This window comes from Tachysurus fulvidraco, chromosome 22, assembly GCF_022655615.1.
Source record: "Tachysurus fulvidraco isolate hzauxx_2018 chromosome 22, HZAU_PFXX_2.0, whole genome shotgun sequence".
NCBI classification, from domain to species: domain Eukaryota; kingdom Metazoa; phylum Chordata; class Actinopteri; order Siluriformes; family Bagridae; genus Tachysurus; species Tachysurus fulvidraco.
In genome coordinates this window covers 18,564,862-18,635,893 of record NC_062539.1, presented here as the reverse complement: position 1 = coordinate 18,635,893, position 71,032 = coordinate 18,564,862, and the positions used below count along the sequence as shown (strand labels likewise).

The 71,032-nt window shown below is 37.1% G+C and overlaps 7 protein-coding genes and 1 long non-coding RNA gene across 9 annotated transcripts; 3 read left to right on the top strand and 5 right to left on the bottom strand.

Annotated features, from left to right (window-relative positions):
• Positions 1-4,687: 4,687 nt before the first annotated feature.
• Positions 4,688-9,800, top strand: rpp40 (ribonuclease P/MRP 40 subunit). The gene is made up of 8 exons (XM_027163512.2): positions 4,688-4,940; positions 5,957-6,098; positions 6,178-6,243; positions 7,020-7,115; positions 7,227-7,352; positions 8,693-8,885; positions 8,962-9,096; positions 9,221-9,800. Exons 1-8 carry the CDS (start codon positions 4,824-4,826, stop codon positions 9,417-9,419), a joined length of 1,074 nt encoding a protein of 357 aa, XP_027019313.2. The 5' UTR covers positions 4,688-4,823; the 3' UTR covers positions 9,420-9,800.
• Positions 9,801-15,622: 5,822 nt separating this feature from the next.
• Positions 15,623-25,715, top strand: cdyl (chromodomain protein, Y-like). Its single transcript, XM_027163523.2, has 7 exons — positions 15,623-15,930; positions 19,485-20,211; positions 21,277-21,551; positions 21,777-21,949; positions 23,421-23,631; positions 24,364-24,507; positions 24,850-25,715. Exons 1-7 carry the CDS (start codon positions 15,904-15,906, stop codon positions 25,003-25,005), a joined length of 1,713 nt encoding a protein of 570 aa, XP_027019324.2. The 5' UTR covers positions 15,623-15,903; the 3' UTR covers positions 25,006-25,715.
• LOC125139946 lies at positions 22,839-26,346 on the bottom strand. The gene is made up of 3 exons (XR_007139120.1): positions 26,209-26,346; positions 24,808-24,981; positions 22,839-23,088 (listed from the first exon to the last, which is right to left on the bottom strand). It is a non-coding gene; the product is annotated as an uncharacterized LOC125139946 (long non-coding RNA).
• A 377-nt stretch (positions 26,347-26,723) lies between these two features.
• trnau1apb (tRNA selenocysteine 1 associated protein 1b) lies at positions 26,724-32,388 on the bottom strand. Its single transcript, XM_027163524.1, has 9 exons — positions 32,220-32,388; positions 31,225-31,322; positions 31,031-31,130; positions 30,494-30,546; positions 30,210-30,341; positions 29,676-29,795; positions 28,289-28,526; positions 27,357-27,399; positions 26,724-27,013 (listed from the first exon to the last, which is right to left on the bottom strand). Exons 1-9 carry the CDS (start codon positions 32,253-32,255, stop codon positions 26,886-26,888), a joined length of 948 nt encoding a protein of 315 aa, XP_027019325.1. The 5' UTR covers positions 32,256-32,388; the 3' UTR covers positions 26,724-26,885.
• Positions 32,389-36,475: 4,087 nt separating this feature from the next.
• Positions 36,476-46,484, bottom strand: crsp7 (cofactor required for Sp1 transcriptional activation, subunit 7). Its single transcript, XM_027163530.2, has 3 exons — positions 46,194-46,484; positions 40,517-40,591; positions 36,476-39,678 (listed from the first exon to the last, which is right to left on the bottom strand). The coding sequence occupies exons 1-3, from the start codon at positions 46,263-46,265 to the stop codon at positions 38,077-38,079; spliced, it is 1,749 nt and encodes a 582-aa protein (XP_027019331.1). The 5' UTR covers positions 46,266-46,484; the 3' UTR covers positions 36,476-38,076.
• A 6,265-nt stretch (positions 46,485-52,749) lies between these two features.
• On the bottom strand, positions 52,750-60,878 carry LOC113653742 (bone morphogenetic protein 2). Of its 2 annotated transcripts, XM_027163532.2 has the most exons (4): positions 60,647-60,878; positions 60,308-60,422; positions 55,932-56,167; positions 52,750-55,468 (listed from the first exon to the last, which is right to left on the bottom strand). In XM_027163532.2, exons 2-4 carry the CDS (start codon positions 60,373-60,375, stop codon positions 54,711-54,713), a joined length of 1,062 nt encoding a protein of 353 aa, XP_027019333.1. In that variant the 5' UTR covers positions 60,376-60,422; positions 60,647-60,878; the 3' UTR covers positions 52,750-54,710. The 2 variants fall into 2 exon arrangements, with proteins under 2 accessions (XP_027019333.1, XP_027019332.1); XM_027163531.2 differs by lacking the exons at positions 60,308-60,422; positions 60,647-60,878 and having other exon boundaries at positions 55,932-58,968.
• Positions 60,879-61,022: 144 nt separating this feature from the next.
• rps28 (ribosomal protein S28) lies at positions 61,023-62,279 on the top strand. Its single transcript, XM_027163534.2, has 4 exons — positions 61,023-61,123; positions 61,499-61,546; positions 61,758-61,896; positions 62,176-62,279. The coding sequence occupies exons 1-3, from the start codon at positions 61,025-61,027 to the stop codon at positions 61,878-61,880; spliced, it is 270 nt and encodes an 89-aa protein (XP_027019335.2). The 5' UTR covers positions 61,023-61,024; the 3' UTR covers positions 61,881-61,896; positions 62,176-62,279.
• A 4,142-nt stretch (positions 62,280-66,421) lies between these two features.
• Positions 66,422-67,974, bottom strand: foxl2a (forkhead box L2a). Its single transcript, XM_027163513.2, has 2 exons — positions 66,757-67,974; positions 66,422-66,615 (listed from the first exon to the last, which is right to left on the bottom strand). The coding sequence occupies exon 1, from the start codon at positions 67,760-67,762 to the stop codon at positions 66,863-66,865; it is 900 nt and encodes a 299-aa protein (XP_027019314.1). The 5' UTR covers positions 67,763-67,974; the 3' UTR covers positions 66,422-66,615; positions 66,757-66,862.
• Between the last annotated feature and the right edge of the window lie 3,058 nt (positions 67,975-71,032).

Here is a 71,032-nt window from a genome sequence, read left to right as displayed (position 1 = left end):
AGACACACACATGGATTGTCAAACATTTCATACACCATGGTATAGAGTCATTGAGATTTATGGGGCTTCAACATGGTGAAAACTGGACCCATATTGCCCGGAAAAGGGCAGAACGGGACTGGATACGTAAACTGGATGCAAAATATCCATGGGGACTCAATGAGAGAGAGGATGCAGGATGTGACAACATGCAGGCCCGTGCCAAGCGTTGGTCCCAGTTTTAACTGGGACCACGGTAACCCCTAAAACCCTAACCCTAGCCCAAACCCTAATCCTAACCCCAACCCTTATCCTAACCCTGTTCCTAATCCCAACCCTAATCCCAACCCTTAACCCTAATCCTAACCCATTTATCCCCTTATACCTAACCCTAACCCTAATTTTGTACATAAAATCATAGGAAAATGTGCAATACCATATCTGGACTGGACTGAAACCATGTGCAATCGACTCCCCGCCCCCTAATTAGTATAGATCCTGGAGCAAATCCAGACGATCCGGAAGCGAGGGGGAAGAAAGAATATCCGATTGCTGTAGAACAAATGGCGGCGTCTGCACCTAAATGACTGAAGACAAACCACATTAGTACATATGAGACCAGACAACGAGTGAGTGAATGAGGGTAGTATATATAGTGTGTGGTGATTGCTGAATGAGGAACAGGTGGTGCTGATTAGTACTCTGGTGAGTGTGATTGAGTGAGGGAAGGACCTGTTGACTCTGTGACAACTATCTATAGCAAATAGTGCAAACCGTGTTTCTTTTAAATAAGGGACATTTAATGGAAATGTCTTAAAATATTATTTACACTGTTCTACTGAGACATCAACTCCGGGTTTTATACCCAAACCCAAGTTCATTCACATTTATGGAGTGATGTCAATTGACTGCAGCTGTGCATCAAAATATTGTTGTTGTTTTATCAAATATGTAAACAAATCATTAATATTTGAACAAAAATGTTGTATATTAGGATATCAGATTGTCATCGGATGCCTTACAATCATACTAACAACCATTGCTATTTCCAGAGCGGGGGGGGAAAAAGAATAAATAATTAGAGAATTGTATGTATTATTATTCATTTTAATCTTCCAAAAGCCATTGTAGACACTTCATGGCTGTATTACAAAGCTTATGAAAGGCAGACAATCACACCATAACAACAATAATCAACACTGTTGACCTCAGATGGGGATTAAATATGAAAAAAGTATTTGTGAGTGAGCAGGACTGTGGTGCAGCTACAGAATTTCAATTAAAGGTTAAAGACAGGTGCAAAGACTTAATGTGTTTTAATGATATTTCAGTGACAGTGTATAAATAGCTGAAATAAAGTCATATTGAAAAAGTCATCTGTCACATTGCGCTGTAATGGAACACACAGTAAACTGCCAACAGTGTTAAACTACACAGTTGTAAAGTTAATTTAGAGCAAAAAAACTAAATACAACAACTGAGTTCACTTTTGTAGTTCAGTTTGTAAAGTGGAAAAAGTTGAAATAGATCATTTCTGTTAGCCCATCTATGGCAATTTACATTATTTGTTAGCATCAGGCTAATAGCGTGCTACTTATTGTATCTATCTTAATTTATTCAGACAAAAAATGTTGCCACAAGTTTGCCACTAGTACCAAACTTCTGGAAACATTCCGTGTTATACATTTTTGCTTAATTTGCAATATACATTTTACCTGCCTCTCCCCCAAATGCATTTCCTAACCCTACATACATCCTAAATGAATTATAAATGAGGAGTAATGTCAGGATATAATTGAGAGAGACATGAGAGAAAGTACCAACAAAAAACATCCAAGATGGGACATAGTGCATGAAGAGAGATGGATGCTGTCATTCCATGTCAACAAACTGAGCCAAATTTCCCTGCATCACATTTTACATAAATTTATTTTTTCTGGTGAAAGTCACCAAATTTAGCAATTTTTTTTGTATAATCCATAACAAAGGATTATTAATTGTATAGTGCTGTGAAGCAGAATCTCATTACCTCCAGTCTTGTGATAAAGTTGTGAGCTACATCTGGAATCTGGTGCTTGGGCACCTAATTTCTACAGTATCTACAGTAAATCTAGTAGCTATCTCAGGGGTCTGCATCATCTCTTTCATCCCTCTGCTGCGGCTCCCTGTAGATTTTGGAAAATAATATTTTATTTAAATGTATTTTATTTTAGTTAGTTTAAAAAAAAAGTAAATCTAAATTCTAAGATTATAATGCTCTTGAAACATTAAAATAAACCGTGATTAATTTGTTTGTGGCTCAAAACGTCATGACTGCCGACTTTCAAAATCTGACACAGAAACAGACACATTTTTGGTTTGCTGCAGCTGGCAAGTTAAAATTTTGATGTCATGAATACGAAGAAGAATCAATTAGACATTGAACATTTTATTTAAAAGTAACCTTCAACCCAGCATCTTTTTTATTAAGGTTAGTTCAAGCTGTTCAAAATATTTTTATTTGCCTGCAGAAATAAAATTTCATTTACTCTGTAGCAGTTCATCATTTTTTTTTTTTTTTTTTTGATTTTGTGGCTTATTTCTGTGGGAAACGGGTCCAAATGGCTCGGGTTAGGGTTTGAGTGTTTAAGGTTGCCGACCGCTGAGCTATCTAGTGTAACAAACTCGTCAGCAATTCCACCCGGTTCACGCCAGAGGGAGCCATTCTCCGAGTTTTGAATACTTCCAGCTATCAAAACGACTTATTTTTGCTTTTAAAAGTGATCACATATTAAGCTTCCTAGTAAGTTAAACATATGAAAGCAGAAAGAGTAAAATTTATTGTGAGCAAATCTAAAGTTTATTTAAGTCTCACCTGTGGTTTAAATATTCCTCAGTGAGTTTTCCTCAGTGACATATTAAATGATCCTCTACCAACATTTAGCAGCAGAGTACTGGCCAAATATGGAACAATGGCATAATAAGCCAAAATACTTTTCCAGTAATGTATGCCTATTTGTCCATGAAAAAAAATTAGCTACTGCTCTCTCTCTCTCTCTCTCTTTCTCTCTCTCTGTCTCTCACTCACTCTCTCTCCTAAAATTTATCCCAGTAAGTTTAAACCAACTTTAGCGTTTGTTACCAAGACATGCAATTTTCATTTTATCGGGCTTTACAAAAACCTCCAGTTCAGCAAAGTTTAAAGGCCCTGGTGCTGCAATTACCTTATCTGTAAATCCCACCAAAGATTTTATATAGGATTTAATTCCAATGAATTGGAATTCCACTACAGGACAATGTAAGAACTATTTCTCAGTCAAGCTTTGGTTAACTTACTGGACAGTCTAGCCATCACAAAGGTTCAGTTTCTCAACAGAATTCTTCATGGTCCTCTTTAATATGGCCTGCTATTTTTAAGAATGCCTGAAAGTTACATGATCAATATGGCCAGGTCCTCTGCAGAAAAAAACATCAATGACCTACATCTATTAATGGTTCTGAATGATGTTCAAGTCAACAAGTTATTCTCTATGATGTAATAACTGCTGCCTACCTGTGTAGACTAAAAAGCTTGATTTGTAATGTAATCAAGATAAACTTTTCTTTAACTACAATTTTGCTTGCATTTTTAATATTTTAAAATATTCCACAGGTGTGTCAAAATGCTTCACAGATTTTAAGAAAACATATTTTTCTCTCGTATGCATTTTTTAGTTGTTTGTCATTTACTGTTTATATAAATGTTTATATTGTGTTTTATTTTTCATTTATACACTAATGTCCATTTTTATCAAGGGTGCCAATCATTCTGGAAGAAACTGTGTATTTGGTTCACAGATAAACTGTCCCATGACTTCCAACACTTTAGCATATATACTACATATATTACAAGCATTTTGTTTATTAAAAAAAAATGCTGTAATGTGTCTACCATGACTGGGATATATTCTCACAGAGGACTATAGAGGAAATATTAATCAAACACAACTCTAAATAGAAAAGAAAAATCAAAAAGCTCCCTTTATCCAGACCACATAAGAATACACACATGAAATATTCTGTTTTGATATTATTAATGATGTTTGACATTTTAAAAAAAAAAGTCAGATGAATCCAGTGAAGTTGTCATTTTGTCAAGCAGCTGCATGTAAAGTTACAAAATGGAGTGACATGTTAGTGTATTTGAATGTTCCTGCCTCCCATAATTATTCCTAGATTTCACTGTTTCTTAATGAAGTTAATAAATAATTTATACATGAATTATGTGTTTTATGTCATCAGAATTACAATTAATACAAATAAACATAAGAAATAGGTTTCAGTATTTAGCTTTATTAGGGGATTGTTACAGTATTTTTTTAGGGCTATTTCTTCATTTCCATGTTGTAGAAATGTTCCCACACTTTTCAGATTGTAAAGAAACTGAAAGATGATTTACTGCAATGTTTGCCACGCATCAATATCACAATAAAACTATGTGGCTGAAATTAGTCTTACTGATGGTGTGGATCCACATGAACTACAGGGTTAGATCTGGTGTGTGGTTCAGTGCCTAATATTTTTAGCAAATGTTCAGTCCAGTCATTCAACCCTAATTTACAGCATTGTTTCTTCTAATGATTGTGAAGCCACGGTGTATATTGGTAAATCTGGTCACTAGTGTTTTTTAAGCCCTTTTTAGTAACTTCTGTCATCTGGATTTACTGCTCTGCCCCAGTGCACTAGGTGGCAGTAGCTTCGTTTAGTCACCGACATGACGGACGCGACGAAAAAGATATTAGAACAGCAGCAGTTTTCTAGCTCATTGTTTATTTCTCAAAATACATGAAAATAACCGATTTGTACGTTTTTTATTTCGGTTTAAAATGCCAGCAGACTTGGAGAAATGTCCTAGGAGTTTGTTAGTGTGTGAAAAATCCAACTTCTTGAATGAAGCGTCACGTCATGAAGCGCACGTTTCTAAACATAGCTTCAACTATAAGGTGAGTTTAAACAACACACCCGTATTATTAAGGTGAGTTTAAACAACACACCCGTATTAGGTTTGTATACGATCAACTTCGCACAGATTGAACAGATTTTCTGTTTACACTCTGATACTGAAATGTTAATAACTCATTAAATACACGTCTGGCTTTATAGTTGATCTTTGGTTTTCTTAATGAGAGAGATTATAACATTTATTTAGGCTACAGAATTCATGGTATTCTTTGTAATAATAAGAAATAAAGAAAAATGATTACTGATAAATTCAAAATTAACCTTAATCATTGTAAAGAATGTTCAAGATTCAGGAATTTTATTTATTACACACAGTTAAATGTTGTAAACAACTTGCAGTTAATGAAATCTCAGCCTAGTCCTAGACTGTGTGTATAAAAAAAAAAAGTAAGGAATAGAATATTAGTTTCATAATGTGCAAAAAGTGATGTAGAAAATGTGCAGCTCCACTAACTGTACAGTGACACTCTTTATAGACCCCATAGGGTTAGCAGCATAAGAAAAATATCAGGTGACTTGGAATTCTAAGACATATGGATAGACTTAAACAGATTTAGAATAAAGATAAATTGTAATCTGATTATAATAATAGATAAACTTTAAAGAAAAGGCCAGGATGGAAATCCAGTCCACTACAAGACATTACATCTGCTTTTGTGAGATGGAAGGAAACCTGAGAACTTGGACACAGACATGTGTGAAAAGCTCCAGTGACGTGAACCTGATCTAACGATTGGACTGTTTTTGGATTTTGTAACTTCGATGTTTCAAAAATGTTCAAATTTAAACTTCTCTCTTTTTATTGGGAATCGCTGCAGTTCTGTTTCACTTCAACAGACTGACTGAATGTTTCTACAAAGCAGTCAAACTTTTACCCCAGCTGTTTACTCAGTGTGATTCTTTATCTGTTTTGTACTTTAATGTATGAAAATAACGCTAGCTTTGTTCTTGTACTTTTCCTGTGGTATGTTTTGTACTTAAATAGTTTGTTTTGCAGGTTTCTTTACTGATACCTGAATGTGGAGTGCTGCCTGCTGACATTGCAAAAGTCATCAGTAAATTCAGTTCATATTACCTTGTGCGGGACCTACCAGTGTATAGATTCCTGGAAGAGGACATGCTCAAAATAATTAAGAAAGGTAAAGACCAAGACTTTTACCACATTGTTAGTTATTTATTTTGTCCTGGTCCCTAATGTTTTTCATTCTGTATTCACAGGCACTTTTTATTCGCTCTCCTACAAAACCCGTCTTGATGAAGACAATATTATTGCTTTATCGAGCAGTAAGTACAAATAAAACATGACTAGTCATTGTCTAAACAATACTTTGAAAGAATCAGGTTGGTATTTTACTTATGATTTACTTCAGTGAAACACACAACATATTGCTTCTTTATTTTAAAAAATGATTTAATGGTAAATTTGGTAATATTAAAAGACTCAAACAAGCAGTGACTTTCTCAGTCATTTACAGTTACGGCATTTGGTAGATGTCATATCCAGGTCATTTATCTCCTCTATTACATTTGATAGTTAAGGGCCTTGCTCAGGGGCCCAGGAGTGCCCTTCCAATCAGTTGTCTAACACCTTAACCACTGAGCTACCACTTCATTTAATACATTCCTGCTGAGGTTGTGGCTTTTAAAACAAAATGAAAGTTAACCTGCTGAAGTACACAATAATCTAAAGAATTTTGTATTGCAGTTTTCTGCTGCTTATGCAAAAGGTTTTTTATGGAATTGTTTCATAAACAGTGTTTTACAATATAAAAGTATAATATTTTTCATATCAACATGTTACTGCCGGTTAATGGAGCTGGGAAGGAAGTATTAAAATGTAGTATTTATCAGTAATTACTCGTTACATATTCGTAAATGTAAAAGGAATAATTAAGTTAGTAATTAAGTACTATTAAAAAAATCTTGACAATTAGAAACAAAAACAACATTTTGCTCTTCATGCCCGGCCATAAATGATTATCTAATACACAAAAAGACCAGTCTTTTCGCTTTGGTGTTGGACATGTGCATTATGTAGTAATTCTTTTTTCCCCCCTCAGGAAAGTTAATATTGTCTCTTGATAAGGACACGTATGAGCAGCTTGGCTTGGAGGGAAAACCATCTCTATACAATCACAGAAAGCCCATGAGATTTGGTGAAAAGTTTTTTCAGCATCCAATTAAATTGGTCTAACATAAATCCAGACTTTCTACACCTGATTGTTTCATGTACATTTTTGACTATTTTTATATTTCTACACTTGCAGTTGTAACTGTGGACCTCACTGATATATCTTTGGTTCCTGGGACAAAGCGATACCAGCAAGTTCTGATGAGTCTGAAAGAACGAGTGCCGCTGAGAAGCGACTTTCTTTTAACGGACTGTCGTTCAGGTTTGTAACCTAGATCTAATAATAAGTGACGTGACGTACGGCTAAGTACGGTGACCCAGACTCAGAATTGGTTCTCTGTGTTCAACCCATCCAAAGTGCACACACACACAGCAGTGAACACACACACAGCAGTGAACACACACACACACCGTGAACACACACACACAGCAGTGAACACACACACACAGCAGTGAACACACACACACACCGTGAACACACACACACACACACCGTGAACACACACACAGCAGTGAACACACACACACCGTGAACACACACACACCGTGAACACACACCTGGAGCAGTGGGCAGCCATTTATGCTGCGGCGCCCGGGGAGCAGTTGGGGGGGTTCGGTGCCTTGCTCAAGGGCACCTTGGTCGTGGTATTGACGGCCCGAGCCTCGAACCCACAACCTTAGGGTTACGAGTCAGACTTCCATTAGGCCACGACTTCCCCACAATCTTTAAAAATATTTAGTTTTTCATTTAAAAGATTTCCTCTTGGTTGTAAAGAATATATACATATTTATACCTTTTTAGTTGAATTGACAGTTTTGGTCCCCATTTTCATTTAAATAAAGACAGAAGCACAGCGTTGTCAAAATAATAAGTGTTAAATTTTGTTGCTTTTGTTACCAATTTTGGAAATTGTTGTCTCGCTCATGACACACACACAAATGACCGCAAGTTATGGAAGTAAAGACCCAGCAAAGGACACACTTTTCTGTAGCGTGCATTGAATTTTGTTTAAATTTTTAGTATTTAATGAAGTCGTTCCTCTCTCACTAGCTAGTTCTCCACGTTACACAACAGCTAGCAGGTGTTTCCTCTGACACACATGAAGCCATCCACTGCATCCTTTTACACAGCTGCTCGTGCATTGTCATGAACAACCTTGGAGAAAACTTTGCCTTCATTTGTAGAAAATTATACAAAATCTGCAATATTTGGAGAAGCTTGCAATTTCAAAAAATCAGATTTAGGACAAGAAACAGTGACATCACAGAGTATTGAGCCAAAGCTCTCTTTAATTCATGTGCAGAAAAACATCGATACAGACAATATAAATTAATTACGTGTGTCTACACTGGTAGTGGTTTAAAAAATAATAATTTTTTGCAGCTTCACCAATTAAAGTTGTAATAAAACTTAATAAAAAAAAAAGTAAAACTGTAAAGCATTTTTTACTGTCATTATGCTCAGGGTATCATTAATTAGAGGTATGGTGCATCCAAAAAGGCATCATAATATCATTGATGCCCTGCTATGTTATTGCTTGTACGAAGCTTCTTGCCATTGCTTACTGGGTGTGTGCTAATCTTTGTCATTCTCATGCTCAGACCAAGATGGACATCTGAAGGCTCTCCTGTCTCAGTACACATATGAGAACTGTAGGCCTACTCTCAGTAGCCACAGTCTGACAGATGTGTTGTGCCCATCACTTCAATCCTCAGATCTTCAGGGAAAGAGTCTTTCATGCAGCCCAGAGCTGTTCCTAGAGTGGCTGGGGGCAGCCAACCTGAATATCAGTTGGTGAGTACTGTGTGGAATATTTGTTGAATATGTCATCCCATCCTTTGGGCAGATGGTGTTATTGATGATGTTGCAGTGAAAACTCGGCTACAAGTTTCCTGTCCACTTATACGTGTCCGGAGCCACGCAGTTCCGTGAGCCAGGCGCTGATTTGCACAGTAACAGGACTCATTCCTCCTGAAGACATCTCTGTGCTACTACAAGAACTAAGGTCAAATTTAATTGTGTTAGCTGTTTGCTTCTCTGTTATGCCTTTTTATATTGAATTATGCAACAGAATATATATAATGAATGTAACCATGACACAAACAATCCCAATCTCTCTGATCATCCAGAAGGTATTTTGATGCACCAAAGTTTACAGCTTGGGTCTCCCTCACTGTGCATGGCTTTGTGGATAGTCCTGTGTCCTGGGGAACAACAGAACATGGCTTCCTCAAGGGGGGAGATAACTTCTACAATTTTGTTTGCTTCAAGAACCAGGATTACTGGTTGCACATGGCTACTGGTGCACACGATGGCTGTCCCCCTTGAAGAACTATAACCTGGATTGGAGAAAGACATTATTTTTTCTAAATACTTTTAAATAATACAAAATAATTTTTCTGTTGTAAGGAAATGATGTTCTGACCTTTTGATATGCATGTGAATTAGATTTATGTAAAATGTAAAGAGAAAATATTTTATTTTATTAGTATTTGAACAATTATAAACAGCATAAAAATAGTAAAAATCTTTCTATAAAGCAAACACATTATTGATAACATGTTAAGTTTGAAAATAATTAAATTCAGGTCAGCATTGCAAGCAACAAAGTTTATTTGTCTCATGATTTTAAAAAATATATTTATTTTTTAAATCAGTGTGGTTTTATGGAGCATCTACATTGCCACTAATAAAGTATTTATCATTCCATTCTCACTGAGATGGTTGTAGTGTAAAGCAGGAGATGAGATTAATTTTATAACATTATACTTCATTTGTACTGTATATTTCTCCTTGTGCATTAAGAACCAGACTGATTAGTACCATAAACTAATAGATAATCTTGTGCTGTATTAGTTTACAGCATATTAGGAAATAGAATCCAAATATAGATAGATAGATAGATAGATAGATAGATAGATAGATAGATAGATAGATAGATAGATAGATAGATTTTTTAGATTTAGATAGATTAATTATAGTATAATACAAGTAGTGCAAACATAAAAGATTTTTAATTAACTATCAAGGAGTATAGAGTAGAGAAGTAAGAGCTAGTGTAAATGCAGTCTTTTTACTAAACTCTTGATTTACTCTTAGCTTAATATAAGCTACATCACGTTACTTTCAAAGCCATTCACAAAGTCTTTTCCTGCCTGCTTTCTTAAGCTGCTTTGTCTTCACTTTTTCATCAAAAACTTCAATTCAATTCAAGTTTATTTGTATAGTGCTTTTTACAATAGACATTGTCTCAAAGCAGCTTTACAGAACATAAACACAGAGCAGAAGGTAGACATAATTAATGATAAAGGAAATAACGAATAATAAAAGAAATAAGAATTAACAGAATAAAAATTCTAGATTATTATTAGATGTATATAGTTCACAGTGTGTATGTATTTATTCCCCTATGAGCAAGTCTGAGGTGACTCAGGCAGCAGTGGCAAGGAAAAACTGCCTTAAATTGGTAAAGGAAGAAACCTTGAGAGGAACCGGACTCAAGGGGGAACCCATCCTCATATGGGTGACACTGGGGGTGTGATTGTAATATACAGTCAGTTAAATGTGGTATTGGTGTGAGGATCATGGACTTCTGATCTCCTGAGTACCACAGAGTCTAACAACTCTATTTTATGCTGGCTCTTAATCTGTTGCTTCTGAGCACTTCACTTCTCACAGTACTGATTATATAAATGCACAAACCAGTTTGCAGCTCATGGGCTTCACTGCTCATGACAATAAACACTTCCACAGTATTTGTCTCCTAGCTTGTCAACGAATCACACAAAGGTTATTTTGACAAGGTCAATTATTTGATATTAGTCCATAGCATTGACACCGTTTGTGTGCAGTGTAGACAGTGTGGGTATGAAAAGGAAGCAGAACAGGAAAATGGTACAGTAGGAATAGGGTGCTAATAATTGCATTGCTGTCCATGGTGCTGTTCATGACTTGAATGAGGTGGTGCTTCTGTTTGTGGTACAGTCTTTATTATCAGTCTTTAATTTATCTAATTTCTTTAATTTTTCCATTTCATGTACAATTATTTGTTTTTGTAATATAACAAAATAATTTCTATTCAGAAATGATTCTATAGAGGATTGACATAAAGGTCTGGTTGATAAAATGTATTTTCTGTTCCTGCAACAGTTGTTACAAAAATGTAAAGTACAAACTAATATTTTACATTTTAAATAGAAGTAATGCTAAACAATAACACCTCATCACACCTAAAATGATTCAGTTCTTTGCAGTTAGCTACCAGGTTGGCCATCTGATATTGTGGGATATTGGTGGTCACTCATTTAAGCTTCAAGTTCACAATATGGGAAAAAGGTATGTGGATACCCGGATTTCTTTCATTCCCAAACTTTTGACACAACGTTGGAAGCACACAGATTTCCTATCTTCCTATGTTGTAGCATTACAATTTCCCTTCACTGGAACTACGAGGCCCAAACCTGTTTTAGCATGACAGTGCCCCTGTGCACAAAGCTAGCTTCATAAAAACATACAAACTTGGCAAATGAGTTCCCACTTGCTCTTGTGCTTGAAATCTTCTCCTTCTTCTCTTATTCTGTGTGATTTCTTTTGTACTTGTTATGCAAAACAGCAGAGTGATTACCAGGAAAGTTATATGATGAACCAAGAACTCAAATAATAATGAACAAATATGAAAAAGTTTAAATGAAAAATACACTTTATACAGCTTCCCATGTTACAAGAACATAAAACTTTGGTATTCACTATAAAATTCCGGGCTTCCCCAGATGGGCTTATTACATTAAGATTCCTGGAGACCTCAGAAAAAGAGATTTCAATACTCACCACTTAGAGAGTTTACACAACCATTTCTAAAGAGTACAGGCTCGACCAGTCAACCTGGCAGAGGGTAAATAAATGGAGGAAACACAGCACCGCTGTTACTCAAGGAGTGGTAGTCCAGTAAAACCCATTCCAATGTAACAGCAAATAATATAATGTGAATTACACAATAAAGTTTAAGAGGATTCTGGCTACTCTGCCTTTTAGTAATATCAGTGTTCATGAGCCTACCATCAGGCAAAACAAGACTATTAGAATGAACAAGAACAGTAAGTATGGCAGGATAGTTTGCTCAAGACTATGCGGATAAGACAGAAGCCTACGGCAAGAATGTTCTGTTGGCAGATGAATATAAAATAGAGCTTTTTGGTTTAAACTAATAGTGTTATATTTGGTGAAAACCAAACACTGCATTCCAACATTAGAATCTCATATCAACTATGAAGCACAGGATGTAGCAATGTGGCAGTATCATGGTTTGGGACCTTTGTTCTGGATTAATTCTGAGAGAATTTCAGGTATCTGTCCATCAAATGCAATCTATTCATGAAATGCAACCATAAGTGGGTCATGCAGCAGGACAGCAACCATAAGCATGCAAGTAAGTCTCCAAAGAAATTGTTAAAACTGAAGAAATGTTACATTTTGGAATTGCCAAGTCATACCTCAGAGCTTAGCCCAATAGAAACGTTGTGAAGGACATGCAGTACATGCAAGGAAGTGAACTAATGTAACTGACTTGAAGCAAAATTCCTTCAACCCATTGTGCAGTGTTGATCCCTCCTTAGTCATTGCTGCTGATGAGGGTCACACCAGTTACTGAAAGAAAAGCCCAACTACTTCATACACACAAAGATATTTACTTTTCAAAATCTAATGTTTTTTTTTTTCTTAGGTTATCTTCATCCAGTTTTAGGACTAATTTCAAGGTTATACAGAAATACAGAAAATTGCAAAGACTTCACCAACTGTGTAGTGGCACTACTGATCATGCTTGGTAAGTTTTGAACTCCGGAGCAGAATAGACATATGCATAATCAATTCAGCTTGTAATCTGATAGCATCATGAGACCAAAAAGAGTTTTTTCCTCATTTTCACTTTTGGGGTAACAAAACTTTAAAATGCCGAAACTTTAACATTTAAAGTGAGGTTAAATTATTGAATCAAAAGTTGTGCATTCTTTTTGTTAGAGATATATAGTAACTCTGTATATAAGTACAATTTTTATTCTGTTTCTATACTTATGTAAAGCTGCTATGAGACAATGTGAATTGTTAAAAGTGCTATACAAATGAATTTGAAACTGAATTGAATTGTATAACAGAATGGCCGAGACAGTAATTCTGGCTGGAATGATTTATATTAATGTTTGTTCTAATGTTATTCTTTCTGAAGTTACAGCTCATACACAAAGATTTCCATTATGAACATTCCACATAATCTAAACAAATAATAAACAGATTAAAGAAACTATTTGTTAAACAAGGAAAACATATTAGTTAACATGATGGTGTTTTTGATGGGAGATATTTGTTAACATTTACAGAAGTGTGAGCTCTTTGTAAAAGTCACCATGTTTTGCAAAGTTTCCCAGGACCAGTAAGTCTTCAGTGCAAGAATTTACATTTTCCGTTATCTTGTTTACATTTGAGAGAGAGTTTAATTGATTATCAGTAATAGATAAAACAATACATTCATTAATAAGTTGGTATAAATGGAATAACACAATAGACCAAGTGGTTAAGAAAAATTAATTCACTGAGGATTCTCACAACCTCAGTGTGGAATATTTTTGTTTAACTGTACAGTCTCTAACTTTAGTCATGGTTGGGAAATGTGTGAACAGAAAGATATTTCAGTTCAGGATCTCCTGTAGTTTTTATAACATTATGTACAGTAATAGAAAATGAGAAAAATGTCACTTTGCAATCTAAATAAAGTAAATCTATATGTACATTCTAAACCCACATAAAAGTAAATCGTGGTCAAATAATCTGTAATCAGTTGTTAATCTGATGTTACAAAAGTAGTGAAAATGTAATAAATAAAAGTACTATGGTGTCATGCAATGTGACACCTTCACATACATTTTTAATAAAGCTGGAGAAGTACAGGGCCGGGGGCGCACGGTGACTTAGCCGTTAGCACGTTCGCCTCACACCTCCAGGGTCGGGGGTTCGATTCCCACCTCCACCTTGTGTGTGTGGAGTTTGCATGTTCTCCCCGTGCCTTGGGGGGTTTCCTCCGGGTACTCCGGTTTCCTCCCCCAGTCCAAAGACATGCATTGTAGGTTGATTGGCATCTCTGGAAAATTGTCCGTAGTGTGTGTGTGTGTGTGTGTGTGTGTGTGTGAGTGAATGAGAGTTAGCACAGCATCATCTTGATGTTGATAAATGATTGATTGATTCTTGAGAAGGTATATTTTAGATATTTCACTAAATGAATCTACTGAAATGTGAGTAAAAGGGAGTGAGAAAATTGATGGACATTCAAAATTAGTAAATCTCGGTAAGAAGGTTTCTTTTTTAAGATATTGTGTGTTGGATGGGATTGAGTTTTGACTTTCGCCATTAAAAATATTAACTTTCTATAATATATGTATGTTAGCCAGAAAAGGAAGCAGAGGACTTCTACACTGGTCTGAAAGCTGTCTTCCAATACTCAAAGTTTATTTCTGCTCCTTTGAAAAACACTAATGTATAACAGGCATGAAGTCAATATCTGCACCCAAGAATGGTGCATTGGGATAAATGATGAAGACATGTTATGGTGTTAGAGAAGAAGGCCTGGGATGGAGTGGATTCAGTATCTGCATTTTCCTATTTAATGGGACTTCAGTTTTGTAAGAGGATGGAAATTCTTTTAGAAGTTTCCAATCAACACACTTTCTTAAAGAACTGTCCGTCTTCTTCATGATCACCAGGAGCAAATAATAGGGATTGTTGCTCTGACTAATGAATTCCTACTCTAAGTGTTTTATATGGATTTAAAGTTTCTCATACTGATTTTGGGGGCCATTACAACTGTTTTAATGCCCCAAGTTATTTTACTAATGTCCAAATATATCTACAAAATATTTGTATCCTTGCAACTTGTATCAGATAAATGTGTCATCAGATAAATGTGTAATCAAGTGTCTGTGGCTGTGAAATACTAGGGTCCTGATCATTAAGTGTGGCGTCGTGCAAACGTACAAATGTAGGCACCTTCAACTCTCCCACATCTACCTGCTGAAATGTTATTGCATTATTGTTATTGTCTCCTTTCCGGTGACATCAGCTTGATCTAAAACTCCAATACCACACTGAGGAATGAGTTAATTAGTGAATAAGGCTTTCAGAATTTCCCAAGATCCAAATTAAAGTTAAAGTAGGAAGATAAATGCAGGAGGGTGAGAAAGTAAATAAGCACAAAAACAAAACAAAAAGTTGCTCATTATGTAGGATTTCAATTTTAGGATGCAATATAACACTAATTTCTTGTCAGTATAATTATGTTTATGTATTTTCTTAGTTTGTTACTAAACAAAATTGGATGAATGAAAAGCTTTAATCCTTTATTACTGAGCATCTGCTTGAGGACAGAAGTTGACCAGGCTAATAGTCAGCTAACCTAACTACAGCCGAACGCGTTTATAATAAAGGTCTGACACGAACAGCCATGACATCGATCTCTTAGGTGAAAAGAAATTGCTTATTAAGTAAGACGCTAGTTGACCAGCCGTAGGAACGTCATGACCACGTGACCTTTCCACTTTGACTTCGAAGCGTTGTTTCGTTACCGACGCTTCCGAAGTTTAGAAACACTAATTTAAGTTTGGCATCACGATCCTTAATCACAACTTTCCGTGTGGTATTTAGTGAGAAGACGTGTTGATGTGTATTAAATTAGTCCGACGATAAAAGTTGAAGAACGAGGCCAGAAACCCAGCTGAACTGGAGAAAGGCTTCCAGTCGGATTACTGCAGCATCGAGCACTAACCAGGCCATGATGGCCACAGAGCAGCTGTATGAGGTTAGTCCTGGTTCTGTTACACACTGGACCGGTTTGTGCACTGATCTGTTGTGGGATCGTTAATAACGCATCATTGTAGTGAACCGAGCAGCAGAACAGACGCTTTATCCTGCGGGTGCTTGCTAGCTGTGGCTAGTTGTTTTGTAGCTCCTACACGTTGCTTCCTGGGAACCTGTTTTATTTATTATTGTGATGGAGATTAATGTCATTATTGTGCGGCATTAAGTCTGGACTTCACCCTTAACTTCTGGGTTTACGTTATTCACATGTAAAATTTGTAGTTTGTGACAAAATGTGTTTGAATAACAAAGATAAAGCCAGTTAAAGGGGAGGTTTCCCCGGTGACCGAAAATACTTCCCTCTTTGTTGTCTTTTCGTTCTAATGGTCATTAATATGTGTAAAATATCCCAACAGATTCGACCCTAAAACGCCGTTTAAGTCTATTGGAATGTATTTGAGATTTTTAGGGCTGCGATTTTTTCCTTCTCAAACCTGTTCTTTATATGAATATAATATTTGGTCCTCATTGGTTGTGTTTAAAGTACAAAGGAAAGTAAACAAGTGAACAAAAAAAGCATTGATAAGATCCTATGATGTACTTTTGCTTATGTGACTTTAACTGAACCTGAAATTTCCTTCAAACTTTGTGACACTTCTGCAGCTTGACACGGAGGAAAGGACTCCGAATAAATCACATCTTATTAGGGATATTTTAAATGATGGATGTAAAAATAAATATAAAGTACTAAAAGTGGTTATTGCATGTTTTCTGTATCTCTGTGACATGCTGAACTACAGAGGAGCTAAAATGCCATCAAAAAAAGGGAAATCAATCAACCCACCAGCCAAAAGACCCCAAAAACAAGAGATTGTTGAAACTTTAGTCTTGTATCAGATTATTTCACTCCCTTATTGTTCATTATAGCTGGCCTACACTAAGCACACAGACTATACATTATATTCTAGTGTAGTGTATGAATTGTTGAAATTTAGTATTATCTCAAATAAAACACTAAAACTTTTCCTCAACCGTAAGTATAGTGAAGGAGAGAGAGGGGGGGGGGGATAAGCTGTTTACATCAATGACAAATGACGTCAAACACACAGTGAGATTCTGTTTTAGCAAAAAATGGTGAACCCTAACCCGAGGAAAAATATCACACACCGTTGGACAACTGAAACATTTGTAAGATGTTTTGTCCATTGGAATGTCGTCAGACATCTTGAACATTTTGTCACCCAGCATCAGCTTTTGTAGCCCCGCCCCTTCTGCTACATAAGCAAAGCTGTGGATGTTGAGTGCTCGAATTGTCTGTCTTTCTACACTTAATTATTTTTTGTGTGAATAAGTGCATCATCCAGGTACTTGAAGTGAACAACTTGGAATTTTCAGTGTGAACACACTAATCTCAGTATATACTACAAAATGACACGGAGTGTAGCTGTGATTCAGGACGCACCTTACGTTTACACTCCTGTGGTCTCTCTCCTTGTGTTGACTTGAGCTGCATTCGACTCAGAAGTGAGAATCAGTTATCGTTGGCATCATCTGTGCATTTGTTCTAAAGTGTGTGAGGGATTTCATCTTAAAACATGTTTTAAAACACAAACAAACCTGAAACGGACTAAAGTATGTGCCCTAAAAGTGACATTAGGCTTCATGTAATTCATACGTTCCTAGGTTTTCTCACTTAGACATATTGGACTACTCGGGTACTGTAATGGAAAAACGACTCCCTTTAGTGACTCCTGATTTAACTGTGATTTACTCTTACATACGATCAGTGACCAATGATACTTTAGATAAAAGTAGGATATTTGCTTTTGTTAACTAATTTTTAAATGTGGTTTAATGCCAAATAATTTTAGTGATAACATTTCCAATATGACTGCCGCTGCTTATTGCTTTATTTTGCTGTTAACATTTTTTTCTCAACAGAGTATTACTTGTAATTCTATTAGAGATGTTACAATACCAAAACTTTGTGTGTGGAGAGTCCTGAAACCGAGACAATACACTGGCCAAAAACATATACTGTATATGTGCTATGAACATAATATACAGATGTCTATTACTATAAACTAATATTTACAGAGTGTATGTGCTATAAACAAAATATATTAATACGATAAACCGAAATATACAGGAGGATATGTACTGTGGTCATGTGTACTATTTTATATATATCTAATAATAATCTAGAATTTTTATTCTGTTAATTCTTATTTCTTTTATTATTCGTTATTTACTTTATCATTAATTATGTTTACCTTCTGCTTTATGTTTATGTTCTGTAAAGCTGCTTTGAGACAATGTCTATTGTAAAAAGCGCTATACAAATAAACTTGAATTGAATTGAATACTATGGTCATAATATAATATATTGCTGTTATATGAACAGAAATTAGGTGTGAATATACAATGGTAAGGCAATGGTGAGCAGCAATGCAAAAAAAAATCCAAGATAGATTCAGTTTGCAGAAATATTTTTTGTTTTTAAATAAAAGTTTGGGTCAGACAGACGGGTCAGACAGACGGGTCAGACAGACGGGTCAGACAGACGGGTCAGACAGACGGGTCAGAGGGCTTTATGCTCTCACTTCATTTCTTAACTGTCTAACAGTAAAAAAAAAAAAAAAATCAACGTAGATTTATTCTTCTAACCATATTAGCTACAGTCAACTTGGGTTAGAATTTGTCATAATTGATAGAATTGTAGTTTTAAACTCCAGTTAGCTCGTACTTGTGCATTAGCTCATTAAATAGCTCCAGCAGCAATCACAAAGAAGTCTATCATTAAATCACATTAAACACAATGATGTAAGTGATCCAAGTATCCGGTCATTCACATGATGTAGAAGAAAATGTGATTCATTAGACCAGGCCGGCTTCTGTCTGTTCTTATATCGTTATATCATATTAGAACCAGCAGTTTCAGCACTTTTGGTAGGTATTAACCACTGCATACTGGGATCAACCACAAAAGCTTATTAACAGACCAGTGTTCCAGCCGACAACATGTTCTCAGATCTTTAAGCTTACCCACTTTCGAGAGCTGACTGTTCACTTGCTGCCTAATATATTCAGGTGCCACAGTAACAAGAGAATCTTGTTCACTTCACCTGTCACTGGATTCAATCTTATGAGTGTATATAACAAACAGCGTTACTGAAAAATCAGTATTCAGCCAAAGGCCTCGCAGCGTCACGTGTGTCTAACAGGAGTACAATTATCGTAGAAAGTCATTACATGTGTGTTCACTGGTAGGAGATTAAGTGAAGAATCCTGGGTTTTCAAGTTGTTTTCCACCAAAGAAAAGCACGAAAATCGAAGAGTTGCATTAAAAAAGCTGCAATATTAATAATGTCCACAACAATCGTACAAAAGGAACTGCATTTGTGTTATTACATTAGTTTCTAAGGAAACATGCAAAAATATTTAGCAGTGATTTACTTTCTGTGAATTCACTTTACATATTTCTCTTTTTTGGCCACTAAGACGTACGTTTTTATGCCCAAATTAAAATGTATTTTGTCTCATCCCTTTCTCTAGGTTGAGAGAATTGTTGGTAAACGTAAAAACAAGAAAGGGAAAATGGAGTATTTGGTTCGCTGGAGAGGCTACACTTTTGAGGGAGACACTTGGGAGCCGGAAGCTAATCTAACCAACTGCATAGAGTTTATAAATGAGTTTAATCGCCAGCACAGCGAGAGGCTTGGAGATACGCCCTGTGTGCGCTCTACACGCAGGTCTCCCAGTGCGGCTGTGGGTCACGCCTCCGTCACCAATGCACGCAAGCAGATGAACAGACCTCAGGCACACAACAGCAGCGCCCCTGCTCCATCTGCCCCGAGCACGCCTTCCACCAGTGTTACAAAACAACCACAACCACCACAGAACGCACCGGGTAACAGGGACACAGATGCTAATGCAGACAAACAACGGCAGCTTTTTTTATCCACACCTACTGCCAGCACTTTACGCTGTAGTATGGACTTGGCTAAGTCTGGAATCAAAATCTTGGTGCCAAAAAGCCCGATGAACAGTCGAGCTGACTCGGAGCAGTCTCCCAGCGAGGCAGCACACAGTCTGGAACAAGGTGGCGAGGAGCCCGACTCTGTCCCCCCCGAAGTGGCCGTACAGGAGAAGTCTGCCGGACACTTCCTTGTACCCGGACAGGAGCGGGCACGCATGGGCACACGACCCAGGACACAGGCAGCTCTGCCTCCTCTTCAGGTTCCTATTACACCTGCTGCTGTCCGGACACTGAACGGGAAAGGTACGTTATATGTTCCATGTTAAAGCTGTCTTTGTCTACATCTGTTTGTTGAGATGGACAACTTATTAAAAAACATTATAAATTATAACATTGGAGTTTTCTAGTGAGAGTCATAAACCATAAGAGCCAACAGGCAGATGAGCCGTATGTTGACATGTTAACTATCGGAGTTTAACGGCGTCGACACACTACATTAACTGACACTGACTGAAGCCTCGCTTCCTATCTCACTTTACTAATATTAGGACTGGTGCCTTCTTTGCTTGAAAGATGTTGCGCCTTTTTAATATCCAGCGTTTTGAAAATTCACATTGAATACAACCTATCGGCATGTTTAACCTGGCTAACGTCGGGCAAGTAGATATTTAACATGAGTTCTTTATATTCGCTTCGAATATCAGAACACATTTGGTCAAAAAAAATTGGCTGGAAGAAAAGAAAGTATTTTGATTTATTGTTTTTTATCAGCAGATCTAAAGTGAACACTAGAACCGTTCGGCAGCAGCAGCGGACGTTAGACCAGTGATATAGAATGACTTTGTTTTGTGTAGTAAAAAAATTCTGAATGGTTTAGTTTACACACACACACAGTTTTTACCTTTAAACCAAGTACAATAAAAGAATTGACAATCGACTGTCATAGTAACGTCAGCACAGTCACAGGCATAAATAGTCGAGTGAAAGAGAAATCAGTCCCATGCGTGATCCTGAAGATCACCTAGTGGGATGTGAGCAGGTTTTTGACATCACTGCAAAATACCTAATAAGCAATGAAGTTCTCACATCATCTCAGGTAAGGTGTTTGTTCTTTCTTATTTAAGAACTGTCCATCATTGTTTATATTATTTTATGGGTAATAAATAAAGTGCATTGTTGCCATATTTTTTAGACATTTGTCCATAAGTATGATGGAGAATCAAATATTCAGTGTGTTTAAAGTGTTTAAAGTGCTCGTATGACATTGCTTTATACACATTTTTCATATCTTTTGTATGCTAACGTAAATGTATGTTGAGCCACTTGGTGTGTTAATACAGACTGGGATTGATCTCATTTTTGTCAAAGGTACGTCAACACTTCTGGAGGCCTCGTCAGCCAGCGGCTCGACCAGTGTACAGAACGGCACAGCAGGAGTGGCCGCGAGCTCGGGAGTGACGAGCACGTTGGGCAAACGGCCGAGACCCGAGGAACGTTCTGCCATCGACAAGCGGCTGCGCTTCAGCGTCCGTCAGACAGAGAGCGCTTATCGCTATAGAGACATTGTTGTGAAGAAACAGGACGGCTTCACACACATTCTGTTTTCTACCAAGACGTCCGAGAACAATTCACTAAATCCTGATGTGAGTGTCAACATGTTACTTGCAGTTGAAGAGCTGAATCAGAGTCTGTGGACCATAATTATTTCAACGCTGTGCATTTTGTTTTCCTTTAGACAATCTGGAGATGTCAGAAATACAATAATGTATTTCATTGTGTATTACTAGTTTAAGTTCCGTTTCAACTTAAATTGTATGTGTTTAAGATGTTTTTTTAGTTAAGTGTTTTCTGTGTGATGATTATTGTAGGTGATGAAGGAGGTTCAGAGCGCCATGGCAACAGCGTCGGCGGACGACAGCAAGTTGGTCTTGCTGAGTGCAGTCGGGAGTGTGTTCTGTTTTGGCTTGGACTTCATCTACTTAATCAGAAGACTCACAGACGATCGCAAAAGAGAAAGCATTAAAATGGCAGAAACCATTAGGTAAAAAAAGACAATTTTTTTGTTTTTATTATAGAATTAAATCGTGAATATGAGAAACAGCTCATCAGTGAGAACGCATTCATTCTGAGCTGTTTAATGGACATGATGATGGTGTTTAAATTGGAGGAAGAATAGAGGACATGAAGGCTGAGGTTACCAGGAGCTCTGTAACACGACACATGCTAAATCCTGTCAGCTGGAGGGTGAAGAAATGACTGTAATATAGTAATAACAGTAATATAGTAATAACAGTAATACAGTAATACAGTAATACAGTAATAACAGTAATACAGTAATACAGTAATAACAGTAATAACAGTAATATAGTAATACAGTAATAACAGTAATACAGTAATAACAGTAATATAGTAATACAGTAATACAGTAATAACAGTAATACAGTAATAACAGTAATATAGTAATAACAGTAATATAGTAATAACAGTAATATAGTAATAACAGTAATACAGTAATAACAGTAATATAGTAATAACAGTAATTACAGTAAACAATAATAACAGTAATACAGTAATATAGTAATAACAGTAATATAGTAATAACAGTAATTACAGTAAACAATAATAACAGTAATACAGTAATAACAGTAATATAGTAATAACAGTAATAACAGTAATACAGTAATAACAGTAATATAGTAATAACAGTAATAACTGTAATATAGTAATAACAGTAATTACAGTAAACAATAATAACAGTAATATAGTAATAACAGTAAAATAGTAATAACAGTAAAATAGTAATAACAGTAATACAGTAATAACAGTAATATAGTAATAACAGTAATAACTGTAATATAGTAATATAGTAATAACAGTAATATAGTAATAACAGTAATATAGTAATAACAGTAATAACTGTAATATAGTAATAACAGTAATAACTGTAATAAGTAATTACAGTAATTACAGTAAACAATAATAACAGTAATACAGTAATATAGTAATAACAGTAATATAGTAATAACAGTAATAGAATAATGTATTGCACAGTGAGAAGTAAAGTTTGTTGATCGGTTTAAAACATTACAGCTGCCACACAATGGACGATGTTTCTACATCGATGGTTTCAGGCGTTTCACTGAAGAACGGAGGAGCCAGTTACATGTGTAAAGAGACAATCTGTAAAACAACCATCACACACTGTCACGACGTGAGAAGAAAGATAATTTAATCTATTTTTTTTTTAATCGATTTGCTTTATTTTTTGGTTTTGCTCTGCTACTACAGTAGGTTATAGACTACTTAGAGGTTTATTTTGCCTTTAAAGCACGAGTCAGAATCATTACACATTTCCTTAACCTGTTCAGCCGTATTGACAGTCATTAGCTAAGCAACAGGGTTTAAGCCAAATATATCTTCATCTCCTACCAAAACATCTTGAAGAGCTGCTGCTATGTATGTGGTTAACAATAAAATACATAACTGCTATATTTTCAATGATCTGTTCCCAGGGCATTTGTGAACACATTTATACAGTTCAAGAAACCAATTATTGCTGCTGTAAATGGACCTGCTGTTGGGCTCGGAGCCTCCATCTTGCCGCTTTGTGATGTTATCTGGGCCAATGAGAAGGCCTGGTTTCAAACCCCATACACCATCTTTGGCCAGACGCCAGATGCGTGTTCTTCTGTAACGTTCCCTCACATCATGGGGGTTGCATCGGTGAGTTTGTGCACATTTTCCGATATGTAAGATTCATTTATTCATATTCCTTGAACCTAACTAGTTGTGTATATGAATGACATAATGCTGTATAAGGAACCCCAGTTCTTGGTGGTTGTTTTTTTTTTTTTTGCATGCGCACAAAATGCACTTTTATGATGCATTGTTTTGCACCTACCCCGGGCACGGTGGGGGTAGCATCATGCTACAGGAGTGCGTAGAAAAAGATGAATGCAGGGTCTAAATAATATGCATTTAATAAAGAATCCGGGTCTGGATATTTGTCAAAATTAATTTCTGGTTTAGTTTTTCAATAGATTAAAAAAAAAACTACAACTTTTTGTGGTGTTCAATCTGTTTAATCCATTTTAAATTAAATCTATAGCATAATGTGTGCAAGAAAATGTTAGAGACTTTAAGTAGAAAAGTTCATCTTTCCAGGTTTATTTATTAATTTATTTTTGTTTGCTGTTAAACACAATGCTTTTTTGATGCATTTTGACATTTTCTTTCATGTTTAGTGATCATTTGGCCACAATCTAGTAAATCGGTACAGATATTTGTAATGGATCTAACTAGTACACGGTAATTAGTCAAACTTCATTTTCCAGTCACATAAAAGTTACAACATATAAAAAAGTCATCTTATGCCATCACTTTTTTCCCCTTTGTCTTTTAGAAACCTGTCGTTCATTTTGGGTTAGGATTAAACACGCAGCTTCTCTCTTTCAGGCTAATGAGATGTTACTGAGTGGGAGAAAGCTGACAGCCCAGGAGGCTTGTGCAAAAGGCTTGGTGTCTCAGGTGCTCTGGCCAGGGACCTTCGCTCAGGAGGTCATGGCTCGCATTAAAGAGCTAGTCTCTTGTAATTCAGTTGTAAGTCATCACCTTTATTTTGTTTTCATACTTTTTTCTTCAGTGACCTTCTGCATGCTTCCAGTTCATATGTTTCATTATCTCCTTTTTTTTATTAATGCATTTCATTAGTCATGCATAACTGAGACACATTTTTTGTTTACTTTTATATAAAATGTGTGTAATAATTCATTTTTACCAGAAGAGAAATTAATACTTTAATTCTTGTCAATTTTTAACATTTGCTGAATATTTTTGTAAACCTTCACAGTACATCGACATCCATAAGTCATATTTTTTTTCTTTTGTATTTTATTTTACTTCATTTTCATGATGCTGCTCTTCACCACGGCAACCCTGGAGGTTCTGTGGGAGTCCAAAGCGCTGGTGCGGAATGTTAACCGAGCCGCTCTGGAGCAGGCCAACGAGAGGGAGTGTGAGGCACTAAAGAGGATGTGGGGCTCGCCGCAGGGCATGGACTCCATTCTGAAATACCTGCAGAAGATGAATGACTTCTGAGTTGATAAAAGATTAAAAGAGAACACAAATGTATTCACTCATCATTACACAGTGGACACTGTGACAAGTGTCTGATGGGAAAGACAGTTTCAATTTAACATAATGGCGGTTGTAAATCTCAGTATTGACCACGTTTATATGTTTGCCTGTTGGAATATTTTTCCTTTCTTAGGAGAATGAGATCAGATTCAGCTGTAAATATTGCAGAATACTTTCTTTTTTTTTTTAAATACCCCTCAACTTCCCTTTCTGACGGCTCAGAGTTCAGGATCCATGAAGATGATGGATTATCCCTCACCCTGTTTTGGTTTATTTATCACTCATCACTTCCTTTAAAAAACAATAGTTTTCCTGCTGGAGAAAACATTTCTATATCTAGCAGAATTCTGTGCTTATATTCTTATATGTTCACTGAGTGTCTGAGCATCAGTTCCTTTTCCAGCAATGTGAGAATCTCCATCTAATGTACAACAGTGTTAAAACGTCCAACTATAAATTTAGTTTAAAAAAAAGTTATTTATGCTTTATGGACTTTATTAAGTATTTATTGAACAATTGGATAATGCTTTCCGGTGTTTTCCCTTTCACTTCATCGTAAATTGAGTCTTTGTGTGGTGTATTATGTTTAGAAACACTTTCATTTCTCTTACAGCTGCTAATTGTTTAGCATATTGTAGATTTTTCTACTATAAAACACTTCACTGATTTTACTTTGTTCAATCTCTTTACTGAACAAGTTTAAAATGTGTGTTCTTTGTGTTTAAGTCCAGTCTAAACCAAATCTATATATTTGATATCAACATTAGTTGTGTTGCTCTTAATTACATGTCAGTAACGAATTCAAACAGGTTTCTGCCCCAAACTCATATTTACTCTCAGTAAGTTTCAAGGCTTAAAGAATAAATAAGGGCTTGACTCAAATTAAAGTGCCACACTGTTGTTCTACATATTTATAAGAACAAATAAATGTATAAACCAAAGAACCCTAACTCTAATGAGCGAGTGTACAACTGCATTTAAAATGAACAGTGTATCTGTTCTGTATGTGTGTGTGTGGGGTGGGGGTGGGGGGTGTTAAATGCTGGAAGGGAAATTGTTCAGAAAGTTTTGTAGTAATCAACACAATATAAAATGCCCCTAAGTTACTGAGGAAATGTGGCTGGTGTTTTAGAAGCAGCAATAAAACAAAGATAAATTACTCACAACTTAAATTCCTGACCGTTATCTTCAGTCGGCCTTCTGGGTTGGTTATTATTATTTTTAGTCACTAGAAAGTGAAGTTTACCCAAAAAGTCTCTTGTTGAAGTGCCTTAAAAATGCAGCATTGTTGTCATTTGCACTGAAACAGGAAGTGAAAGTCGTCCCGCCCCTTTTTAAATAGCCACAACAGCTTTTACAGTATTATTGGGTAAAATGCTTCAGATTCTATGGCACATTTAATTGGGTAGAAAATCTGAATTGCAGTGACATTAAAACTGTTGATACACATTTAGTGTCAGAGACTCAATTTTGAATGCATTTATTTATTTCCTTGTTTTGGAGCACATTAGTTTATAGTTAACCTCAAGGCTAACAATCACATTAAACCAAGTTTAATTCTGATTTCATGGTGACTGAAATGTTCTACACACTGGACTGCAGGTTCTTTTACAAAAATTATTACATTTAAAAAAAACGGTTATTAAATCTTTCAGCCCGATGAACACTGGACTCAGTTGTGTAGTAAAAAGACAATCTTTATTTAAATGATGCAGAAATCAGACAGAAATTAAAAACAACTTGCACATGAAACAGACCAAGTGTGTAAATTTCTTTTGAAAAGTTAGAGTTGGGTAGAAAGGGTTCGACATTTACAGAAAGGAGACGATCAGGAGAAACTCCTAAGATATTTCAGATGTGATGCAATCTAAAGGCTGCCAGTAACAATTCATGAGTGACTCGTACAACTCCTCACTGCGCTCCATGAACTGCTTGTTCAGTGACTCCACATCCACCGGGGGGTTTGGTTCTGGGGGAAAACACCAAAAGGTCAAATAACACAAATATTTAACAAGTGGAGTCCTTCATGTGACTGATTTATATTCCAGAAATGGTGTTAAAATAAACTTTCACAAGGTTAAAGGTTACAGTAATAAGTCAATAAAAACCTATTGTATCCTATCTACAGTAAAAGAGGCACTTAAGAGTTTTATTTGAAATATTTATCATTTTTATTGTCCTTCATTGTGGCTCAGAAACCCACAGCTAAAGGTCAGTAGAGCTGTACACTGAATGCAGAAGCTCACTAGTAGAATAAATGAGCTACACTTTCTCGGACCAGCAGGAAAAAGAAAGAGTGATGATTTATTTACCTTCGTTCTCTTCCTCAGCCTCTTCAGTGGCATCTTGAGATTGCTAAAAAAAATATATATATATATACATAAATAAATAAATAAAGCAGTACGATAATACATACGACATAGTATGATGAGGATTGTGGAACTTTTGTGAAGTTTAGCTTTAAAGGTTTAATTATTTCGTCGGTTCTGTGCAGCAGAGCGGATGGTATTTGAACACCACTGTGTTTCTCACCAGCATTACAGCAATCATAAAATGTGCAGATGTAGCGGCTGGAGCTCTTCATGGGATAGAGGAGAACCTGATCTGACCAGATACATGCCAGAACAGCAGTGGTGATTATTACGTGTAAATCCTTCTTAATCCTAAAGAGGTTTGTGCCTAACATACTTGGTGCAGTTAATTAATCAAATTAGTCAAACTCGTACACAGAACCTGCTCTAATATTCTCGATATGGTCTTTATACTTTATCACTGAAACCCTTTGTGTTAGTGCTTAGGACCACAGAACCGTCACCGACTACAGAGCCTGAAAGCGGTCCGGCAGGCCGTCTGAGACTAATTTGGCAAAGTGCTGAAGCCGGAGTTGAACACCGCGGTTCAGAAATCCTTGACGAGAGACGACGATTTCAGTCTAATAGGAATCTATTGCCTGTTTTGGAGGACAAATTACCCGTCACTCCGACTGCTAGTCACAGGCTGTATGATAGCACCTAGGGGCACATGAGATTTTACATGTACAAGACAAGAAGAAGAAACAGAGATGAACTTTTGAAAGGTATTTAAATAAAATACTATGTTAAATTAGTCATTCAGTTATAAATGTAAGTGAACAGCGACGGTATCCAGGTCCGGGTGGTTGTGGGGGTAAAACTGAACTGCACTTACAGGTCACTATAGTTAAGTATAATGGCTTCATAAAACACATGCTAAAATTGCTGCATACCTCTGTGGTGGTCTGCATGTCAGGGGGTACGGGGGGTATTCCCACTGGCGGAGGGGGTCCCATCATCCCATGAGGAACAGGAGGCGGCATCGCATAAGGATTATAGCCGTAGTTGTAGCTGTTGTACTGATCGTAACCCCAGTGTTGGTAGTAGTTGTTGTAGGGCTGCTGATAGTACTGCTGCTGGTAATTGCTGTTATAGTTCTGGGTCTGGTTGTGGTAGCTGTTTGATTTGGTGCTGAAAAGAAAAAAAGTTTTTACTAAGGGGGTTAGTAGTGTTCAGGGTCCTAGCTACCGGCAAACACAGAAATGTTCTACTACTCATGCTAGCACAGACAGGCCAGTTTAACCTTTACATGTGCATGGAAACCCTTTACATATTGCACTGATTCTTCAGCAGCAAAACTGAGCCACTACAGATTCACATCTACCTGTATGTTTTAACATGTGCCCCTTTTCCACCAGAAAGAACCGGGTGCTGGTTCAGAGCGAGTGCTGGTGCCGGTTCTATGTTGGTTCCACTGGCGAACCTTCTAAGAACCGGTTTGCCTTTCGGTTAAAGATCATCACAGAGCCGAGTGTGACGTCACTGTATACGTGTCACGTTACACAGCAACGTTAGCGCAGCAGCGACAAACACAACAACAACAACGGTGGATGTCGCTTTACTGTTAATGCTCATGGCTTTGTGAACCTACATTAACACCCAAACGCGGCGAATCCGACGAATAAATGGAGGTTGTAATCGAGAAAGTACTTAACATTATTTTATCATTAAAAAGGTTAGCCTTAGCATGTAGCTACCTGCTATCATGTGTGCTGATAACTGATCATATTGTGGTAAAGTAAAAGTGTATTAAACATTAGTGTACTTAAGGTACGTTATCTAATGCACTAACATTAGCCCCGCCCACAGCCCACACCCACAGCACCTACTTAAGGTACATTATCTAATGAAAGAATAATGAATCTAACAGAAAGAACTGGTTCTAAATTAGGCTCCGAACCTGCACTCAAACCACCTTGGTGGAAAAGGGGCATTACTGAGGGTACTAACCCAAACCGCCTTGGTGGAAAAGGGGCATTACTGAGGGTACTAACCCAAACCGCCTCGGTGGAAAAGGGGCATTACTGAGGGTACTAACCCAAACCGCCTCGGTGGAAAAGGGGCATTACTGAGGGTACTAACCCAAACCGCCTCGGTGGAAAAGGGGCATTACTGAGGGTACTAACCCAAACCGCCTCGGTGGAAAAGGGGCATTACTGAGGGTACTAACCCAAACTGCCTCGGTGGAAAAGGGGCACTGACGCATCAAGTAAAGTTGTTATAAATGATCACAGCGGTCCATACCAACATCTGCAGGTCCCACCTTTTAAAAACATTTACCTTTTGTTAACTGCGATGCTGATTCTGATGGCTTTGCCCCCCAGACCCGTAGCATTCTGAAACTCCTCCAGCGCTTTCTTCTGCTCGCTCTCATCACCAAACTTTACAAAGCCGTAGCCCCTGTCATTGAGAACAAGACTAAAGTGTAAGTATTCCATGTGGGAAACGGTCTAGACTTTGAACCATGCAGCAATTTTTTACATATTTCAAAGTTTTCAAAGAATGGTAAAACAATTTGAAATTAATTTGACGGTAGAACTTTTCTTTTACTTTTAACATGAAGTAGCATCACTTCATTTGTGAGCTGCTCTTGCTTACCCTATATGGGAAAAACGATAGTTTTAGCAGATGTAACAAAGGCAAAGCACATCCATTATATAGTGTGGCCCCTTTTTTGGAAAAGCACGATAGATTACGCAAAAACAACTGGCTCATAAAATCACAACAGTCCTGGCAACAAGATTCTCTTCACTGCATATTAATTGGAAAAAAAGGTGTGAGGCCGTCAGAAATGGACAGGAAACGTATTCATACTTTGAATTTCCGTAGGGATCAGTGACAACTTTGCCTCCTTTGCATGAAGGGTATTTTTTCAGAAAGAACTGATATAGCTGATAATCGTCAACTTCTGGTGTCAGGTCTCCAACAAAGACAGAAAACTCAGGCCTGAGGACAAAGAAAGAAAGCAGCAGAAGATTTAGGAAGATCAGAGTTTTCATCTATCATTAATAACCAATTATTTGGTTGAATTTGAGGCAGCTTTGTAATGCAGAAGGGAACTGAACTAAAACATCAGGCACAAATAAGTACTGACTCACCCAGGCTCAGGCCTTTTCCCATATGTTGCATAGTTCAGCTTGAACTTTCTGGGCTATAAGTAAACAATAATAATAAATATGAGATAATAATACAATATATAAATACAGAAAATAATACTTTTCCTGTGGACAGTAGAGAAAGTTAACAGACGTACGATTACATACCTCCATGACTCAGGCTTTATCCTCTCGTTCCTAATACTGACCAGTTTATTCAGAAGCTTCAAACAAAGTCATTATATAAACAGCCTCAACCACCTTGATTTGGGAAGAAATTAAGCTCTGTGACGTGAGCACTAATCAGACATGGAACTGCATTTGGAAACACCACCAGTTAAAAGTTTGGTTATAAGATCTGTGTCTGAACCTGTGATGTCGTGTGGTGTCCTCCCCCCTCCCTAAATCTATAGCACAAGTATTACAGCCATTTCCTTGTGAAGCTGCTGAGAAAATCAAGAGTGCAGATGGTGCATTCAAGGCATGACAGACATTGTGTTTGTATTTGGGATGTCGTAGTTCAGCGTAAGAGTCACTTACAGGATTTGATCCTGGAACAAGTTTGCCATTGAGCCTCTGGACACAGCGATCAACACTGGCTTCATCTGCCAATTCCACAAAACAATATCCTGCAGAACCTCTGTGGGAAACCACAAATAAAAAAAATGCAGCATTTAATAGAAACAGTAAAAAAGGCTGACGCAGATTTAACAAGATTAATAAAACGCTCTTACCCCGTTACGCGATGGGTTATAATTTTGACCCCGTAGGCCGTCTCCCCCATCGTGCTGAAAGCTTGCTTGATGAAATTTTCATCCATGTATGGGTCTAACTGTACGACACATTACACTCATTAAGCAGAGCTCAGAAACACTTGTATTTTAACTCGCATAAGGAATTCATTTTATTTCAAAACTGCTCTCTGTAAAAATATAAAAATAAAGGTTTCGATGTGTTTTGGGACGTTTTTGTGAGATTTGCTACAACTTTCAGTACATAAAGTTTTGTATAAAAGACAAATAGTTTATATCAATGTAATAATAATAATGTATATAATGTATTAAGTCTGAAGCATTTATACAATGTATGAAAAAAAAGAGTATTTTATAGAGAGAAACTTTAGATTTAAGTTAAGATTAAAATCACAAACTTAATGTTTAAATCTCAGACGTTTTGCTTTTAAACACGACAAAAGTAAAAACATTTAAACTTTTATTCTAAAGTTCTCAGGCTATAGATTTAAATACTGTCACATTAATAAGTCCCCAAAAGATTAATAATAATAATAATAATAATAATAATAATAATAATAGTAATAATAATATTAAATATCAACAGCTCATTATGTATTTTTGTGGTTTAAAAAATTTCGATTTTTATTTCTAACAAAACCAAAAGTTTGACATTAAATCACAGAAAACGTGTTTAAAGCTTAAATACAAAGAAAGTGACCCGGAAGTAAACTATCACTGAGTCACAGCTGTGTTTAATGTGAAATAAGTGCACAATATAAATAATAGTTTGTGTTTAACTTTCACATTTAACAGAATTATCAGCCAGTGAGACAACGATGCTTATAAAATATAGTAAAGTTAGTTTTAAAAGCTCTTAAACTACTTTTATATAATAAACTTAAAGGCAGCTGATTAGCATAAAGTGGCTAATGTATTAGCATCAAGTGGCTAATGTATTAGCATGTAACAAACGTGTAGAGGAAACAAACACTCACGTCGCCCATCCACAGACTCGTCATTCGGTTAAACATTTCTGCAGGTTGATTTTTTTCCGCTACAGAAATTTGAGATTAAAGAAAATTATCTGAGGAAAAACAATCGAACCCAAACCTGACGTCCCTATTGCGCTATGTCTTCTTCCTTTGCTCCTTATTTCCGGTTCCTGTTGTACCGCTGATGCTGAGCTTTGGCGCCCTCTGCTGAGGAATTCAGCTCATTTCAGTTTATCCGTGTTTTGTTATATATATTTCTTATATATTTATTAACACAAAATCTCCTGCAGATTAAACCTCAAATGGTTGGAAATCGATTCAGATCGAAAAGCAATTGCAGTTTTTTTATTCCAGTGAAAAACAAACCTTAGGGGTGCTTTTAACAATTATATGCTGAAACACAGTATATGGGCGAGAGCCTGTGGACGTCCCTCTGAATAAGAAGTTTAGGTGTTTCAGCCAGACTCCATGCTAAATGGTGCATAAAATTAACATAATCCTGGCAGTAGAATGTGTTGGACTTAAGAGTCCAGTAACTTTAAACTGGACATTGTCACTGGTTTCCCCTTTACCACAAGTCATTTTGAGAAGTTTCTGCCCTGCTGCACCTGCCCTGGTCAACCATAAGTGCTATTATTGTGAAATGGGAGCTCTGCCATGAGGCAGAAGACCTGCAGACTCACACAGCACATCCTCACTGTCCTCTTTTGAATGACTCACTACAGTGACTCATTGCTCACTAGAGATGACACCAGGAAAAGAACTGAGCTTTATGAAATGCAGTTTCAAGGTTGAGCAGCTGTACACAAGCTTAAGAATTACATTTACAGCATTTAGCAGATGCCTTTATCCAGAGCAACTTACATTATCAATTTTTTTGTATATAACTGAGCATTAAGGGCCTTGCTCAGGGGCCCAACAGTGTCAGCTTGCTGGACATGGGATCAAACTCTCAACCTTCCAATTAGTAGCCAAACACCTTATCCGTTAGGCACCCCACACACAAGATCACTATGTGCAATGCCATACATCTGAGATGTAGAGCATGCCATCACTGGACTCTGGAGCAGTGGAAGTGTGTTCTCTGGAGTGATGAATCACACTTCTCCATTTCTCTCATGGACAAATTTAGATTTGGTGAATGCCAGGTGAATACTTCCAACCTGGAACAAAGGCATGGTGGTGTGGGGCTATTATTTAGACTTTGGTGAAAGCTCTGCAGTTCCAGTAAAGGATAATGTTAATGCATTTTAGATAATTGTATGCTTCAGTGTGCAGCATGCTGCTTGGCTGTATCTCTGTGCAAAATACGAGGTCTTGAAAGTCTATGGTGGTGGAAGAGTATATAGTGGTGGAACTGAAGTGGCCTCCACAAAGCCCTGACTATCAGTCCATGTCCATCAGTACTTGTGGACTGGTAAACTAGGATAGTGGACCATGTTTAAAACAGGAGACCTAAAAGTTTGTTCCAAATATAGAAGGCCTCACACACTTCAGCATTCCAGGAAATATTTCTTCCAGGATTCTGATGAGGAGACGCTGCCTGACAGTTGAACCTTAGACAGTGGACAAACCCTTTCCTTTTAATATAGCTATGCATGGGATCATAGTAGTATCTAGACTATAGGTGCTCTGCAGATTTAGGGAACGTGTACGATCACGTGCCGTGCCATTTCATTTGTCATGGGATTACAGGGTATATGGATTTATCTAATCTGTATTTGAATAGTTAGTGTTAGATCTGCTTTATTGGTTTCAAGTCAAAATAGTTTAAACTCCATCATAGGTTAGGATTGAATTCATGGAAGCAAGATGATGTGGTCAAGGTTGGAAAGGGCTACAGCACGGGCAGGAAGGTTACAATGTAAAATCCTAATTATTTAACCTAAGGTGACAATCAGCACTTCCACATCTGAGGCCATAGTTCTCTCCCTGTAATTGAGGGGAGCAGCCTATCCTGTACATGTGGGTAGTACCTTGGGATCATTATATATAAATTATCATCTTTCTGCTGTTCCCGTCAGAGGTCGCCATGTTTCCACCTAACACTATCCTCATCAGCTCTACTCTCGCAAAAGTTACCTTCATGTCCTCATTTAACACATCCATATATCTCCTCTTTGTCCTTCCTCTTGACCTCTGACCTGCAGCTCCATCTCCAACATCCTTCTACCAATATAACCATCTCCCTCCTCCTATGTCCAAGCCATCTCAATCTATCCTCTCTGTCCTCGTCCCCAAAACAGCCGACCTGAGCTGTCCCTCTGATGTGCTCATTCCTAATCCTGTCCATCCTCGTCACTCCTAAAGAGAACCTCAACATCCTCATCTCTGCCGCATGTCTTTTCCTCACTGTTACAGTCTCTACCCCACACAGCAGAGCTGCTCTCACTACTGTCTTCTACACATTTCCATTGATTCTTACGGACATTCTCACACAACACTCCTGACGCTTTTCTCCACCCTCTCCAACCTGCCTGTACTCACCACTTCACCTCTTTTCCACACTCAACGTCACACTGGATGGTCGACCCCAAAAACTCCTGCACATTCTTGACCTCAGCCCCCTGTAACCTCACTGTTGTGCATTGTTCATACACATGTATTATCTTACTACAACTGACTTTCATTCCTTTTCTTTCCAAAGCAGACCTCCACCTTTCAAGGTGTTCCTCCAACCTGCACTCTACTCTCACTACAGAGCACAAGCTTCATTGTCCACAGTGATTCCTGTTATCCCATTTCTCTTCCTATCCACAACATAATAAAACAGTTTGTATCCCCCTCCAGTACTATATACCTTGCTCCCCTTCCACCAGGTCTCCTGCAAAAACAGTATATCTACCTTCCTTCTCTCAATCATGTCCACCACCTCTCAATCTTTCCATGCCATTGTACCCAAATTAAGAGTCCCTACTCTCAGACCTGTACTCCTGCGTTTCCTCTTCTCTCTCTGCCTTTGAACCCTTCGCCCTCCCCTCCTCCCTCGACCAACAGTAGCACCCTGTAGGTTAACAGTGCTGGTGGCAGTCGTTGTTAAGCTGAGCCTCGACCGATCCCGTGTGGGATCATTATTAATGAATGAGGGGGAAACGGTGTGCGAGATTAACGAATGGATCAGTTCCTAATCGCTTTGTGCTTACAGGTCAATCCATGTCCCTGTCCTCACCTATGGACACACTGTGTAAAGTCAGAATGAATCAGTTAGTAATTAGGGCAGCAGAAATGAGGCTCTAAACTTGTGGCCAAGGCAAATATTTGTGGCATTGAAGTCCTCCATGACCAAGGGAAACATTTTTTGCAGGAAAGTCCCCCGGATTAACAAGATTTTTCATATGTAGGTTGTAGCATGTTATTTATCTGCCTGCAACATCCCATTTTATGAGATACTATTCCCTTACAAAGGGTCTATAAAATCATAGTTTCCTATGTATATGGCACATTTATTGTGTTAAGCTTTCATAACCCCAAAAAACACCCACCAAACTTTGCAGGTGCTCATAAATCTCTTAGTGTGGTATTAAAGGGTAAAGAGCATCATCATAGACAGGGGGAAATTTGTGTCAACATTCAGAACCAGTGGGGAACAACAGGGACGGATCACAGGGAAAGATTTTAAATGGTATACAGTAGATCAAGGGAGTCTAATGTTATCAGCAAAGGCCCGAGTAGGTGCAAGTGTTCTATTATAAATTTGGATGGATTTGACTGCAGCTATAAACAACTGTGATCAATGCATAAGTAGCTGAGCATAAAATATCTGCAAAAAATTCTCTTTAGATGATGTGAATACCTTAGATCAGAAATCAGTAAAAACATATGACCCACACATGACCCCACGCACCCCTCACCCTCCTGCCATCTTCATGCAGGCTCTCAACAGTTTCAGAAATTCCGACCAATTTGAAGACTTGAACAGAAATTTGTGTTACATTGAACTTTAAATCTGTAGAATCATATAAAAGTCCCTAAAACCACAGTGAAGTACATTCAGTAAAAACATCAACACAGTACTAGCTTGAAACCATGGAACAGCATCAAAAAGATCAAATACTGATGGGTTTTTTTGACATCTGATTGAGAGTCAGATCTGGCAGCAAAAAACTGACATCTATTAAAAAAAAAAAGCTTTAGTAAGGACACATTTCCTCCATCGCAGAGACGCGTTACACCTCTACAAAACAAAGACGTCATTCTGCAACAGAACTGAAAGCAACAGATTTAGTGGTTACTAACAGAAACTACCCAAATGGAAAAGGTTCAATTAAATCATTTATTTTGAACAAACGAGTCATGTTGAACACTGAACAAAAATTATTGATCAACCAACTGATCAGAATAGTTTGCCATCTGGTTTTATTGCAGATTCATGATACCCTAAACAAGGGCTGAGCTCATTGCTTCAAAAACAATGTGTATCCCTGCAATATCGGACATGGTATTAAGAAATATGTTGTACTTTTCAAGTTAAGCTAGCTGAAGCCATTCCAATTTCTTTTTTTTTCCTTATCCTTTTACACATTAAAGGCACATTGGTACGAAAGTAGCAGAGCACACAGTGTTTGCAAGTCAGCAGCAAAATGACTTTCACTGCCTTAACAAAACATTATGAAAACGAAACAAACCAGATTTAATATAAAGAAAATTGGGGACACCATGTAATTATACTGCGCTCAGCATTTACATCTTAAATTTACTGACAGATTGATGCATGTGAAAGATCTTAAACAAAGAATCACCTCTCACTAAACAAACATTTTACATGGACAAAGAACTATGTACAGACATGCAGATAATGCACATTTACTGTCTGTGTTTGTGTGTGTGTGAGTGTGTGAGCGAGAGTGTGTGTGAGAGAGAGAGAGTGTGTGTGTGTGTGTGTGTGTGAGTGTGTGAGCGAGAGTGTGTGTGAGAGAGAGAGAGTGTGTGTGTGAGAGAGAGAGAGAGTGTGTGTGTGTGAGAGAGAACAGGGCTGAAAACAGTATTTAAAAAAAAAAGCTATAAATTCCCAAAGGCTCTTGTTGTTGTGTCCAATAAGGCGTTTAAACATCTTCTGACGGAATGGTAACAAGTTCATTTCCAGCATTTGAACATTTTTTTAAATAAGAGACACAGAAGCTCTGCTGCAACTCAACTGTGGCATGAAGTGCAATAAACCGATATTTCTTTGATCTGTATAATGATCTAAGCAAATATATTTATTTTACTTCCATTAAACTCCAATCAAGATGTCCATCTAAAAATAGATCTGCTTTTCTTCACATGCACAGAATCAACTGAACAAATGTAACATAAGGAATGTTAGTGTCTGCGTTCTATAGCACGAGACAGACACCATGTACAAACCGCATGTCCATCGCAAATAAAAAGGGGATAAGGGAAAAAAAGGGATGAAAAGCCTTAGATATTCACACATCTTGGCAGATAAACCTCCTGGTAGGAAAAATGATTAAGTCAAATAAATAGATGCATACATGATAAAAAAAAAAAGTATAATTTATTCTTTAAGTCACAAAGCTTTTTTTTTTTTTTTTTTTGTAACTGCTGAACAAGTTTCTGACCTGCTTTCCAACCTGCACTGTTTAGTGCTCGGACTCCTATACACGCTGTGCAATAACTGGCCCAGGTTCTCTCACTGAGCCACACTTACAAATCTAGTTTGCAAATATTTGTTGGTAGCAGCACATTACAAACAGGACATCTATTTTAATTAGCTTTTTATTTAAGAAAACCAAAGAGCCCCCATTTCACTCCATGTATCAGAAAACTTCAGTACTGAATATAAAGAAGGTCTGAGACTTGTTTTAAACTCACAGTGGGGGGAAATGAAAACCAAACGCCATCAAAGCTGTTTTTTTTTTCAGTCTAGGCAGACATATGGCAGAATATTTAATTTGGTCTCATCACCATGACAATCCAAAGATATACAATCTGTCCAATCATACCATGTTCCCTTGGTGTCATAACAGCCATTAACTCCTGGCCAGTGCTCTTTGTCTATTCTATGAAGGTCCTCGCGCGTCACCTCTCGACTCGCGCCCGGTAGTTCATCGGTCGAACCGCTCGGGACTAAAACGTGAGTCTTCCTTAATTCTCTTACAGCGTTTTCCTCTTGTTTCAAATACTCGGTCATGAAAAAGTGTGCGCCGTGAGTTTGAGCTCCAGAGGAAGTCAAAACGTTGCTCTGAAGACTAAGGTAGGACTGAATGATCTCGTTCCTGGACAGCTCTTTCCAGTTGGTTTGCTGGAAAGGGTTTTGAGCAGTTGTAGGTGGCTTCTGTTGGGGGGTCTCAATCCTCACAGGCTCTAAAACGGGTGGTCTCTGGCTTTCCTCCTCCTGGTGAGATTCCTTTGGAGTGAGAGGTTTGATTTGTCCTGTGACCGGGTCAAAGGTCAGTCTGCGCTCTTTTAAGCGCACAGGCTTTGTCCTGTCCTCTGAGGACTGGCCTTGAAGATTTACCATGTAGTCTCTAGACCTGTACTTCTTTCTTTTTTTGTTCAAGGTTGCACTTTCTGTCCCAGTCTTCGGGAGCTCGGGCGACAAATTGTGCCTGGACAGTTCTGAAGGCTCCTTTGCTGTACTGTTAAGCAGGGATTCAGAGGTTCTCTCAACAGGTCTGTTGAAGGGAACAGAGTCCTCCAGGTCTACAGTTAGACGGCCGTCAGCATGAGACATTTTATTTGGGGAGGTTAAAGGCAAAAGAGAGGGCACTTGGGCAGAATTATGAGATGGGCTCAACAGAGTCCCTTTTGATGCATAAGTTGAAGACCTTTTAGCCACCGACTCACGAGCTACAGTATGTGGACTTAATGAGAATTGTGGACTACTGATTAGGTGTTTGTCACCTCCATCTCCTTCTGCTTTTGACTGCTGCTGTAACACTGATGTTTTGAGTAAGGATGAAGTGCTGGGCAGTCTGGTAAGCCCTGGAGAACTTGGATGAGGCTTAACAGCATTTACAGGGATTTTGTTTTGTTTGTCATTGTCGAGATGCTCTGAGCAATTTCTATCAGAAGGTGCATTGTCCTGTCTTTCTAGAAAAGTCTCCGGGTTGCCACTAAATCCATTTGATGGAGGAGTGGAGGAAAGTGTGTGTCCATAAGATAATGTTTTGTGCATTTTAGAGGGCGGATGAGGACCATCCCTTTGGTCCCCCCTGTGTTTTCGGTTTCTAGACTTTTCCGCTGTAGCTGAGTAAGTGTTGTGAACATCATTTCTGTTCTTAAGTTCTGGAGACTTTATGCTAGGTGGGGGAACAGCAGGAGGCGTGTCTGTTCGGCACGGATGAGAACTGCCATTGGCTGAGCCTGGGGTTCCTGGTACTCCTCGAGAAGAAGCATCATTTTGGCTGGGCTCAATCAGTTTCTGCCAGCTTCGAAGGAGTTTCTTGGCACGTTTAGCAAGGTCTTCATCTTTTGTCTGCTTCCTGACATCATTAATAATCTTTCCCAAGCGAGTTTCCTGCATTGAAAAATATATATTAAATTAATACAACTGACCAGTAGTGTTTCATGGCTTTTAGCAAGAGTATAAAGACGACTGTCGTTACAACGTTAGCCACGATTACAAATATAACAAAAGCGACATTTCTGGGTCTGATCAGATGAAATAACGTACAGATTAATATTAGTAACAAACAAAAAAACAGGCTTTCTGACATTTTACTAACAAAACCCAAACTGTAACAAATGAAGGTTCTGTTAAAAAGCCTGAAACCATAAACTGTAGAGGAATGTGTGATAAAAAACTTTACACAATGTACAGCCCAGGTCTCAGATAAAGGTTAGCAAGACACACATCTGTATAGCCACACACACACACACACACACACACACACACACACACACAGCAATATGCAACAGTTTACAGTTAAGGTTATTCATGTATGCACAGCTGCTTTCAGGTGACTTTTATAGTTAAACAAATGTGACAATGACATTCAACATATTGAGTAAAAGTGATTAGAAATAAATGGCAATATTCAAACATGGACTCAGCAATCAACAGGCAATGTAGCAAGCACACAAGGCATTTACACCTATTAGATCATTTTATCTGATCCCTTGCTCAAGAACAACAAAAACACAAGTGAATGACAAAGATTCGTCATGACCGTGAGCGTAAATACCATTTCATCTTCACTGTCAGTCCCTGGTGCATGAATAGCTGACGATAATGCCATGCGTCCCTTTTATTATTAAGACTTTGAAAAACATCTCATCATATGGTTTGCACTTCAGTCACATAACTAAATGCTTCACCAACAGTTCTCACAAAGGCCAGTGAGGAATATACCAACCTCAAGTGCTTCTTTAGTGATTGGATATTTCTCCAAATTGGTGATAACATCAAGGACTGCAACCATGTTCGATATCTGTAGGGAGAACAGAGCAGCGTCAATTGTTTATTAAAATGCTGGGATAGACAGACAGATGATGGCAATTTCCTAAAAGATTCAGTGAGATCCTACTATTACTACATGCTCTATGTAATAAACTATTATGCAAAACACAGTCTGTCATCTGATAATCCTGAGGTTATACCTGTGACAATTTTACCCCATTTATGCAATTTATGTAAAAACATTACATGATCAAAATTGAGGCACTACCTGCAATATTTGGACAGAGTCACAGTAAAAAATATGCACTGTCCCCCATTGCTGTATTATGCAATATATAAATGTTACTGTTACACAAACTCTGCTTATTTAGAGCTAATAAACAAAGAAAAAAGCTTATTTACTGATATAACTGCTATGGTACATCCTAGTGGCTTGTGAACATCCAATAATACATTTGACCTGTTTAACAGAAATGACATTAGATCTAAACCCATATAAACACCTGGTGAATCAGGACCAAGCTGGAGCACCAGGCCAACACTAACCATAATCAGGTGGTGTTGCTCCTGATCGAACAGCTCTTAACTAACACGTTAAAGCAAAGCACAGTCACTACAGATCTCCAAAAATATGGACCATCATCAGAGATGGCAGAACCTGAAGGTGGTGTTGAAAAAACAGTGTAGATTTAATAAGGATATTTATTAGGCTAGTCACACTGACACTGCTCTAGCTCTTAAGCTGCCCTTGGCTATAAAACCCCATATAAGTTCCTGCTGCACGGCTGATTTGGCATCAAACTAAATTGGTAAAAACAACAATACCTCTTTTTTCTTGAGATTTCTATTCTACAAAAAATGCCATTTAATTTGATTTCTTTATAGATTGATTTTTCTACTTTTAGCACCTTTATTTCTTTCTAGAACATAAGATCTCCCCAAGATTACAAATTGAGGTTAACTTTGATTTTATTCCCACTTAAATCTGTAATGTGCTTTTGTCACACAAGTAATGTCATGAATTGATTGAATTGATCACATAAAAATAACCACATAGAATTGGACATAAACCAAATTAGTTTAGATGTGAAACTAGTCCTGAGTTTAAACTCTCTGTTAATGACAACATTAATAACCACACCTTATAAACAATGTACATTCTTTGTGACAATGTAAAATTTATTAGCAGTGTCACTGACTGCAATTTCTTTCAGACCGCTTGTGTAACTTTAATTAAAAAAATGGTTGCCTAGTAACAAATTTAGTGACCGAGCACACATTTACACCAAACAATACGGTAAGTGATGTGATTTTATATATATATACATACAGTGGTGTGAAAAAGTATTGGCCCCCGTCCTAATGCTTTCATTTTTTGCACGTTTGTCACACTTTAATGTTTCAGATCAAACAAATGTAAATTAGGCAAAGATGACACAATTAAACACAACATGCAGTTTTTACATGAAGGTTTTTAATATTAAGGGAAAACAAATCCAAACCTACACGGCCCTGTGTGAAAAAGTGTTTGCCCTCCTGTGGTTTATCACACCTGAGTTTAATGTCTGTAGCCACACCCAGGCCTGATTACTGCCAAACCTGTTCACTATCAATACATCACTTAAATAACACCTGACTGAAGTGAAGGAGACCAAAAGATCCTCAGAAGCTACACATCATGCTGAGATCCAAAGACAATCAGGAACAAATGAGAAAAGAGTAAGTGAGATCTATCAGTCTGGAAAAGGTTATAAAGCCATTTCTAAAGCTTTAGGACTCCAGTGAACCTCAGTGAGAGCGGTTATACACACATGGGGGAAACATGGAACAGTGGTGAACCTTCACAGGAGTCACCGACCGACCAAAATTGCCCCGAGAGCAGCAACGACTCATCCGAGATGTCACCAAAGACCCCACAACAACATCCAAACCTCCAAGACAAGATCACATGGTCCTGCCATGTTGTTTGTGTATCTCCATGGCAAACGTGGGGGTGGGGGCACCGATTTTCATTCAAACAGATCGATGTAAACTACACATTCGAGTTAATTGATAAAATCGATTTATCACCCTAATATCAGCAGTGTGTGTGTAAATAATGAATATCATTTTTGAATGGAATTTTTGAATTTATTATCACAAATTCCTGTTAAAAATTTACAGAGTAGACAACATTTGGAACCTAGTGGCTGATTTATTATTGTGCGGCAAGCAACAGTAAAAAAGGGCAAGGCAAATGTGTGTAAGTGCTATTGAATAAACAGGACCACCACCCCACCCCACCCCCACCCCCTTTTTATTTAACCCAACGACAGCACAGTCCCAGTCTCTTGTTTGTGATTGGTTCCCAAGAATGAGGCTTGTGAATTTTCAGGTCAAAGTCCACACAGACTGTAAGCAAGAAGCAAAATTAACAGCTACTAAATCCAAGTCTTTCACTACACTTCCATCATTTGTCAGTTGAGCTTAATTAAAAATTAAAATCACCACAAACTGCCCCCTAGTACACAAGAATTAAGTTGCAGTCAGCTGCAGTGTTGTGCCTTTAAAAGATGTTCTGAAACTAAAATGTGAGAACATGGGTTCTCTCTCTCTCTCTCTCTCTCTCTCTCTCTCTCTCTCTCTCTCTCTCTCACACACACACACACACACACACACACACACACATACACACACACACCTGACCTGTACATCATGACTGTTCTCTGTATTTGATTATTGCTATTCATGTACAATGCCACAGACTTCATGAACAAGTAAGTAAGGCAGAACCAAACAGTGAGCTCAGGATTTGAATACTGGGGCCTGGAGCAGTTATTTGATTATCCTGATCATGAACAGTAAAAATACTGGCAGGAAATATACATTCATTCTCTGATCTTTACTAGCAGATCCTTTTAAAATCTAACCTGTTCACAGAGGTTGTATTTCACATACTGTAACTTTAGCAATTAAGGACAAACTTCAAACATGCAGTTTAACTAAATTTACTTTACAGGCTGTTAATAAATTAATTACACTCAGCTGAGTTAGTTAGTCTATTACTTTAACATTCATGGCATTTGACATACATCTAATCCAGAGCAACTTACATTTCTCTTATTCATGCAACTAAGTGGTTGAAAGTTAAGGGCCTTCATCACAGGCCCAGCATTGTTAAAGCATGGATCAGTTTGATCAGGACTCCAAACATTTTAACCACTGAGCTACTACGGTCCTATTTAGAAGAGCAAGCTAGGTAGTTTAACAGTACACTGTATGGCCAAGTGTTTCAGACATCTATACCGTTCACATAAAGTTTAAAGCACACAACTGTACTGAATGCCTTTGGAATCCATGCTGTAGAATTACAATTTCCCTTCACTGACACCAAAAACAAGACAATCCACAATGTGAGCTCCATGAACCATGTCACAGCATGTACAGAGCCTCGACCTCAACCCCACTAGTATCCCTTTAAGATGACGTGAAACTCTGACTAGCTGCCAGCCTTCATCAACTAACCGCAGAAAAAGGAACTTTAAATGAGTTACATTACGTTCACCTATAAAGCGACTCACAGCCTCAAATGTAACCAGAGACCATTTATTAGTGAGACCTGGTGACACGTTCGACAGTGACACATGGGCATGTTAGAGATGTGACAAAGTGAAGAAAAGTTTAAATTTACAAATATGGAGTGACCCAGTGTAGGTCTGGTTAATCTGTGTTGTTAACAAAAGACACACATGAAGGCATCCAAAAAGTCTACACAATTCAGCAACCCTACACTACACAGGAACTGTGATAAGTCTCACTTGCGCTTGATCTAGGACAGTGCTATATGGTGATACATACAGTAGAATAGAGACAGCGGGGCACAGAGACAGCGGGGCACAGAGACAGCGGGGCACAGAGACAGTGAATAACTGGTGTTTATTTCGTTTACCATGTTGGTGTAAAGATGAATATTGTGCATATACAGGTTGGATGATCATGACAACTTTGAAGGTTTAGATTTAAAGTGCACAGCATATAGAAAATGTGAGTTTGCATTTGTATGGATTTTACAGCTGGATTATTATTCTTTACACACCACTAACACTTACATAGCTGGTGAAGACTGAATTTTACAATGAAGCAGAATGAGGTTCTGATGAGACACTGAGTGTGAACAGGACTTGAGTTGGGCCTTCTGCCCTGATGTGTGACAAACATTTAGGTTTACACTCATTCCTGATCAGCATTGTGAAACTACATACAGCAATGTCGTGCAAGGTATATACATAGTTTTCACAAAACAAGTGTTATAATAATTAGTATTATTTCTATTAGTAGTAGTAGAACAGCAGATAGCATTGCCATGTCATAGTTTCAGGGCTCCTGTCTGATCCCAAGATACAATTGTTAGAGTTTCACATGTTCTCCATTTTCCTTCCACAGCCCAAATAGATAAATTATAATAAATAATCCCTAGGTGTGAGTGTGATTGTGTGAGTGCGTGTGTGAGAGTGTGTGTGTGTGAGAGTGTGTGTGTGTGAGAGAGAGTGTGCGTGTGCGAGAGTGTGTATTGCTCTAACCCATCCAGGGTGTATTCCCACCGCTTGTCTGTCATTTGGAGGTTTTGCTCCAGAATAAAGCTGAAGATGAATTAGATCAAAAATGTACATGTATAAGGGTTAAGATTAACTGGGAACATGAAACAGCAGTAAAGCAGCAATCAGCCTGACAAAGTGAAGCCTCTTGACTGAGGAGTAAAAATAACAAATCCAGATGTAGGCTGCTGTTGTGAAAAATCTGTAGGTAGATTTAGTTTAACTCAATGTATACAACTATAAACAGAAACTATCTATCTATCTATCTATCTATGAACACACACACACACACACACACACACACACACACACACACACACAAGGTTAGGGTGAATAACTACAGGTGTTTTTCTTTAATCACTTCAGTATTGTGCTACATTACAGAACAGCTGGGTGTCAAAACATCACAGTACATAATATTGCTGTTAATTATTGCCATAAACAACCTGACAGGTGTTAGAAATGTTCGACAGTTAAAGTCAGGAAAAAAGTATTTGTTTAAATAATGTTTAAAAACGAGCTGCTCAGAATCACTTAGCTTTAACTCGTTATCTCCATGTGGAGGAAAACAGCACGACCAGCTGGCATTAATGTCCTTCTTTACACACATAGGACTGTTTATTATTAACTTTATTAGTGTTTATAACATTAAACTGAATGTTTGGCTTTATAACTAGACGATATGTTACTGTACATTAGCAGCTAACTGCTGACCTGCAACCTTGCTGTAGCACCGTGTGACTTAGCTGAGCTTTAGCTAATGCTAATTACTGTCAAACTTTATGTTCATGAACAATATTAATGTTAATGTAAAAACACAACAACGTTATTAAGTCGTTATTCAACACAAAAGTGACCGTGTTAATAAAAGTGCTTCTTGTGGCTAACTTTAAAGCTAAACTTGTGCTAACAGTTAGCGGCTAACAGCAGCTTTACAGCACAATAAACGCGTCGGTAACTGAAGCGGACAGTTAAAGGGAAACTAAATGTTGGTTACTGAATAAACATGAAGTTATAACCGGTTATAACCAGCTGCTAGTTAGCTACAGAGCTACTCACATTGCTGTGGCTGTCGATGGCCTCCAGCAGCTTGTCTCTCATCAGCTGCGGGGTTGCGGAGGCCGGTGTCATTGCCGCCGGGGGAAGTGTTTATACTGCAGGAACTACAGCTCTGTCTGGGGCTCCGACACGTGTCCTATCCGCATGTTCCTTATGGCTGATCGCTCAACAACTCACAGCATTACAGCGAATAAACACGAGTCACCACACGGCGTTTCTGCTGCCTTCATAGCGGTGATCTGCTCTAGTGCTGGGATCCAAACGTCTCCTCAATGCATTATGGGAACTCGGGGCGATTAAACGTCATCACGCAAACGCGTGCGCATAACTATCCGCTCGACGTAACGCTACGTTCCAAATGGCGTAGGGTGTAGTGTACATGTAGTGTAACTAGTGTACATGTAGTGTAACTGCAGTGTAACTAGTGTACATGTAGTGTAACTGTAGTGTAGTGTAACTGTAGTGTAGTGTAACTGTAGTGTAGTGTACATGTAGTGTAACTAGTGTACATGTAGTGTAACTGTAGTGTAGTGTAACTGCAGTGTAACTAGTGTACATGTAGTGTAACTAGTGTACATGTAGTGTAACTGTAGTGTAACTAGTGTACATGTAGTGTAACTGTAGTGTAGTGTAACTGCAGTGTAACTAGTGTACATGTAGTGTAACTAGTGTACATGTAGTGTAACTGTAGTGTAACTAGTGTACATGTAGTGTAACTGTAGTGTAGTGTAACTGCAGTGTAACTAGTGTACATGTAGTGTAACTAGTGTACATGTAGTGTAACTGTAGTGTAGTGTAACTGCAGTGTAACTAGTGTACATGTAGTGTAACTGTAGTGTAGTGTAACTGTAGTGTTACTATAGTGTAGTGTAACTGTAGTGTTACTGTAGTGTAACTGTAGTGTAGTGTAACTGTAGTGTAGTGTTACTGTAGTGTAGTGTAACTGTAGTGTAGTGTAACTGTAGTGTTACTGTAGTGTAGTGTAGTGTAACTGTAGTGTTACTGTAGTGTAGTGTTACTGTAGTGTAGTGTACCTGTAGTGTAACTGTAGTGTTACTGTAGTGTAACTGTAGTGTTACTGTAGTGTAGTGTAACTGTAGTGTAACTGTAGTGTTACTGTAGTGTTACTGTAGTGTAACTGTAGTGTAGTGTAACTGTAGTGTTACTGTAGTGTAGTGTAACTGTAGTGTAGTGTAACTGTAGTGTAGTGTTACTGTAGTGTATTGTAACTGTAGTGTACATGTAGTGTAGTGTAACTGTAGTGTAACTGTAGTGTAGTGTAACTGTAGTGTACATGTAGTGTAGTGTAACTGTAGTGTACATGTAGTGTAGTGTAACTGTAGTGTAACTGTAGTGTAGTGAAACTGTAGTGTAACTGTAGTGTAGTGAAACTGTAGTGTAACTGTAGTGTACATGTAGTGTAGTGTAACTGTAGTATTACTGTAGTGTAGTGTAGTGTTACTGTAGTGTAGTGTAACTGTAGTGTTACTGTAGTGTAACTGTAGTGTAGTGTTACTGTAGTGTAACTGTAGTGTAGTGTAACTGTAGTGTTACTGTAGTGTTACTGTAGTGTAACTGTAGTGTAACTGTAGTGTAGTGTTACTGTAGTGTAACTGTAGTGTTACTGTAGTGTTACTGTAGTGTAACTATAGTGTAGTGTAACTGTAGTGTTACTGTAGTGTAACTGTAGTATTACTGTAGTGTTACTGTAGTGTAACTGTAGTGTTACTGTAGTGTAGTGTAGTGTTACTGTAGTGTTACTGTAGTGTAACTGTAGTGTTACTGTAGTGTAACTGTAGTGTTACTGTAGTGTAGTGTTACTGTAGTGTTACTGTAGTGTAACTGTAGTGTAGTTTAACTGTAGTGTTACTGTAGTGTAACTGTAGTGTTACTGTAGTGTAGTGTAACTGTAGTGTAACTGTAGTGTAGTGTTACTGTAGTGTAACTGTAGTGTAGTGTAACTGTAGTGTTACTGTAGTGTAACTGTAGTGTAAATGTAGTGTAGTGTTACTGTAGTGTTACTGTAGTGTAACTGTAGTGTTACTGTAGTGTAGTGTAACTGTAGTGTAGTGTACATGTAGTCTTACTGTAGTGTAACTGTAGTGTTACTGTAGTGTAACTGTAGTGTAGTGTAACTGTAGTGTTACTGTAGTGTTACTGTAGTGTAACTGTAGTGTAACTGTAGTGTAGTGTAACTGTAGTGTAACTGTAGTGTTACTGTAGTGTTACTGTAGTGTTACTATAGTGTAGTGTAACTGTAGTGTTACTGTAGTGTAACTGTAGTATTACTGTAGTGTTACTGTAGTGTAACTGTAGTGTTACTGTAGTGTAGTGTAGTGTTACTGTAGTGTTACTGTAGTGTAACTGTAGTGTAACTGTAGTGTTACTGTAGTGTAACTGTAGTGTTACTGTAGTGTAGTGTAGTGTTACTGTAGTGTTACTGTAGTGTAACTGTAGTGTAGTTTAACTGTAGTGTTACTGTAGTGTAACTGTAGTGTTACTGTAGTGTAGTGTAACTGTAGTGTTACTGTAGTGTAACTGTAGTGTAACTGTAGTGTTACTGTAGTGTAGTGTAACTGTAGTGTTACTGTAGTGTAGTGTAACTGTAGTGTTACTGTAGTGTTACTGTAGTGTAACTGTAGTGTAGTGTAACTGTAGTGTTACTGTAGTGTAACTGTAGTGTAACTGTAGTGTAGTGTAACTGTAGTGTAGTGTAGTGTAACTGTAGTGTAACTGTAGTGTAGTGTTACTGTAGTGTAACTGTAGTGTTACTGTAGTGTAGTGTAACTGTAGTGTAGTGTACATGTAGTCTTACTGTAGTGTAACTGTAGTGTTACTGTAGTGTAACTGTAGTGTAGTGTAACTGTAGTGTTACTGTAGTGTAGCTGTAGTGTAGTGTTACTGTAGTGTTACTGTAGTGTAACTGTAGTGTAACTGTAGTGTTACTGTAGTGTAGTGTACATGTAGTGTAGTGTAACTGTAGTGTTACTGTAGTGTAACTGCCTTACACATATCAGAATTAGAATCAGAATGAGCTGCAGTGAAGGCATTTACGTTCCTGAGCTCCACTGTCTCCCAGGACTTGAAGATCATCAACACCACTGTTAAAAAGGACCAACAAAGGATGTAGTTTCTTAACCAGTAGAAGAAGTTTAACCTTCCACAGGAGCTGCTGAAACAGTTCTACTCAGCCGTCACCAAGTCTGTTCTGTACGCATCAGTAAATGTTTGGTTCAGAAACAAAATCAGACATCAGAAGACTACAGAGAAAGGTTCGGACTGCTAAAAGGATGATTGGGGTTCTTCTGCCCATCCTTCAAGAACTGTAGAGATCCAGAGTGAGGGAAAGGGCTCAGAAAATCACTCTGGATCCCTTAAATCCAAGCCATCAGCTTTTTAAACTTTTACCATCTGTCCGGCACATACCAGCACAACCAGACACAGTTTCTTCCCCCAGACAATTTACCTGATGTGAACAGTTAAATGTTCCCCATTACACAATAATAGGGTTTGGGTTAGTTATTATTGTATAATAATGTGCAATAATCTTACATTTAATTGTTACCATCTCCATCCTATTACATCATGCATCTCATTCTATTCTATTCTATTCTATTCCATTATATCATCTATGGCACAGCTGTACATACAATTTATTTAATTTTCAATTTATTTTTTAATTTTCTCTATTTGTGTATTTTTATTGTTTTAATTCTCATCTTATGATACATCCTTGTTTCAATGTAGAAAAACCAAAACCCTGAGCAGTTCCACGATGTCTTTTACCCGCTTCACCACTAGATGGTGGTGTTTTGTAATCCATAAACGTGACCATTTTCCCGATTATTACCAACCTTCCACCAGTCTATAGCTTTGGTAGAAATTTGTAATAATAATAATAATAATAATAATAATAATAATAATAATAATAATAATAATTTGTATTATTTTATTTATAGCTGCCTTTCAAGTCACTCAAAGTCAGCATACAAATACAAAGTATACCACACACCTTACAAAGTAAATAAAATAGCATTAAACAATAAAACAATATTAAGAAAAACAGATATCTAACAGTAAACATTAGAGAGATTTAAGTACAGCCTAAGATCATGTGGAATAAACGCATCTGAACAAATTGGTTTTGAGGCGTGTTTTGAATGTGGTGATGTTTGTAACCCTTATCCTTACCTTAACCCTTACCCTTTCCCTAACCCTTACCCTAAACCTTTCCATTATCCTTACCCTTACCCTAACCCTTACCCTTACCCTAACCTTTACCCTAAACCTAACCCTTACCCTAACCCTTTCCATTATCCTTACCCTTACCCTAACCCTTTCCATTATCCTTACCCTTATCCTTACCCTAACCCTTCCCATTACCCTTACCCTAACCCTTATCCTTACCCTAACCCTTTCCATTATCCTTACCCTTACTCTAACCCTTACCCTTACCCTAACCCTTACCCTTATCCTTACCCTAACCCTTACCCTTATCCTTACTCTAACCCTTTCCCTTATCCTTATCCTTATCCTTACCCTAACCCTTATCCTTACCCTAACCCTTACCCTAACCCTTACCCTTATCCTTACTCTAACCCTTTCCCTTATCCTTATCCTTATCCCTACCCTAACCCTTATCCTTACCCTAACCCTTATCCTTACCCTAACCATAACCCTTACCCTTTGTCTAGAAGGAACCTAACAAATGGACAATTTATTAGTCTGTTACTATGACTATAGCTATTTATTTATTTAAAAAATATATTAAAATAAAAATTAAAATACTAATAAATAATAATAATAATAAATTAAAATTAAAATAAAATTTCATTTTTTTATTTTAACTCTTTGCATTTTAGTAGTTTGTAATTACTGTTACACACCCTGATAGGCAGATAAAAAGTCTTACTACTTTGTAAAATCTTACTGTGCACACTATGACTTCTGATTTCAGAGAGAATCAGAAAAATAGCAGCTTTAATCTGGGATGTGAAATGATTTTATTTTCAATTTAATTAAATGTATATGCATAGCGATTTAAACAGAGAACATTGTATCAAAGCAGGTATACAGAGGTATAGAAACATAGAGTAAAAAAGTAAGTTACTATTTATTCCTAACATTTATCCTTAATGAGCATCCCTGAGGTGACTGTGGCAATTTTCATATCTAAGGACATGCATGACTCATAGGTTCAGGTTCTTTCTGTCATTAGCTACATCATGTAATTCAGAGATGGAACAAGAGTGTAATATTTCAAATATCTGAGACTATAGAGCCTGATGACAACAGACATTCACTTATTGCCATTAGAGGTACAGAGAACAAGAGGTTTGTAGATGTTTATCTCACCACCTCAGCCCTACATCTCCATCAATGTCTGTGATCTTTACTTGAATTTAGGGGGTAATAATAAATCATTAAAAAGAAATCACACCTGGCCACTTTTTCAGCATGCTATATTTGCTTACACAATGCAGCAGTTGGTCATCAGCAGATATACGAAGGAAGTTGGTCATTCTTTGCTATTTACTATGCAGCTTAATGGTATCTTGGATCTGTCCTTGGTGCTGGAAACATTTTATCTATGGCACTTTATTCCAGTTGGTTTTTAGGAAGCTGTCTCAAACAGTTCTTCTCATGGCATTGCCTTTGACAGTAAGCGTAATCCAGCCTTTATGCCTATGGGCTTCCCTGATAACGTGTGTGGAAACGGAACATTTAATCCAACATCAATTTCCACAAAGACTCACTGTACTTTGACCCAGGTGTGGTCTATAGATGAACTTGGACAGAAAAAAGCAGTGAGAAGGAAATGTATCTTTCTAACATACAAGGATACTGGATGCATACTTCTATCTGTGAAGCCAGACTTGGTGCAGTTAGATGCGTTAGCAAAGTTCAAGTACATTTATCCTCCTATAGGTAGATCTCTGCTCAATATTTGGAGTTACAGTAATTATAATCTATTGTTATGCACAGTTCAACTATATTAAAAATGTTGTTAAAGTCATATAGTGTAAGCAGAACGTATTCATGATCCCTTTACATTTTCTTCATTTTGTTACATTATAGCCTTAATTCAATAATAATAATAATAATAATAATAATAATAATAATAATAATAATAAACTTTATTTTGTATAGCGCCTTTAAAAGTAGCATCTCAATGCGCTTGACATAAAAATATGAAATTAACAGATACACATAATATTACAGGCACTAACTAACCATACAGTAAATAAAAAGCCAATAAATAACAAACAAAGTAATCACATAAAAACTGTCCTAAAAAGTAAGTTTTAAGGTGGGATTTAAAAACACCAGGGATTCTGCATTATAATCTCAGGGCAGGGAATTCCACAATTTGGGAGCCAAAGAAGAAAAAGCCAGATCACATAGTTTTAGTCGTGTTGTTTGGACAGTTAAAAGACCAGAAGAGCACGTGTAGGACTGTAGGGGGTTAACAGCTCACACAAATATTGAGGGGCCAAATTATTCAAAACTGATTCATTTGTTGACCTAAAAATACCCTAGAATGAAAAGACAAAAGTTCTGACAAATATTGTTTTATTGAAAATATATTTTTTAAATATATATATAATTAAAAATATCACATTGATAGAAGAACCTCTGCTATTACAGTCAAAAAGGGCAGCTGACACCGTTCAAAAAAAAGAAAGGATTGTGTCATGGCACAGATCTGGGGAAGAGTATAGAAAAAAGATCCATCATCTTTGAGGAAGAAGTAAGAGTCCAGTAAGAATCAGAGTCCATATGCAAGTCACTCTTCAGAAAGCACATGACTCATCAACCCTACACTGACACATGGTGGTGGAAGCATAATGCTGTGAGGATCTTGAAACCTTGTTCAAGTTCAGAAACTTGCTTAAAAGCATGTAAAACCACAGTCTAGAATGAAGACTCAGCAAGGTAATGACCAAAAACACAGACAGTGAAGACAATGCAGGGGATAATGCTGTGGGGTACGTTGAGGAATGGCTTTCCAATCATTTTGGCTGGTTATAGCAATGTTTTGTTGAGAAATCACTTTCAAAGAATAAAAAAACAACATTTTTGTCAAACATTTTGTTGTTTTATCAAATTTCTGTAGATGTCCTTGGAACACATGCGGGGAGACATTAATTAGAACGTCTCACATTTTAACCTGTTTCTATAGGAAGAGTGTGATAGTTATACATTAGTACAGTTTAAACCAGCTCTTTAATATGGACAACATTACAAGCTGTTATTGGTCTATTACATTTACCTTTCAGACTTCTGGCTAGTAGAACACAGTGAGATAACAAAAATAATATCTTGGAGAAGTGTAAATAGTTACACTGCCATATCATATCTACCAACTGGAAAAATGAGACTTAGCTTCCTTTGAGACATTTGTGTTCAAATACCTCATGTTTAACTCATGTGACGTCAGAGGATCTCAACGTGCCTGAAGGAATGTGTTACATGGTCTGTGTGCTCAGCCTAACAAATGCCTGTGATTGGAAAATAACTGCAGAATGAGCCTTATCAACCATTGAAAGGATGGACTGTCAAATTTTATGAGCTGTAATAAATGACATACTGAACAATGAAAATGAATAGTCTTTTTGTTTTATCAGTTGGTATGTATAAGACCAGAGCTGCCTCAATTATGACTCTGTTCCAAATGATGCAATTTCCATTGTATCCTTATTGCTATTTTAAAGTGATTGTCTCTATAAAATAGCTACTCGGGGTGAATACTTGGGTTCTGATCTTTTTAATTTCTTTGCTTAGTATCGCTCAAGTGACATGGCTACAGTGACATGATTCATTTCCGGTCTTTACCTTCTCACTTGTTAGTCAAGGCCATGTGGGGTAAAAATATATATGTTCAAGGTTATTGTACTGTAAAAGAGTTGTCATACGTTTGATTACTGGCACTCCTTGACCTTGAAAAGTGATCACAGATTGTTTACTTTAAAATCAGCTCAATACACTTACGCAAGTCTGCCATTATACACAATGGTATTAGAATGATTCAACAAAAATAGTAGATACAGGAAACATGATATTTCACATAGTAAACACATAGCAAGCAGAAATAAATTAAATACATTGAGCAAAATTATTCAAGATACTGTTTTTTAAATACTAAATGAATGACTTACACAAATGGTTTACTGGTCTACTCCATAAGAAAAGATAAGAATACAAAACGTCATTAATAAATTATAATAAATAATTCTAATTTTACATTTACAAGCTTTTATTTATGTTTAATACTGAGGATCCAGGATTTTCTCCAGTGAGGAAGAAGAGTCCCATCAGAGAAATATTAGAAATGTAACCATGTCTGTGTACAGCATTGTTGCACACTATTTTTGAAATTTAAAAGAACAGTGAACCCCTCCCCACCCGCACACACACACACACACACACACACACACACACACACACACACACACATGCACACACACACACACACACATGCACACACACCTGTAACCATGTGCTAGCATAAATATTTTAGGCACAGTGGCATTTGGTAACGATCAAATCATTGAAGGATGTTAGTTTTAGCTTTCCACGGCTATCGTAGTGCATGAGAATCATGGGCTCATAGTCAGCTGGCACGCAACATGGGCGAGGCGTCGCTCCCTTGGTCAAGCGATGTAGACGTGACTTTATCTGAGTGTGCATACTGGCTGGTTTGTAATTGTGTGGGCAAGAACCATCACAGAAATACATTGTGTAGCCAGCTGGAGCCACAATCCAGTCTGACCAGCCAATCTCCTCAAAGGAAACACTCAGTGACTTCCGACTACAGTAGCTGTCCTCCTCAAAGTCTTCTCCATATGTGGAACGAGCTTTTCGCATTTTACCCTCCATTAACTTAAGTTCCAAAAAGATCTGTGGAGTGGATTCAGTTTCACCTTCTTTTTTTCTAACAAAGCCAATGTCCACAATTAGTAAAGAATTGCTGGTCTTCCCGAGCCATCTGGTAACTGCAAAAGTCACATCCATTGTAACATTGTGGCCTCGTGATTGCAATTTTTTGGAACTAAATACCTTCTCCATATAAGATTGGGTGGTTATGTGGATTCTAACCAGAGTTTTCTGACTGCGTAGTGGTTGGTCAAAATTGTTATCCAGAGGTCTTTGAAGTTGCAGCTGTGCTTGTGCCAAGAGAAACTCGTCTGTTATATGAGACTCTCTGTGAAAAACAGCCCTGAACCATTGAGTCACTGACTCAGGACTATTCTGCTGAGAAGTCAAAGGCTGAACTGTAAAGAAAAATATTAATTAAACTGTTGTCAAATATTTTATTTTACTGCATGTGCTTTTTTAAATATGGTTAATTACAGATTAAAGTCATTTTGTCAAATGTTTATTAAGTAATATCTTTAAAGCATCAGAACTAGTAGAAAAGCCTTAAAGGAATTATTTGAACCTCTCAATGCTCCAGCTAATTTGTCAGTCATCAAACACATTTCATGCTATTCATGCACTTTCAAACATGACATATGACAACCAGATAAATAAGATGTTTATCAATAACCAGTTATTCTTTTCTTCATACTCCAAACAAAGTGTCAGTGAAACAGATTTAATATGCAAGCTGTCAAAAAGATCTACTGAAAGTCTTCAGAAAATATCAAATTCTTATTTTTACCTTAACACTAAGACCAGTCCTTGGCTACAACAATGTTAAGTATAGATTCTGTGAAATGGCCTAAATTTAGTTACCTGTGGTGTGAAGGAAGAAACTGGAGCCACTCTGAAAAGACTGCATGTTCCTCCTCAAGCTCTGATATTGACGGTATATTTTGATTAGTTCCTGAAAAGACGACTTTCCTCTAGACGGCGGCGGTGGTCTGTCCATCCCCAAGTACTCCAGCATACTAGTTTTAATAGCCTCAAGCTGTAGAGTTTGATTTGTTCCTGTGTAATCCTGAGCAGTTCTGGAGACTCGTAGACTGGAGCTAAATACGACAAGCCAGGCAAAGACAACATAGCATTGAGTGGCTAAGTTCTGCATGACAAACTTTTTTTCTGATGCTCTCATTGTAATGGATGATGAAACTCCAGACATACTTTCCTTTATAGCATAGCTAACCACACCCATTGCAGGGGATTGTATACTTTTCCAAATTACCACCTATTACACCACCATAAACCACTTCAGTGTAACATATGTTTATTTCAAAAACAATATGTGTTTATATGTACAGTTTCTAAACCACATTTGTTCCCAAATCCTGAGTGTGATGGTATGAGGTATCCGGTAAAAATATTTTTGTGTAAATTGAGTACGCACAAAAGTCAGTATGTGTGTATTGTATTTTTAGGTAATAATAGGACAATGTACTTTTCTAGCAAACTGTACAAATATATATAATCTCTTCAATTTGAAATGGCTTGGATGAGTCATACACCTTTACCTCGTCGACAGCGTTCCAATAATGACAACACCCAGCCGTGTCATTCTGACATGTTTGTGTGTTGCTGACCTTGATGGGTTTTTTTATTGTAATTTGCTGATCTTTATCACACACATATGCAGGCATGTAGAATACACTAAGGTGTAACGCTGATATGAATCTTTGCACTCCTGCTTGTAGTGTTCATTTTTTTGACAACTGCACCATTTAGTGTCCACAGGACATCAGCTAGAACTGCACAACACAGGTTAACACAGTAAAATGGACTTCCAAAAAGGTGATCATTTAAACAAAGCTGGGAAAACACTGCACTTGTAGAAAAAGCTTTCAAAAGAATTCTTTTGAGAAATGATGTGAAAGGTGCTCAGGTAGGTTTCAAACATGCATTGTAACATTGGTCATGCCGGATTACAAAGAGAACATTGTTGAGTAATCAGGCTCTTTTGAGGTGAACAAAAGGAAGGTTCTATTTTGAAATATGAATGTGACGTTTACAGCAATGCAATGTACACCAAAGATAGTACGCTCCACCACACCCAGAGCAAACTCTCTTTTGGGGGGTGGGTGGGATATGGGGAATCAGACAATACATTTCACTGGAATAAGTTTAAACATAAATAAGTCATGGCCATTATATTCCCTTTAAAATGTATGTACAATAATCTTTACCAAATATCATACCATGTAGTGAATCAATTATTGCAATGATTACTATGTTGTAAATGAAATCATAACAGTTTCTTCTAACAGTGTTATTACAACAAATTATGATAAGTGAGTACAAAATGAAGGTAGCTTCCACCTGAATAATACTGAATATGATTGGACTAAAAGCTTGGTATAATTATTGAAGGACTCTTTTACATAGGGAGCAAATTTCTTTCATTCCAATCAGTTAGGAATAATTTAGGCAAGCTTCTGCCACCTTTCATTATTGGCACACATTGCTCAATTGCACAATTCTTAATACTAAATATATCTTAGATTACTAGAACATCTTAAACAAATATAACCTTTTAAACCTATTTCTGGTTATTTTAATTTTTTGTCAAGAAGTTATTTCAAGGAATAACAAAATAATCTGGTAAAAGAATAAGAATTAGATTACATATTTTTAAATAGATTTGTAAAGTTTGTTGTGAAAAACATTGATGTTGGCTTGTCAGAGCAAGTATTCCCAAAGGCCGGTATTCTAGGGTGACAATGCCTTTGGAGGCGAGTGGAAAGAAGCATGTGACGTCACCCGAATACCTGTGACGCAATTACCCTCATTGTGTATTTTGATATATCACGTCCATTTGGTGGTAGTTTTTGATTTTGGGGGCAGAACTGCGGGAAATCCGAAAGGCCAATTTAAACCTTTGTCCAGAGTAACATCCTAAAGATGCAGGCCAAGTTTTGTGTAGATAGCTCAGGGGGGGAAAAAAGCCATTTTGAGACCTGCTACTGTGAGTACTGGTACTCGGGTCGCTTAAAAAAAAGTAATAGCAACAAACTTTAGACCGGTGTCTACGACATATCCAATTTTGGTGCATGTGGCTTGAAAGCCCTAGGGGGAGAAGCAATTAATATATTTTTGTCTAAGAAGAATAAGCAAAAGAGAATGTTGTCTTCTACAAGCAACATAATTACAAAAAATGTTGAGAAATAGTGTTTAGAGTAGAAGAGTCTTATAGTTCTTATATTTTGTATGTTTTAATCTTTTATTTTATTTCCTTCTGCTGCTTGCTTTTAATGTTTTATGCTGGATGCCCTTCCTGACACAAACCTCCCATTTTTGTCCAAGCTTGGGGCTTCACTACCAGGTAAAACCTCAGTGGCTGGTCAGGGTTGCAATGGAGTTGGAGCCTATCCGTTGAATACTGGTAGTAAGTGTGGATAAACCTTAATTTATAGAGAATTATCATCTATTGGATGATGAAAAGCTTATTTGAGTTACTTTAGTGCTCCTGTTACATTTGTGTTTCCTCTGGGTTTTCCTAATTCCCAAAAACATACCTGTTGGGGTTAGTTGCATACTCTGATCACATTTTTTGCATTTCTAGGAGCATTGTTTATAATTGTCAGTTTGACCACAATGCATTCCAAATGAGTGTCTAACCCAAAATATTTAAGACTGATTATTTTTAAAGAGACAAGTAGAAATATAATGAGCTGTACTGCAGTGTCCATCTCACTTCCCAGCTCACAGCTTCCCAACTGATACTGATCTGATGGTTAACAAATATGCACTAAAACCATTTCACCCATAACACACCTGAAGGTATGTATGGGATAACAAACACCTAACAACAAACATTCTACCCAATTCTTCATCTAATTATTATTATTATTATTATTATTATTATTTTATTATTATTACTAGTAGAAGTATTAGGTTACTAAACATGCTTTTGCATGTTGATAATTTAAGCATCTAGAAACTATTACAGGTGGTATCCAGTTTCAACTTAAGACATTCCAATAGCAACAACACAACACAACACAACACAACCCTGTCACCTTCTAGCTCTCCCTTTTAGTTATGATGTCACTAGTCACACAACATGTACATTTGACTAATAAAATTTTCCCCACACAGACTGCTCAGGTACTTGTTCAGTCTCTTGTCATTTCTAGACTGTATTACTGCAATGCACTGCTGGCAGGTCTACATATGAACGCAATCCGTCCTCTGCAAATGATCCAAAATGCAGCTGCACGGCTTGTTTTCAACCTGCCAAAGTTCTCCACCCCCCCCCCCCCCCCCCTGCAATCCCTCCACTGGCTTCCGGTAGCTGCAGCATCCGATTCAAAACACTGATGCTGGCCTACAAAGCCAAAAATGGACCAGCTACCTCTTACCTCAAAGCCCTCATCATTCCTCGCACTGCACCCCGCAACCTCCGATCTACCAGCACTGCTCGACTGGTTCCACCATCTCTCAGGGTAAGAGGGAAGTTTACTACAAGACTCTGTTCTGTTCTGGCACCAAGGTGGTGGGATGAACTTCCCCTAGAGGTCCGGACAGCTGAGTCACTAGCTATTTTCAAGTGGCGGTTGAAGACCTACTTATTCAGGAAAACACTTCAACTAGCACTTCTTTCCTTATCTTTTGGATTAAAAAAAAACAAAAAAACTTTGACACTTTTTCATTGTATCTTTGAACAAATGTTTTAAACTCATGGTATCTTAAGTCTGTAACCTAGTGAGCAGCATTAATGTATTCAGTGTTAGAGATTTATGTACATCGCTCTGGATAAGGGCGTCTGACAAATGCTGTAAATGTAAAAACATTATGTGATCACAATCAGACCTAATAATTTGTGTCTCTCTCTTGCTGATCCACTCTAATGAAGGTCAAGTTGAAGGTCACTCACTAAGGATGCTCTTGCATGGACACATTACATATGCTTACATATCTTGCTGTCTAAGTCACACATAGAAGTGATTCAAACACATCTTATTGTCACTAGAACTGCGACTACAACATTAGACAATTTTGATAGTTTTTTTTTGTTATTTTTCTCATTTTTGCTGATGCTTTACATGTATGTGGTTTATGTCTGGTAGAGAATTGTGACTATAAAAGAGTGTCTCTGGATCTGTTTGTCTCACAATCAACTAAACAAGAACAGAAATTGATGTATGCAGATGTAGTATGAAGTATGTCGTATAAAATCTATGAAAAGATTCAATTACACATTAATAGTGTGTATGAAGCAGCATGAAGGAGGTCTTGAAGATTTGCTGCTCTGGTAGCCAGACATTGTGGGGATGCAGGAACACGGACGGAGCTGTTAGCGCCAACGTTCTCCTGTTTAAGTGGGGAAAAAATATTAATCTGCATCCACAGAAAATTAAATGATGATAGAATGAAATAATCACCGTTTATCGACATTTCTTTGTCCACTAGCAAGCCAAAAAAGTACTAACATGAAAAAAGTCTTATTTCTTTACTTGTTTAACTCTTTAGGGAATAATTTGTCTATTAGTTACATAAATTTAAGTCTAATTGCTTCACTACATTTGATTTCTTACATTGTGGGATTCTGTGGAGAGAAATAAAGCTAAAAATAAATGTTTACTGAATGTTACTGACAAAATCTATAATAGACATAAAATAATGTTTGTTTACGAAGGATTAAGTTAAGTAATTAAACAGGTCAATAAGAACAAGAACTTTGAAGCTTTTAAGGAACTAAAAAAGATTTAAAACTTTAAGCTCTCAAAACAGACAAAGGATTTCGTCACACATCAAATGACCCGGAAACGGAAACGCATCTGGACCGACAGTACATTATTTTCGCATAGATAATGTCTTAAATTCACAAATCTATTAATTATTAAAGACAAAAATGCATTTAATAAAACAGACACATAAAACAACCTTTATTAAATTGAGAAAATGGCACTTTTATGTTGGGTATATATAGGCTCCGTGCACACGTCACTTCCTTTCTCAGCGACGGTAAGATCATGGACGCCAGCCGCGTGCAGCCCATCAAGCTCGCCAGAGTGAGACCCGTTAATTATCCGCTTTAGTTTCACACATAAATGTCCTTTAGTCGCGTTTTACAGCAGTTACAACTTCATTCGTTGTTTTTATAGCAGTAGAAATGAGCTAGCGCTGATCTCCGGTGTATAAAGTGTTTATACGGTGTGATGGTGGCAGGCTAACGCTGTTTAGCTAACTAGCTAACGCAGCTAACTAACCAGCGCTGGTCACGTTCTTATTTATAACTCTGCCCTTTGCGCTAGTAAACATGAGTTGTGTGTAAATGTTATAAACGTTTAGACACAAAGACAGATTTTTGTTTGCTGCCGTTAAACGTTCTGTTCTGTGCTGAAAAGCTCATGTAGCTTCTGTTAAAGCCGTTCTGTCTGTTACAGGTCACTAAAGTTCTGGGTAGAACCGGGTCTCAGGGTCAGTGTACCCAGGTGAGTACTGACCCAATACATGTTATACAGTAATGACACTGAAGCAGGGGTGAGGGTTTATTTAAGTGCCCTGTTTATACTGATATATTTCTAATAAAGAATTGATACCGTCATAAATTTGTGGAGGCTTTTGGCTCCATTATGATTTAAAATTTCTCTGGTCTCTTTATTCAGTCTTGTGTTGATGGTGTAATCTGTCTTGTTCTCTCAGGTGCGTGTCGAGTTCATGGACGACAGCAACCGCTCCATCATCAGAAATGTGAAGGGCCCAGTGAGGGAGGGAGATGTTCTGACACTTCTGGAGTCTGAAAGAGAAGCAAGAAGGCTTCGATAAGTTACAGCCTATTTAAGTTAGTGCCAAATTCATTTTGGGGGAAAAATCTGCTTAATAATGTCCAGTTAATTCTCAAAACCTGGTATGATACTTAATGTACATGCCAATTAAAGGGACACTAAAATGTACATGGGTTAATAAGATTAGAACCTTTAATTTGTGTTGAATTGCAAATAGTTTTGTTTTTCTGGGTATCTTTATTTTGAGAAGTGACACCTTTGGTAGTAAAAGGTAAATGCATGTTGTGGTGTTTGGTGTCATTGTACTAACGCCTTTTCTTTTCTTTCTCCTGCAGTGTGCTAGATAAAAGCTATAAAGTCCCCCGAAGAAGCAAGTCACCGCTGCCATCTCTTAGTCCAGATGTGTGCGAAATTCTAATAAAATGAACAGTTGATTTTGTATTGACTTTTTGTGGTTCTTATTTGGACAAAATCTAAATGGCAGCACGTTTACCTGGTCTTGGTTTCAAAAAATGTGTTAAAATATAAATTCTTCAGATTGGCATCATAAATGAATTTGCAGGATTTCTACAGGCAGTCTATGGATATCCCACTGTTCTATGAGACTAGTGTGGGTACAGTGGGATGTCCGTGTTTGCCTGCATGGGTTTGCCCGAACCTGCACTGCCCAATGTAATCTTGCAGTGAGCAAAGGCTCAGAAATGATATTTGTGTGCACAATGCTGCTGGGTTTATTGCCCTTTTGACAATAATGGCTGCAGAAAGAATGTTTCTTAACTGGTTCAGGTAACATTTAAGTCATTTTATCATCTGCATTTATAAATTGGATCGAGAGTTCATAATATACTGGAATCCTGAACTGAAGACCTTGAACGTAGGGCCTTGTGTTTACTTTCAACCAGGAAGATGTAACCCATAACCTTCCATTGCTCAGCTGTAATGAAACTAGAAAATGTAAGTCGCTCTGGATACGGGCATCTTTCGAATGTAAGTGGAAGGACTAATATGTTAATGTGTAATATTGTACGCTAAATTTTCAATCCTTTCAAAGAATTGACAAACCTTTACTAGTCCTGGATTGCCATTTGCTGGTGCATTTTACAGGTTTCCAGTGTAGCTAACAATAGAACCACTGGGCCAACTGAGGAAATTCATGGATTAACATTGGAAGTTTGGTTCAATTCCATTTTTATTTAAGCATAGATATTGTTGCAAAGCAGCTTTACAGTGATGTACAAATTCAAAATAAAATTATCTGCAGAATGAAAGATGACAATATAGAAGAGAAGATGATGCAGAACGATCTGAAAGTTTTTAGCTTCAATGGCAAGCCTTTGGCTCACCCCGACCTGCTCACCATCCGTTTCCAATGATCGACATGAATATAACCCACAGAATGAGAGGAAGAGATCAGCTATCACAGATCAATATACCAAATCAAAATCGATTATACTTTGTAAGGGGTTCATGTTAAGCCACAAGACAGTGATCTTGCTAACATCCTGCATTTAACCACAAAAAATCACTGCCCTCAATCCCACTTCTCCCTCAGTGCAGTGCATCATGATCCATATAACATCAGAATATGGAACACGTATAGTCTGCACATCTGATTCCAGATCAGAAAAACTGGTTTAATGTGTAGAATCAGCTCAGATTAGTGACACTCATACGAACAGTACGAGGATATTTTACACAAGAACTCACATAAGCAAGCTATAAAATATGCCCAAATGCCACTGTGTGTGAGCTATATTTAGAAGCCAAAAGATTATTATCTTGAGAAACTGTTTAAGTAACTGGAAGAATGAGTTACTGTTGCTGTTTTGGTAAATTCCTGACACACACACACACACACACACACACACACACACACACACACACGCCTGACTGGGGTGTCATTGTGGGTGCACTTTCTTTTCAGGTGCTGCTGCTTTCACCTGCAGAGAGACAAACAGCAGGGGAACAGAGCAAGAAGACCGACTAGACAATTATTAAAAAAATCATTCTTCAGTAAACTAAAAACATTAAACGTTGGCAGCATTCAACCACGGGTTATGAATGCAATTATGATTCTTTTTTAAAATAAATTAACTGGAGGTCTAATAGCCTGCTTTATGTCACTATAATTAGTCAGTGTTAAGATAGAAGTATTGTGTTATTTCACTGTATAATAGAATTCAAACTTCAAATAATAATAATAATCATAATAATCACTATTATTATGATGATTATTATCACTATTATTATTATTATTATTATTATTATTATTATTATTATTATTATTATTATAACAACACTATTCATAGTTTTAGATAAGCTTTAAAAAGGTAGAGTGAGTGTTAAATATTAAACTCTTCTTTCTTTTTATGTCCTTTTTTGTTTGGAATCTACAGAGCTTTTTTATCCTCCTCCTTACTTATAACCCTTATAGTTAAGTAATAGGTTACTAACCCTTATAGTTAAGTAATAGGTTACCAACCCTTATAGTTAAGTAATAGGTTACTAACCCTTATAGTTAAGTAATAGGTTACCAACCCTTATAGTTAAGTAATAGGTTACTAACCCTTATAGTTAAGTAATAGGTTACTAACCCTTATAGTTAAGTAATCGGTTACTAACCCTTATAGTTAAGTAATAGGTTACTAACCCTTATAGTTAAGTAATAGGTTACTAACCCTTATAGTTAAGTAATAGGTTACTAACCCTTATAGTTAAGTAATAGGTTACTAACCCTTATAGTTAAGTAATAGGTTACTAACCCTTATAGTTAAGTAATAGGTTACTAACCCTTATAGTTAAGTAATCGGTTACTAACCCTTATAGTTAAGTAATAGGTTACTAACCCTTATAGTTAAGTAATAGGTTACTAACCCTTATAGTTAAGTAATAGGTTACTAACCCTTATAGTTAAGTAATAGGTTACTAACCCTTATAGTTAAGTAATAGGTTACTAACCCTTATAGTTAAGTAATAGGTTACTAACCCTTATAGTTAGGTGTTGAAGCGATAAGAACTTTTAAAGGCCAAAACAAAAACTTCTGATACAAAAAGATGTCAGTAAAGCAGAGAAAGAGAGAAACACAAGATGAAACACTGCTGATGGATGAACACTTCTAAGGATTTCGTTCCCTGATCATCTTTTTCTGTCTTTTATATATATCAATATATATAAAATATCAATTTATGATATTTATCAATTTATATTATATTACAATTTATCAATTTATATTATATTAATTTATGATTGATATATCAAGATATATCAATTTACAACATTTAAAAAACCTAAATCTTAAATTCTTATTTTTATGTCTGTTTATATACCTGCTGTCTGTGGTATAATATGTATGTTTATAACCTTCCCTTTACATCCAGAGCGACGTACACAAGTGAATGTATAAAACTGTATAAAAATGTATAAAACTGTTTTCTAGTAGAACAAATATTTAAAATATTTCCCTTTTGAGGTGAAGTTACATTTTAGCAGAATTCCACAAAACAAACAAAAACACTAGATGTAAAATGAATACGTTTATATTTTATATAGAAGGTCGTTATTTGTAAATGATCAGTAGTTGTGTTTGTAATAATTTATCATGTTTAGCAGTGTAGCGTGTGTAAGATCACACTGTAGAATTAAACATGTCTATTTTTGTAAACACTTCCGGTTCTCTCACTTTATTCACAGCCGCTGATCTTCACTGCAGTGATTCTACTCATTAACCTTCAGGTTCAAGTTCAGGTTCCCGGATTATTCCACTATACAGTCTTATATATTATAATTGTAATTGCATAAAGCAGTGATTCTTTACTTATTCGTTTGTATTTTTATAATAAACATATTTAATACACGACCAGTGATATATAATAATAATAATATATAGGTGTCCTGATATAAACTAATAAATCACGACATCATAAAGAGTCTAAAGCAAAACAACATTCTCAATTTATATTTTGTACATTTTTGCAAATGCTTGCGATGATTTTTTTTATATAAAATGAAAAAAGTTTCATTAGTTTTCAGCAGCTGACGAAATGCTTTTTTTTTGCCAAACATAAGAACATTTTTTATTTATCTTCAAATGAATCTAACACTTAATAAATAAGGTTGATGAATATACAGCACTGATCATTTATAAATCCGTATAAAACAATTAATTAAAGTAAGCGAGTAATCAATAATAATAATAATAATAATAATAATAATAATAATAATAATAATAATTCTCTCACCAATCATTTTAAGAGAAAATAGTTTATTATGAAAACTAGGGGGAAAACAATTTAAAAGTGCTGCCTAAACATTGTCCCATGCTGTTGCAAACAATAATATTATTCATTAATAATAATAATAATAATAATAATAATAATAATAATAATAATAATAATAATAATAATAATAATAATAATAGAAGAATAAGAAATTGTCTTTTTAACGTCGTGTCGCAGTTTAATTTTCACTGCAGTGCGATGACACACCGTCCAGTCCACAGTGAAAGTGGATTTGAAGTAAACATTATGCTGATTTAATGCTGGTTATATTCACTTTCTCAGTCTTATTGGGCTTTTTTTTTGTATATGAATTATTAAAACCCAGATGTCATTTCAGAAGAGTGTCTGATGGTACAGAAGAACAACTAAAAGAACAGCTGCTTTCACCAAAGTTTATGTCTAATGACGTGAAAATACATTGTTAATTGTTTTAAATATTAAATCCAACTGCGATCTGGATCTTCCGTAAATGGTCAAATACTGGAAATAGATCACATCTAAAAAAAAAAAAAAAACAGACTTTCTATTACAAAGAAGAGAAATGTACACTATCTTCACAGAATTGTGTTATATATCGGAACAGACTTTTCTGATCCACATTTCCATTTTGCAGCAGAGATAAGAAGCACAATTCAAACCTCTTTACATCGGAGAGATTCCCTCGTTTGAGTCCACGTCAGTTTTATTTGCGTTGACCAGATATAAAACATGTTTATTAGTCTCGGATTGTGGGAACAGATAAAATTATATATCAATTCGCGTGTGCAGAGCGGAATGTTTGCCCTCGTGCTCCCAGTAAGGGCAGTGCATCATGGGGAGATCTGTGGGCTGCCGCGAACACGCAAACTGAATCCCGGTGCCGTTTCCAGTCGAAACAGGAGGAGACGTAGCCGGACTGAGCTGCTGATGGTGCTGGTGTGTGTGGTGGTGACTCATGCCATTGTACGAATTGACTATGGCCGGCAATGTCATTGTTTGCATGCGAGAGTAAGGATTGTACGAGGAGTGCGCGGACAAGCCTTTGACGTTCACCGGACTCACGTTACCGCTCGCCATTTGGCACGAAGTGTACGGCATGGACCCGGGAGGTTGCGCCAGAGACCACGAGTTGTTCATGAACCCTGACTGTAAATATTTAGGCGTGGAGAGGTAACCGTAAGTGTCCCCACCGAAAAGAGTTTTACCGGGTTGGAAGTGTGCCGGTGGAGGTCTGAACGGTCTCTTCATGCGCCGCCGTCGTCGGTAGTTTCCCTTTTCAAACATGTCTTCACACGCAGGGTCCAGGGTCCAATAGTTACCTTTCCTTTCTCCACCGCCCTCCCGTGGCACCTTGATAAAACACTCGTTCAGTGACAGGTTGTGTCGGATGCTGTTTTGCCAGCCTTTCTTATTCTTCTCGTAGAAAGGGAATTTACTGATGATGTACTGGTAAATTCCTGAAAGTGTCAGTCGCTTCTCAGAACTGTCGCGTATCGCCATGGCAATCAGCGCCACATAAGAGTACGGTGGCTTTTGGCTCGCGTCCGTATTTTCTGCACTTTTCACTGCAACACTTTCGCTCTCAGTTTGCTCTTTTTCTGTCTTGCTGGCTGTGTCCATCAGACCCGTACTGCTCTCCTCCAGGCCCAAGTAGGAGGCCATCATCTCACACAAACCCAAAGAAATCCAGCAAATTTTATTACGGATCCTGTGAGCAAATATGAACGAATCCACACACTCGGTGCTCTGAGATGACCGAAAATCCCAAGAAGCGTCTTTACCTCTTTGTGTAAAAGTTAAAATGTTTTACAGCTTCACGCTTCTTCTAAAACAGATCATCCATGAGAAGGAGGGAAAAGCGCGGTTTGGATTTCGTGTAAACCCGCCCCCCCCCCTCCACACACACACACACACACACACACACACACACACACACACACACACACACACACACACACACACACACACACACGAAACAGTCGTGTCACGTTCTAACAGTTAGTTAACAATGACTACTTGGCAATAATAGGCAACATCTGGTCATTTTAGAATATTTATTCGTTATATTTATTAATTTGAGTCTCATTATTATTATTATTATTATTATTATTATTATTATTATTATTATTATTATTATTATTATTGTTGTTGTTGTTGTTGTTGTTGTTGTTAGTAGTAGTAGTAGTTTTGGACTCAGGGGACGGTGTTCTTGGGTTAGATATCTTTAAATGTGCTCTATAAAATTCTTCCGATCAGAGATTTTCTTCTCGCTGATTCTTTCGTAGGTTCAAATCTCAGTTATTCATACCATGAGTAATTCAAGTATATTCAATGTAAATCGTGTCAGTAAGATTTTAAAGTTAAGTTGAGCACAAAAATGACAGTTTATTACAATAAAATCTATAGATGAGGAGAAGCGGATCCGTGAGTTCTGTAGCATTTATAGAAGTCGCTAAAATGATTGTATTTAAGGGTAAACAAGCCTCTGCAAGGTGGTGCCTTTGGACTGGACTTGTTTATTACAATAGAAATTAATTTGTGTTGCAGTGCAAGATTTTTTTAATGCTTATTTTTTTGTCTTAATTTTTAACATTACTGTGACATTTTAAAAGCTATTATTGTTAGAGACTGAGACTGTCCACGGGAACCGCACAGAATTTCGTCCATGCTGACATGAAGAAGGGTAAAAGACGAGAGAGAGAGAGAGAGAGAGAGAGAGAGAGAGAGAGAGAGAGAGAGAGAGAGAGAGAGAGAGAGAGAGAGAGAGAATCATTTTGAAGAGTGTAGTCTTAAAAAATCTTCAGATATGTTACTCGGTAATCTCTTTTAATGTAAATAGGAAGAGTTTGTAACTTAGCATGGTGTTGGTCAGGTTTAGCTTTGTATCCATATGATATATACTGGATATATTATTATTATTATTATTATTATTATTATTATTATTATTATTATTATCGTTTATTATTATTTGATTTTCTTATTTATTTGTTTTCTGTATGTATTTTGATCTCATCAAAGCTATAAACGCAAACAAAATAATCCTTTCTAAGAAATAAAATAATAATAATAATAATTTGTATAAACATTACAAATGATGTAAAATAAGAAAATCTTTCAAACTGACCTGCATGCCGAAAGGCCTCGAAAATAAATAACTATTGTATTTGTTATTATTGTTGTTGTTTTTGTAACAACATCAATAATAATAATAATAATAATAATAATAATAATAATAATAATAAGAAGAAGAAGAAGAAGAAGAAGAAGAAGAAGAAGAAGAAGAAAAATAAACAGTTGGATATCCATATACATTTACTTTGAAGGAAGTGGTACACTGAAGGTTTTTTCAGCTGTCAGATGAACAGTATTTCTCTTTAAAACCTAAAGCTTACCTAAGAAATTAAAATTCAGACAATAAATATATATGTTATACAGCTTACTGCTAAGAGATTAGATTATAAGTATTTATGAATATATCAGTGAGAATGAGGAATTACAATTGAGCGAATCCTCTCTGGTTATCACATGCTAGAGAGCTGGCAAGCATAGGGAAGATTATGAAAAACAACGAATGAATGAATAATTCATGCTTTTAATACTTTTCAGGAATTCCTGTCAGGTTTGAATTTGTTAGCTGAAAATTGTATTCATATAAATGGACCACAGAATCTCTCATTTTTTGTGACTTTCTTCTGATTTGATCTTAAATATCAGTGATCTGTAAGCAGGTTGTGGGTAAAGATAAAGCTATATATTGGTCCTGGTGTGGAGTGTAGCACGTTTGCTTTTGTGCTTGCAGTAGTGACAGTGCATCATGGGTAATTCAGTTTGCTGTATTTCATGCCTGAGAACTCACTGGCCTGATTTTGGTGTCTGAGCACTTCATTATAATGGATTTCACAGTGCTCCTTAGAACTCCTTGGTCTTCACAACAGCAGGACTGATCTGATCTGCCATTTTCACTGTGAGACCAGATGGATGTACAATGAGCACAGGTACCTAACCTAACACATTGTACCTAGTTTAACATATTTAGTGTGAGCTCTTGAAAATTGAATACAAGTCCTAGTTTAGGTCAATAACATGAACGGAGAATGACAATTGCTCACAAGAGAAAACATTAAATTGTACTAGAGCAAAAAGAGCGATGGGATTCTTTCTGGAGACATTGTACATCTACAGACTGAACCTTATTGAAGACTATAGGGTTGTAATTTTACTCAACTAAACTAGGCAAATAATTTATAAAGTTACTGCAATTTATGAAATTATATTTTTTCTTGCTTTCTAGCTACATAGATATAATTTTTATATTCAATTCTGTTATATTTTATATTAATTTTAAATTAGGAGAATTTGCCTAAAAAATTGAAAAAGCTTTTTATTTACACAGTTTATATATAATTGTAATAGGGCAATATGACTCATGTAGGTGGTTAGAGGTATTTGAACACACACACACATCTGCATTAAACCGCCTGCATTACAGAAAACTCAAGACGATATAAAATAAAAATATGAAGGACATTAAACAGCGTTATAATCAAAGGTCCATCTCATTACAGCTATGACAATATACATACTATTTATTATGCGTTTAACATGAAAACATCTGAGTGTCAAACAGGCCGACAGGTTAAAAAAAAATAAAGTAGGCTGTTACCGGTTTGCAGCTGTAATGAATTCTGAAAGGCAGAAATTCTGATCCTCGCACTTCCTGCCCATGAACTGAGGCACAAGGATGTTTATGATTGCTCACGCAGGAGGAATGTGAGGACTAGTTCACTGGGTCAGGAAGGGACCTGAATAACACACACACACACACACACACACACACACACACACACACACACACACACAGCAGACCTATCATTGAGAAGAAAGACATAGAGGCTGCAGGTCCGGAAGAAGGGATTAAGAGAGAGGGTTATCCCA

Coding starts and splice junctions, on each gene's coding strand:
- rpp40 (XM_027163512.2), top strand. CDS start 4,824: ATGCCAGCAGACTTGGAGAAATGTCCTAGGAGTTTGTTAGTGTGTGAA. Junction 6,099..6,177: donor GCTCAAAATAATTAAGAAAG/GTAAAGACCAAG, acceptor CTGTATTCACAG/GCACTTTTTATTCGCTCTCC. Junction 7,116..7,226: donor CAGAAAGCCCATGAGATTTG/GTGAAAAGTTTT, acceptor CTACACTTGCAG/TTGTAACTGTGGACCTCACT.
- cdyl (XM_027163523.2), top strand. CDS start 15,904: ATGATGGCCACAGAGCAGCTGTATGAG. Junction 15,931..19,484: donor CCACAGAGCAGCTGTATGAG/GTTAGTCCTGGT, acceptor CCCTTTCTCTAG/GTTGAGAGAATTGTTGGTAA. Junction 20,212..21,276: donor CCGGACACTGAACGGGAAAG/GTACGTTATATG, acceptor TTTTTGTCAAAG/GTACGTCAACACTTCTGGAG.
- trnau1apb (XM_027163524.1), bottom strand. CDS start 32,255: ATGTTTAACCGAATGACGAGTCTGTGGATGGGCGAC. Junction 28,527..29,675: donor AGCATCGCAGTTAACAAAAG/GTAAATGTTTTT, acceptor TTTTCTTTTCAG/CACCAAATCAAACAGCTACC. Junction 27,014..27,356: donor GGCTGAGGAAGAGAACGAAG/GTAAATAAATCA, acceptor GTTTTCCCCCAG/AACCAAACCCCCCGGTGGAT.
- crsp7 (XM_027163530.2), bottom strand. CDS start 46,265: ATGACACCGGCCTCCGCAACCCCGCAGCTGATGAGAGACAAGCTGCTG. Junction 40,592..46,193: donor CCATCGACAGCCACAGCAAT/GTGAGTAGCTCT, acceptor TTCTCCCTACAG/ATATCGAACATGGTTGCAGT. Junction 39,679..40,516: donor TCACTAAAGAAGCACTTGAG/GTTGGTATATTC, acceptor TTTTCAATGCAG/GAAACTCGCTTGGGAAAGAT.
- LOC113653742 (XM_027163531.2), bottom strand. CDS start 56,310: ATGGGTGTGGTTAGCTATGCTATAAAGGAAAGTATGTCTGGAGTTTCA. Junction 55,469..55,931: donor TTTCTTCCTTCACACCACAG/GTAACTAAATTT, acceptor TTTTCTTTACAG/TTCAGCCTTTGACTTCTCAG.
- rps28 (XM_027163534.2), top strand. CDS start 61,025: ATGTTGGGTATATATAGGCTCCGTGCACACGTCACTTCCTTTCTCAGC. Junction 61,124..61,498: donor AGCCCATCAAGCTCGCCAGA/GTGAGACCCGTT, acceptor TGTCTGTTACAG/GTCACTAAAGTTCTGGGTAG. Junction 61,547..61,757: donor CTCAGGGTCAGTGTACCCAG/GTGAGTACTGAC, acceptor TTGTTCTCTCAG/GTGCGTGTCGAGTTCATGGA.
- foxl2a (XM_027163513.2), bottom strand. CDS start 67,762: ATGATGGCCTCCTACTTGGGCCTGGAGGAGAGCAGTACGGGTCTGATG.